This window comes from Papaver somniferum, chromosome 3 (assembly GCF_003573695.1).
Source record: "Papaver somniferum cultivar HN1 chromosome 3, ASM357369v1, whole genome shotgun sequence".
NCBI lineage: Eukaryota > Viridiplantae > Streptophyta > Magnoliopsida > Ranunculales > Papaveraceae > Papaver > Papaver somniferum.
The window spans coordinates 20,083,025-20,154,931 of record NC_039360.1 but is presented as its reverse complement, the minus strand read 5'-3'; the positions used below and the strand labels follow the sequence as shown (position 1 = coordinate 20,154,931).

At 35.8% G+C, this 71,907-nt stretch overlaps 7 protein-coding genes and 1 pseudogene across 8 annotated transcripts; 3 read left to right on the top strand and 5 right to left on the bottom strand.

Moving 5' to 3' along the window:
• Nucleotides 1–11,879: 11,879 nt before the first annotated feature.
• Nucleotides 11,880–12,552, bottom strand: LOC113361001 (11 kDa late embryogenesis abundant protein-like). The gene is made up of 2 exons (XM_026604398.1): nt 12,385–12,552; nt 11,880–12,301 (listed from the first exon to the last, which is right to left on the bottom strand). The coding sequence occupies exons 1-2, from the start codon at nt 12,490–12,492 to the stop codon at nt 12,086–12,088; spliced, it is 324 nt and encodes a 107-aa protein (XP_026460183.1). The 5' UTR covers nt 12,493–12,552; the 3' UTR covers nt 11,880–12,085.
• Nucleotides 12,553–20,394: 7,842 nt separating this feature from the next.
• LOC113361000 (8-amino-7-oxononanoate synthase-like) lies at nt 20,395–25,474 on the top strand. 2 transcript variants are annotated; one of them, XM_026604396.1, is made up of 9 exons: nt 20,675–20,814; nt 20,918–21,030; nt 21,675–21,910; nt 21,996–22,037; nt 22,735–22,822; nt 23,183–23,316; nt 23,937–24,025; nt 24,227–24,446; nt 24,768–25,474. In XM_026604396.1, exons 2-9 carry the CDS (start codon nt 20,941–20,943, stop codon nt 24,907–24,909), a joined length of 1,041 nt encoding a protein of 346 aa, XP_026460181.1. In that variant the 5' UTR covers nt 20,675–20,814; nt 20,918–20,940; the 3' UTR covers nt 24,910–25,474. The 2 variants fall into 2 exon arrangements, with proteins under 2 accessions (XP_026460182.1, XP_026460181.1); XM_026604397.1 differs by lacking the exons at nt 24,227–24,446; nt 24,768–25,474 and having other exon boundaries at nt 20,395–20,814; nt 20,923–21,030; nt 21,675–21,831.
• Nucleotides 25,475–25,942: 468 nt separating this feature from the next.
• Nucleotides 25,943–26,502, top strand: LOC113360999 (glu S.griseus protease inhibitor-like). The gene is made up of 2 exons (XM_026604395.1): nt 25,943–26,002; nt 26,207–26,502. Exons 1-2 carry the CDS (start codon nt 25,969–25,971, stop codon nt 26,410–26,412), a joined length of 240 nt encoding a protein of 79 aa, XP_026460180.1. The 5' UTR covers nt 25,943–25,968; the 3' UTR covers nt 26,413–26,502.
• Nucleotides 26,503–30,960: 4,458 nt separating this feature from the next.
• LOC113359118 lies at nt 30,961–35,960 on the bottom strand (annotated as a pseudogene).
• An 8,665-nt stretch (nt 35,961–44,625) lies between these two features.
• LOC113355462 lies at nt 44,626–45,327 on the bottom strand. Its single transcript, XM_026598322.1, has one exon. The coding sequence runs from the start codon at nt 45,237–45,239 to the stop codon at nt 44,682–44,684; it is 558 nt and encodes a 185-aa protein (XP_026454107.1). The 5' UTR covers nt 45,240–45,327; the 3' UTR covers nt 44,626–44,681.
• A 394-nt stretch (nt 45,328–45,721) lies between these two features.
• LOC113355461 (inositol 2-dehydrogenase/D-chiro-inositol 3-dehydrogenase-like) lies at nt 45,722–49,001 on the bottom strand. Its single transcript, XM_026598320.1, has 7 exons — nt 48,725–49,001; nt 48,474–48,644; nt 48,215–48,379; nt 47,961–48,125; nt 47,595–47,729; nt 46,304–46,401; nt 45,722–46,096 (listed from the first exon to the last, which is right to left on the bottom strand). Exons 1-7 carry the CDS (start codon nt 48,926–48,928, stop codon nt 45,862–45,864), a joined length of 1,173 nt encoding a protein of 390 aa, XP_026454105.1. The 5' UTR covers nt 48,929–49,001; the 3' UTR covers nt 45,722–45,861.
• A 426-nt stretch (nt 49,002–49,427) lies between these two features.
• LOC113355460 (E3 ubiquitin-protein ligase BRE1-like 1) lies at nt 49,428–58,558 on the bottom strand. Its single transcript, XM_026598319.1, has 19 exons — nt 58,208–58,558; nt 57,695–57,856; nt 57,479–57,560; nt 56,474–56,701; nt 56,209–56,370; nt 55,302–55,495; nt 55,126–55,209; nt 54,887–55,006; nt 54,595–54,781; nt 54,328–54,488; nt 54,177–54,248; nt 53,568–53,644; nt 52,675–52,869; nt 51,878–51,950; nt 51,713–51,799; nt 50,681–50,818; nt 50,382–50,584; nt 50,113–50,278; nt 49,428–49,725 (listed from the first exon to the last, which is right to left on the bottom strand). The coding sequence occupies exons 1-19, from the start codon at nt 58,328–58,330 to the stop codon at nt 49,594–49,596; spliced, it is 2,646 nt and encodes an 881-aa protein (XP_026454104.1). The 5' UTR covers nt 58,331–58,558; the 3' UTR covers nt 49,428–49,593.
• Nucleotides 58,559–58,848: 290 nt separating this feature from the next.
• Nucleotides 58,849–62,471, top strand: LOC113355459 (probable histone acetyltransferase HAC-like 1). Its single transcript, XM_026598318.1, has one exon. It carries the CDS (start codon nt 59,073–59,075, stop codon nt 62,367–62,369), a length of 3,297 nt encoding a protein of 1,098 aa, XP_026454103.1. The 5' UTR covers nt 58,849–59,072; the 3' UTR covers nt 62,370–62,471.
• The last annotated feature ends 9,436 nt before the right edge of the window (nt 62,472–71,907 follow it).

Below are 71,907 nucleotides of genomic sequence, written 5' to 3'. Positions count from 1 at the left end.
TAAGAACATCAAAACCACAACAAAACGAAATTGTCAAGAATTTCAGAAACTATCACCTAAATCTAAACATACATTCAACGGTGAATTTCTGGTGTATTTTTCTCAAACTGTCCATAATTTATGTGTGATACAGATTTGTTTATTAAAGTCTCCGACTTTGGGTCGTAGCAACTCTTAGTTGTGGGTGAGATCAACTAAGGGAATCAAGTACGTAGTATCCTGCTAGGATCAGAGACGTAGGAGCATAACTGTACTTTGGATCAGTGTGAGATTAGTCGGGGTTCAACTACAGTCCAGACCGAGGTTAATTTGTAGTAGCCTAGTGTCTGTAGCGGCTTAATACAGTGTGTGTTCAATCTGGACTAGGTCCCGGGGTTTTTCTGTATTTGCGGTTTCCTCGTTAACAAAATTCTGGTGTTTGTGTTATTTCTATTTTGCATTATATTTTGTTATATAATTGAAATATCACAGGTTGTGCATTGTTCAATCAATTAGAATATCTGACCTTTTGGTTGTTGATTTTAATTGATTGACACTTGGATATTGGTCTTTGGTACCATCCAAGTTATCTGTCTAGTATTTGATAAAGACTCGCAGATTTCTATTTGCTTGAGTATATATCAAATCGAGAGATTGAGATATAAACTCTTAGATATACTTTTTATCTAGATTGAGTCTGACTGTCTAGTTGATTCTCTAGAAAGTATATTGGAGTTTGTCCATACAGATTCCTAAGCGAAATATTGGGTGTGGTTGTTAGACACCCGCTTTTTCAGTTTGAACAATAAAATTTAAATGACGACTTCAATAAAAATCTCGGACAATGTTTGACCTCCTGTTTATCTTCATTTGACATATTTTCCATACAATGGCTCTTAGGAAGATTTTTCTTGGTTTTTGTGACCAATACTATGGTTAACTTTCAAATTTTCTTTGCCTTGAACTCTTCTTTGCCTTTTAGCTGCATATCATACCTGGTTAACATCCAAAACTTGAAGACTTCTTTGTATTTATTATTTTCTATAATTGATAAACATAACCATCCCATATCTTGTTAATAAAATCTACAAGTATGGGTTTAGACAATCAAGTTGGGTTACAATTTTGTCATTTATAAATAAAAATCGTGTAAAATGATTTTTGTCATATCTAAAAAAAAAATCGTGTAAAAATGAAAGGGTTAAGGTGTAAAAATGAAGTTTAAAATTTACATATTTATAGGTGGTAGAGAAATAGCCATTGGAGATGGAGTTTCTGCTGAGCGACACACCGTCTACCTTCAGTGACGTAAACATTGGCATTGGCGATAAAAAGGAAAGGGTACCAACTACCAAGTACACCACCAATTTTTATTCGGTAACCTATATGGACAAACTTGTCACAATCAGTAGTATATAGATTAACATATGAGGTCTTGTAGCTGAGTTGTAGAACAAGTTTACTTGGACGGTCTCAAAAATAAATATCCAAGGTGTTCATTAACACTCAAGACTTAAACCATGATTCACAAACTCATGGAGATTTATTGAACAAGGTTGTCTTAGAAGTATTCATGAGAATCGCAGCAATGCCAAAAATATTTGTGAAAATAGTTTATGAGCGTCTGCTTAGTTCGGCACTGGGTAGGTATGCATATGGGTACACATACCCATGGAGCAGTTCGCAAACTCAGTCTCTTAGGGTACACTGCCGGTATGCGAATCATAAGTCGTTCGGAAACTCAGATCCTAGTGGTACGTGTAATGGGTATACGTATTTATCCCACTTTCATAATTCAGACCATTAGGGTATGCGTACTGAGTACACATATCTACCCTATGTTCATAACTCAGTATAAAAACTCCTTTAAGTATTTCGAAACATTCCCAATTGTCATAGATAATATATATCATTGCTTTGGAAATTTCCAAACAATCAACTTAAAACAAAAATCCATTGCTTGAATCATATTTCGAGAGATCTATCAAGACAAGTTTGCCTTGAGATTTCTTTTTTACAATATTAAATCTAGTAAAATCATACGGCATATATCTGTCATGAGTAAATAGGATGGTTCATTTTTCACATACCTCTTTGTCGACGAAGTCCTCCAAATGTCTTTGTTTGTTCTTCAGTCTTCAATCTTCGAGGGTTATTCGGTAATGTATGATACTCAACTACCATACTATAATCCTTATACGAGACTTGACTTTAGTAGAGTATAATTCAAGATATAGTTTTGTACATTTAACATTGACCACAAGCTTGAGATAAAATTTGCAAGTTCGACCGAGTAGTGCTCTAACATGTTAAGCGCTTATCAAAATGCTTTTGTGTCTCAAAGATTCATTCATGACAATACTAATGATTGTTGAAGAGCTTTTCCACCGTATAAAATCATCAAAGTTCACCAAAGACCTAAATAACTCCCAAGTTGGATATTCAAAAGGCTTATGATAGCTTGGACTAGAGCTTCATCAAAAATGCGTTCATCAGACTTGGATTTCCAACTTTTTTTTTAGATTAAATCATGTTATGCGTCACAGCAGTTACTTATTCGGTCAAAATTAATGGCACACCGCGTGGATACGATTCATTATCTTTATATATCTTCATTGTATATGCAGAAATCCATTATATAAACGTATGGAACCTTTAACCACATAACTTAACAGGAGGACTCCGCATATCCCAATAACACCACCTATTCCACAGCTAATGTATGTTGATGACCTTCTCATTACATACAAAGCTTCATCAAAAAGTAACATTCACTTCAATACTTTGTTTCCGTCCTACAGCTCCTCGGCGGTCCAGGTAATTAACATATCAAAATCCAAAATTATACATCACCCTCGTTTGTTACCACAAGAGGTGACCAACCTGCAACAATTTTTTGGGATGCCAACCACTTCAAATCCTCTCATATACCCGGGGGTCCAATTCAAACAAGGGAGATCTTCGAAGTACACCTTCACCCCTCTTCTTCAATGGTTGGTGCGATAAGCAAGAAGATGGATGAAAAAAATTCCTAACTCCGATAGGGAGGTTCCAACCATCTTATGCACACACAACTCCTACCCACCCATGTCCACAAACAAATGGATCATATCTCCATGATTTTTTTCTTGGGACACGATTCATTAGTTAAAAAACTTCACCCATTAGGTTGGGATAAATTAAACAAACCAATAACGGAAGGGGGTTGGGCATAAAGAAGAGTAGTAAGCATAACTAAAAGTGCATTGCTCATGAAAAGAATTTGGAGCTTACATGATAAAACTGAATCAATTTGTGCTAGTCTTTACAATGAAAAATATCTTAAGCAACAACCAATTCTACAAGGCACTGCTAACATCCAACTTGCATCCAGTCCACAGTGGAAGTAACTGGCATCACTCATACCTACCTTCAAACATTATATGTACATCTCGTCGCATCGGCAATGGTATATATACCAAACTGCATCCCACACTTCCCGAACCTTGATCCAACTCAATGTTATCCCATCTAAATCGTGACAGATCTCAGTGATCCTATATCTGACAACTGAATACATGAAAATTTGAATAACGTAACCCTATGCCAGCCCAAAAGATCGTAAACATTCACCTCCCCCAAGATAGTCCCTAAGACAAGATTCTTTGGCCACATTCAAGATCTGGAAAAGTACACTACCGCTTCGGGTTACAATTATCTAATATTGAGGATTAACCGACCCCACCAGAACCCCATCCAAATTAACAAATTCTTGTGAACCTTACCATGTCCTCCGAAAATTCATCTTTTCTTATAGAAAACAATTAATGAAGGTCTGTTGACCTTCTCTGTCCTAAACCGAACCTATCTCACCAATTCCAACATTTTTACTTACTATAACTCTGACCGGAATTAGCTAATCACTTACTCCTCCACCGCCCAATAGTGGTTACAGTCTGAAACACCCTTCAACCTTAGAATTTAAAAAGGAAAAATCCCAACCATAATTTTACAAGCATTAGAACTACATAAATATCTATCTCACATATCCTACAGGATCCAACCTCAATTATTAATTACCACATATTGTTTTCTATTCTTGACCTTATGGATAACTAGAAATGAGCTTGTATACCGCTAGAAACAAACAACTTCGGAGAAAATTTTAATGTGGGCATTAAAACAACAACAACAGTAATGTTGGGCACTAGAATCACTGCCTCTGATCTTACTAGATGCAGTGATTCAGAATCAAGAATTGTGATGGCACTAATGTAACCACTGGGAATTACGACTATTCCATGCTACTGGCTTCCAGAACAGCGAGGAAACTACAATGGCCTATAGTGATTTTCGAGACTGATTCAGAAAATCTACTCCGCCTTGGTATATATTGGAAATGATCGACCAAATAAAGAAGAGACTGAACAAAATTCCAAGTTGTGTTATCTGGCACAACTAGGGAGGAAAAATCCTAGCGGCAGAAGACCTAGACAATCGCGAAGCACACTGAAACCAGTCAGAAGGCCTAGCCAATCACGAAGCACGCGGAATTCTACCTAGCCAATCACGAACCACACGAAAATCAGTCAGAAATCCTAGCCAATCACGAAGCACGAAAATCAGTCAGGAAATCCCATCCACGAAAACTGGGACCGGAATCCCAATTTTCCTTAATCACATTACTAGAAGGGACTCTTTGAACAACACCAACCACATATAATTACCACTTATTTGCTCTAGTTTCTTAATAAAATGTATATAATTACCACTTAATATCTTAATAAAATGTACGCTTCAACCAAAAAAAACAATAATTAAGTTAATAATCCAATAAAAGAGTCAAACTCATCAAGATGTCACAGCCTTCCACCGCTTCAAGATCTATGACATTACAATTCTACCCAAAAAATCTTGGCTAAATTGGGGCCTACTGTGATTAATTTGGGCCTATAAATTACTTCATCTATCTAATGGGAAATGATAAGAGATGTATAAATTTGCTGAAACTACCAATTTACCCCCTAAAAAAATATGTAGGAATTACCAATAGGTACCATTATAGTGTTCTTAGTTAGTGGCAGGTCCACCCATTAGAGCCCAGTAATCAGAGGTCCATAATTAAAAGAAAACATGAAAATGGACCAAATTTTTTTAGCCCAGGTCCTGCACACGTGCGAGATCAGGTATACGTAATATGAAAATACCACAAATAACCTTTCCTATTTAATATGTTAAAAGCATGAGAAATATTTTTCACATTTCATATTCATTTTCTTCTTCTCTTTCCTCTCACCATTGTTGCATATGAAGAAGAAGATTTGTTTTTGTTCTTTCTCGTTTCTACCGAATCAGATGATGAAGATTTTCCATTGTAATGTTTCTTTTAAGGTTTTGGCGATCTAATCATTGTTGTGCTTGATCATGTTTTCGATCTCCATGGTTGATTTGTCGACTATATATTAGATCTAGATGAATAATCACATTTTTGTTCATTTCGTTGCTAGATTCGATTATGCCACTTCCATTTTAGATGTTTTAGACGTGTTTCAGTTCTTTTTTGTATATGAATCAACAGTACGTATATCCCGTACTGATAGAAACTTAGTTTATTTTTGAGAAGAAGAAGAAGAAGATGCATCGTTATGATTTACGACGAGAAGATTGTTTATGTTTCCAGGTATGTATATTAACAATGATTTTCGGTTTCCATTCTATTTTTTTCATAGATTCGTTACTAGTTTCTCACATGCAGCTGAAGTTTAGATTATGAATCAGCAGTACATATATGATGTACTGAAAAATTATGCTTTAATTTTGTTATTTTTGTAGTTTTTGATATTTTTCTTCTTCGATCTAGAAGTATATATATGGAATATTGAAGAAAAAAAGTGTTTCGATTCTGGTTTTTAGATATTCATTACTTGGTTTTCACATGCAACTGATTTTAGTTTCATTTTGGTTGTTTTTGATATGCTTTTAAGTTGTTTTTGTGTATTAATCATCGGTACGTATATGATATACTGGTGGATTTTGATGGAACAAGTTCAGATCTAAATAAACAATCATGTTTTGTGTTTATTTCATTAGTAGATCTGATACTTTTATGGTTTGTTTTTCAGTTTTCTTTTATTATTATCAATTGTTGATAAACATCACTGTCCAGAGTTCGTCCTAAATTTTATACTTCTCTTGCTGTTTTAAAAGTTTGTGGGATATAGTTGATGAAAAGAATGTACACAGTTGGGTTTTGCTTAGATTTGTTTATAGACCTTCTTTGATTCATATGTGTAGTATTTGAATTTTATGTTTGTTAGTGATGTTGTGAAGTGTTTGCTGAATAAGTGTTCTTGAAATGCATTAGAAGCGTTGGGTATCTTTAGAGAGATGAGAATTGAAGGAGTTAAATTGGAATTGCATGACTGTATCTTACTCATTGCTGGTGCTCCACTTGGTGAAGAATTAAAGGGGATTTTGATTCATGTGTATGTGCTCTTCCTCTTATGTGGTCTTCCTCTTTTCTGTATTTCCTTTTAAGATTCATGATACAATTTGTATCTTATCAATCACGGACAGGTGAAGGTGGGAACCCGTTCTGCGTTACTCAACTTTGGATCACCAGTGGATGCATCTCAGCTATATAAATTACTCCATGCCCTTCATCCACATCCTCATTAGAAGAAAAATTAGCAGGCAGAGGTGCACCTGGAACATGTATGTTGCTCGGATTTTGTTGCTTTTTTCATACATACCAAAATAAATAGAATAGTAGCTTGGTGCATCTTCTCGATGTTGTTTACTGCTCTGGATCTGTTAATCTCAATTGGATAGATAAACCTCACCCTGTGTAGTTTCTTAAATTCCAAATGGCCTAATGTAGGCTCATGGGCATGCGGATAAGTAAAAGGTTAACCTAATATTTACAGTTAGATAATGTGATTTTGTTAACTGATACTATTTTTTGAAAGCTTTATCGTTCTCCCAAAATCATGTAGACCTCTGAGGCAGAACAATTCTTTTTTCTACCACAAGTTTCCTGACTACCTGCTGCTGTGCGATATTGTTGTCTCACTGGAATACCCATTTCTTGCTTCATGCTACAAACAGACACCACCTGACACACAACTGTTTTTTTCACCCTTAGTCACTATGTGGAAATGATAATCTATAGATTCACAAGACTCATAAATTGTTATTATCAATTGTTTTTCAGTTTTCTTTTGTGTATTACCTATCAGTACATATATGACGTTTTCTAATTTATTTATCATTGATTCTTACATATTTGTACTCTACCTGGAAGCAGTGCAGCAAATATGTACTCGAATTTGTAAGCATTCAGATATATAATCGGATTTGTAAGCAGTACGACAGATATGTACTCAGATTTCTAAGCAGTGCGACAGATATGTACTCAAATTTGTAAGCAGTGTAGCAAATATGTACTCGAATTTTTAAGCAGTGTACCAGATATGTACTCAAATTTGTAAGCAGTGTAGACACACACGTTTGGTAGTAATGGGCATTATGGACATTTCCATGTTTTAATTAATTTTGGACCTCCGGATAAAAAAAAATCCGGTTGGACCCTACTATAAATAACTATATGGGCCTAGGACCAAACAAGAAATTTTCCAAAAAATATTAATACTACCAATTTACTCCCATTAACTCTTAATAATAAAACTTAAAAATAAAATCAGATTTTCATTTCCATCCCCTCATAAACCAATTTCTCTCTTCTTCTTCTCCCATTTTTTTTTCATTTTTTTGAAACCAAAACATCGTCGATTATCGACAAACCAAAAACGATTAATCATTTTCTTCTTCTATAAAATGGAGAAAAAAACAAGTGTGAAGCATCCTACTAACAGGAAATTTCCTAGTGAGAATAATCCCGAAATTGTTGAAGCAATTCGAAACAAAACCAAGAAAACGGTTGAGGAAGTTGAACCATCTTTGATCGCATAAGAGGAGGAAATGGGTCGAATCAGGTACTTTTCTATCAACCCAATCCTCTAAACTAGGTTTCGCTCAAAAATTAGAAATTTTGAAATCAAAATTTTCTGGGTTTACCAGAATCGGACTATGTTCATGTATTTGTGAACCGATTGTATTAGTACTCGGTTGTTGTTCATGCTCACGAAGACCGATTGCCCTGCATGTGTTTTCTGGTTCGAGAAATTTGAACATAATCGGTCAATGTTAGTACCCACATAGCCCGATTGTATAACTGTAGGGATAACCATTTTTCTGTAACTTTTTTTTCGTAAGAATTGGATTACATATGTGTCCACATAGCCCGATTGTGTAGCCACTGCTTAGCCATAATCAGATTTCATTGGCATATATAAAATTTGATTGATGACTTGTAACGTTACAATCGGGTTTTATAACAGTATCGAGTATACCGATTGTTGTAAGAAAGAATGCCCAATGTTTCTGTAACTTTTTCTTGTTAGAATCGGATTACATTAACACTTATCTAAAATGATTGTAGATGTGTTATGTTAGGAACCGGTCTTTATATGTATATCGAGTAAACCGATTGTAAACCTTGAATTTAAAAATATGCATTGGATTTCATTGTTGTTTGCCGCTTATCTCCGTATTTTACAGGCCAAACAAGGGCAAGCAACAACGTCAAGCCGAAAAGAAATATAAGAGGAAAAATGATTTGGATTCTCCTCAGAGTTTGAGACCTCGTCGAGAAGGTGGTCAAAATTTAAATGCTTCCCACCGAAGTGGCTCAGGGAGTAAAGCCAAAGCGATCCACATCAATGACCCACCACTTCAAGCGGAGCAACCATCACAAGAAGAATATGATTCTGATATAACTACTGAAAAAGAAGGTGGTGATAGAGAAGTTGTTGAAGAAGAAAGTGGCGAGGAGGAGATCAATAAAGAAGAAACTGGTGGCAAGGAAGGTGATGAAGAATAAACTGGTGGCAAGGAAGGTGATGAAGAATCGGTCTATGTTGGCATCACATGTAATCCGATTCTTGCAAGGAAAGTGGCAGCTCTTTCTGTAACTTTTTTGCCAAGAATCGGATTACATGTGCAAAATTAAAATCCGACTATTGAGAGGCACATTTTTTTATGATTTTGCAAGGACACAATCGGACTATGTAGACATACGTAAACTCCGATTGTTTGAATTGAATTTGAAAAAAATAGCCGTTGAGTCTTTATCTATATAAAGACAACCTCTTTGAGCCACTCCCACATCACACACTTAGCCTAGAATATGGAGTGGGATCCGGAAGTAGAGGTGAAATGAGAACCGTATGAAGATTTGTGTCACATTAAATCGTTTGTTAATACGTTCCGTGAACGCCTGAATGAAATCTATTCAATGTTTTGGAAGAGGGTTAAAGAGTTATTTTACGGGCGTACCGGGAATCCCAATAACCGCAAATGGAGAGACTTGGGGTTCCGATTCAATTACATAAAAAGTACAATGCGAGAGTATGTTAAAGTTAGAAATATGGTGTACCAACATCATCTACAAGCTCCTCTTAGAGAAAAAGTGAGTAATCCGATAATATTTATACTTATGTCATTGTTAAAAGTTCGGATACTAATATTTAAGAATTTACTTAATTTCAGCTGGAACGTTACAATGGGCTATGGAGAATTCGTAATGGGGAAACTAAGTTCATTCACCACAAAGAATATACGACGTTGTACCGACGTGCTCGGAGGTTCACTGACGAACATTTGATGTGTCAAATTCTAGAATACCCATACTGAATCCTATATATGTAATGCGCTAATTTCCTAAACTATGTAATGAATATTTTGTTTCTGAAAGTAAGGTATAATCGGATTATGTGGGCATATATAAACACCGATTACGACAATCGGTTTATTTTGGTATTTAAAAAACCCGATTCTGGGTTTACTTCATCCTTTGAGTAAACGTAACCCATAATCGGTTTACAACTGCACTAAGATCAACCGATTCTACATCGAGTTTTGAAAAAAAAATCTAAATTTTTTCAAGTTTTTGATGATGGATTAGTGGTAGTTGATTTTAGGTTTAATTTGATTAAACATCATTTAATCACTCAAATTAGCATTAATCAATCAGAGATAGTTTTACCATTTAGTAAAATAATTGGATAAAGGGTTATCCATTTTATTTCAAATTATTCTTTTTTATCTTGTAGTCGTAGAGCCAAATTAAATACAATAGGCCACAATTAAATACAATAGTCCACAATTTAGCGAGGCAAAAAATTCCTCCGAAAAAAATTCATGGGAGAGTAACAGTGTTCAGGTATGCCAATACTTTTACCAACACAGGGTTTAAATTTTTATATCCCACTGGGATAGAGTGGGATAACAAAAATCTGCTTGATCCATGTGTATAAAGGAAAAACAGCCACGCTGCTAACTAGGATGCCAATCTAAATTCACTGGAGGATAACAAAACAAAAAATCTTTCCAGTTTTTTTTTTTAAATGTTTGTACCCTCACTAGTGACACTGACACCTCCCAGTAGGGATGTCGGAAAAGAAGAATTCGAGAAATGTTACATGAATGTTGGTACCCAATAATGGATGTGGGAAAATGGGACAACTGGATTTTCCAAACAAACCTATTATAGGGTTCAAATGATTTGGTTTCGACTATCCTAAAAATGGATAAGAGGGGCCCTAATTTATTATCAAAATATAAAAATATTCTTTGATAACCAAAATAATTATCAAATGTAAATGTAACTAAATCAAAAACTAAACCTAAACCTAAAATGAAAAAGAAGAAACTCTCGTATCTTCTTCTTCTCCTCCATCACCTTTTCTTTCTCTTCTTAATGTTTTTCTTTTTCAAAGACGATACCTTTAATTGGGTAAGACTCGAAAACCCAACCATTTTTTTATAGTTTTTGATCCTATGAATAGGTTAGATTTGATTAAATTAGAGATTGAAAAATTAGTTTCGGAACTGAATACGGTTGGGAAACCAATATTTCCCAACCGTATGATTGATTTACGGTGGGAAAATATTGATTTCTTCACTGTATGAATTTTTTTACGGTTGGGAGAATATGAACTCCCAACCGTCAGTGAGTTACCTAATTTCGTATACGGTTGGGAAACCTAACCGTAAGTTACACTGATTTTGTATACGATTGGAAAGTACGAACTCCCAGCCGTAAGTGCTTAACTAACTTTAACTAACTTTTGTATAGGTTGGAAAACCCAAGAGTAAATTACCCTTAACTTCAAATTTCAAAAAAAAAAATTTATCCCGTGATTTTGATTTTCAAATTTTAACTATAAATCAAATCAAATGATTAGTCTAATCTTATTACTAATCTTATCATTAATCTTGTTTAATTTAGTTAACCTAATCATTAGTTATTAATTAACGGAAAATGGGTCATTTGTTAAATATTTTAATTTAGTTAAATATTTACTATTAATCTTATCATTAATTTTAATTTAGTTAAATATTTTTAAAATATGGTTCAAATGGACGAGTAAAAATTATTACGGGTGAAATGGACACCAAAGAAATAACAAGGATGAAACTGAATTCATCCTGACTGAAACTTAAATAATAGTAAGGATGAAACTGGATGTATCCTGATGTAAATTAAAAATAAGAAAAAGTATTTGAAAATGGGTAGGATAAAACTGCTTACATCCTGGCTAATTTTTTCATTTTTGTCCATTTAAACAGTATCAAAAACTAAATGTCCTTTTCACAATCCTTTTCACTCAGGGATTGTTGATTTTGGTCATTTTAACCAAATTTGTGAATAATTAATTATTGGATAAGGAGTTTTGAGATTACTATTTGATGACCCGTTTTTTGTCATCTTGTGAGCCAGGACTAAAACTTTTGAGCCTCCGTAATAGGTTTCTTTTGAAAAGAAGAAAGTGTGAAAAAAGATCTAGAAAATAGCCAGTCTTATTAAACTTTCAAATTCAAACACATTAACAACAATACATGAACACGACGCAGACTTCTTCGATAAACAATTAAACATCTACTTGATAAGGGATGCTACTAGCTAGTACACCACCACAAATACACCTTACTAACATCTACCACTCTAAACTACACACTGAATTAACCTTTAACGACAGACTCTTTACTACTCTCTTTTGATTAATTAGTATCCTCCACCACTCCCTAGTTCAGTTGAACGAACATCATGACCACCAGCAACCCCGCCAGTGCGAGCACCAGTCTGTCGTCTCTCTTGTTTGGATGCTTCATTTTGCTCATGTGTCATCTGTTTGTTCATCTCAGCTTCATGTTTCTTCTCTTCTTTCCTCTGTGTTGCCATATCCTTCTCGATTGGATCATGTGCCGTCATCTTCTCACCCTGTCACATCATCATAAACTTAAATTAGAGAGATTCATTCAACCATCAAAAGAGGGTGAAAATACTCAACATATAATATGTACCTTTTCTTGCATGGTGGCTTTGGTTTTGTCAAGGCCGGACTTGGCAGAAGCTGCAACATTTGAAGCAGCTTCTTTGGCTGATGCTGCTGCGTTTCTTCCCGTCTGCATATTTCAATCACCGATTTATTACTCTCTCTTTCTTGCTTACACTTCGATCACAATTATTATTTTTTTGTCTCACTGTTTAATGGCAATGGTTATGAAATAGGGGCGTCTTTTTTATAGCATTAGCTTGGAACCCGAGAGCCTAAAACTGCCAAGGATGACTATTGGTGGTGACGTGTGCTCAACCTTCTTTAAATGTTTGACGCGTGTCCTGTAAGATAAGTTTCATAACTTTTTGGATTAACATTTTATATAGGGCTCGTAATTAACACTTTAGTGTGCGTGTGATGCATGCAGGGAGTGTTTACGTGTTACTAAGCAGGCAACCTGACACACTGAGAGGCTTTGTAGTTTATGGCTATGTGTTCTTCACTGGGTCGAGGAGGCACACGAGGCCCGGCCAACCAAGTATGACTTCACTTTTTCTTTTGAGATCGGTTATTACATATGCATTTAGTATGATGTAATCTCCTTTTTGTTTTTTGTTTTCTTTGGGAGAAATTCTATCGAGCTACAAGGAAATTACACGAAGCGTGTACGTTTCGTGGTCTTAAAGACCGGAAGTAAGCCCTCTAGCATAAGGTTAAAAAAATATGTTTAACTTACCCGTTGACATGGCAAATGAGTTACACCACCATGGAAAAATTATTGAGCGATAAAATTTCTAACGAGCGAAATAAATTATACCGTTAGTGATGGAATTTTTATTGCCAGTGCTACCTAAAATATCGCTCGATATTCAATTTAGCGCCAACGGTTAGTCCCTCATCGCCTAAAATATCGCTCGATATTTTGTTTCTCTCTTTCTCAATATATTTTTTTCATTCAAATTCCCAAATGACACAATTTCAAACCAACTTGATTCGGCAACGCAACTTGATTTTTCTGGAGTAGTGCTTGAAGGTGCCGTTAAGAAGATATGTGATAGTTATAAAGAAATAGATAAAAATCAAAGAAGTCTTCAAGTTTTGGATATTTACCAAGTCAAACCTGCAAATAAGAAATGGCAAAGAAAAGTTCAAGGAAAGGAAAATCAAGGCAAAACAAATTTGAAGACAAAGAAGAAGATAAACAAAAGGAAACTCCGTTCATGAGCGCATTGCGCATTTGATTGGAAGTTTTGTAGAATGAAGAAGATAAACAAGATGAAGAACATTGCCCCAGATATTTATTTTTAAAGTCAAATTATTATCTAACATTATGTCTTGTAAAATAACTATTAGTGATTAATTCGAAGTTTAATGAATTTGAATTTGACTCGTATTGTTGAGAATTAAGCTTATTTCTATTTTCAATTCATTCTTACACTTTAATTAGAGTTACAATTTAATTTAAACTAAAGTAAGACCAATATTAAATCTTAATACTTAGATTTAAGTTGACAATTAATAAATTTAAACAAAAATATTGGATTATATTTTGGCAACCCTCTTAAAATCTCAAAACAACTTCCAAATTGAAAGTATTTTTAATTGATGGGACGATATTTCGCACGACACCTTTATTCAAGGTCCATCATGGTTTCACCATCCCTCATGTTCCGACCCGCTTGCTGAAATAAAACAATATACTTAATAATTTCCTTATTCATTACAGTGAAGCGATAACATAACCCCGAAACATCATGATTGTTAGGGTTCATTGCTTGTTCTTGAAATTTTCCAAATATCTTTTCCCAAAATGTTTGGGGATGGAATGCAGCTGCGAAGATAATCTCAGTCATAAAAAAATAATTTCTACAAATACATTCATCTTTCTCAGTAGTAAATTTTGGTAATCGCCTCCTAATTCGACTTTGGACATTGGATCGATTACCAGCTCTTTGATTTTCGGCAGCATATTGAATTTCTATGAACCCAGCCATGCTCATAGTTCAGCCATGCACTTTGAAGAACCGGAAGGATGATGAATAGTATTGGAGATTGAGAAATTCTAGAGAGATTTAGAAATTCTGGTGTAAGTTGAAATGAGTTTGAACTTAGATATTTATAGAGGGAGGAACATTGTAGCCGTTGGATGAGGAACTGATGAGCGATGATCTACTCAGCTAGATACAATATGACTATCGCAAGCGCTGTATAGACCAGCAAGCGATCGTATGACTATATAGCGATGGACATTCTACCGCTTGGTAGACAGTCTGTCGCGTATGCCTAAGTAATATATTTGCCACTTAGCCATTTATGTTTGCCACTTTTTCATACCCATATTGGGTGAAAAAGTGGCAAACCAATTGAAATACCATATGCATATGAATATGCCTAATAATGTGTAAGACTGCTCACCTCTCATGACCATATATCGTAACTCGCAGGGTAGCCTATTTCCCAAACTTTGGCTGCTATTACGAAAGGAGTGGCTCTTTTGAAATTCCCAACTCCTCCATGACATTCTCCACCCGAAGGAGAGATATCAAAGACGAACTCCGAACACCAATTCTTTTGAAGAGTTTTTATATTTGGGTTTTGTTATCCTAGACGGCAAAATGGGTTAATTTATGTATTACTAATCCGTTGTTTTGTGATGTATGATAAATATAATCCTTTGATTAAAAATAATTAGTATAATGTTTGGAAAAATTGCTGAATTATGCTTGCACAATAAATAAAATCAAACACGAAAAAAATAATATTATGGTTGAGTCATGGACTAGGTCGCTTTCATTAAGACGTTTCGCGGCTCTGCCCAAGATTGTGCAAGCAAATCTTCAATTGCGCGTCGTCCCCATGATAAAACAGCCGAGATCAATCTCTTACACAATCACTCTTGCACGATGAGAGGATGTGAAACTTTTACACTTCAGTCTTGCTCAGAAACTCTTTAGAAAAACTAAGGATGATAAAACACTTGCTTTTCTTTCTCACAAAATTCATTTTCTAACAAACTCAAGAAACATGATAGAAAACTCTCACATAAGAAAAAAACTTTTTACAACTCTCGTTATTCTTTTTCTATCAAAAAACTGATTTTCAATAAAAAAAAATTAAATTAAATGATATGCATTATTAAGTTCTTAATTAGCATCATTAACCTATTCAACAAAAAACGATTTTTCGCATTAAAACGGAATAAATTTACTCTTTAAAAGAAAGAATAAAAGTCACATTAAAACCATTTAAATGAGAGACAACTATTTGGAAATTAATTAATGTTTTTAAAACATATATCCCAACATGTAAGGATAAAGATGATCTTTTGATTTAATTTTGGATGGATAAATTATAGGAATTTCCATTTTCACTAATCCTAAAGTGGGATTTCATTGAAATAAAGTGTTAAGATCATCAAAAAAAATTATTGGTGAACCATGGTAATGGGACCACTCTGAAAACGCCTTTCACATAGGATAGGACCCAATCCACCTCATAATGTCCTATGTTAGCTTTTGGGGGCAGGCCTACAGTTTTGGAGTGGTCTAGAACCACGGTATGTCCATATCCACTATCAAATCGTAGTATAACCAAATCTATAATACGGCAATCAGATTGAAAATTATTTTTGTCTTGAGTTTTATGGGGTATTAAAATGATTTTTATGACAAGTAATACCGAATAAGTAATTCATATTCCCAATTTTCACAATTTTGTTCGTTAGAAGTACAAAACGAAGTTGTGCATTTTAGGAAATATGTTAAATGGCTTCCCATTGAAAAATTAAAGTTTGCGTGGAAGCTTTACTAGCGGTGCTGTAACTTAATGGTGAGGGAAACAAAGAACGTGCCTACGTAATCAACATCCGATTAAAAGGTTCTGATGGGGTCTAGGTCTTAGTCACAGTCTCTTAAGCTCTCTCTGGTGAGGGTTTTAGATGGAAAGTGAGATAGAGAGATATGAGATGATACCTAACAAACAACCAGAAGAGCATAGGAGATGAATTGAGGATACTTCGTCTAATATAGAAAAGGAGAGGTACCTAGTACACCACTGACTTTTTAACTATAGGAGTATGAAACTGTGTTGTAATTTTAACACATTAAAAAACACAAAAAACTTTTAATGCGGAAAAGTAAAACGCGCGCATACAATAATTTTGTTAACGAGGAAAGTACAATCTTGTAGAAAAACCGCTAGACCTTGTCTAGTTTGAATACCACACTGTATTAAGCCGTTACAAACACAAGCCTACTACAGACTTCAGACTGGATGTAACCTAGCCTACTATGAGACTCAATTGAGACTGAATCGACCCTCCGATAAATACAACTTCAATCGTATTCCTTACACCTCTTAGATCTCGTAAGACCTTGCGCAATTGGTTTATCTACATGACGTCCTTTACAGGCATAAGAGTTTCTTCAGCCTCTAACAGATAGCCTATTAATTTATTTAAAAAAGTTATGCAATCAAGGTAATGGAAATATGTTTGCTTATGAAATATCTTTAAGGATAAATAAGATATCAAGCAAAACTCAACCATTATGATAGCTTACTCTCTTCAAAAGGTTATAGAGATGCCCAATCGATTTCACCTCACAAGATCAATCGGATATAAAACTTGTGGAATTACAATGACGGAGTCGAAGAGAACTTTTTAATTTCTGCCTATCTTATTCCCTGACCGATAATTCTTGAATGGATGTATAACAGAAGAGACAGACCTTATAATAAACAAGAATTACGATGACCTACGATTCTAGATATCAATAAATATCAGGTAAAAGATAGTATGATCGGGCTTCACGAATCCGTTAAAAAGTCTTTACCTAATACAGTTTCTCGAAGAAAACTAGGTCTTTAGAAGACGAATCTATTCGTAACTCGAACACACAAGTGCCAGGTTATTAAGATTCAAATTTGCAGATAATCCTTTATTTATAATCATGAACAAACCTAAGTAGCATATAATCAAAGATGAGTTTGTGAACTAGTTTCTATGTTTACGAATTACTTTGACACCATGTAAGCTCAACTTCTGAATATAGATTGATTATACAAGCATGTAAGAAATTTTCCTTGAATTACAAAAAATATTATGCATCCTCGAATTTGTTGATATAACCTCTGTGCACCAAATGGTTGGCCGAAGAAAAATGGCTAAGTTTTCCACGAACTATCGAGCAATCGTGTAGTTCTATAACTCTCAAAGACTAAATCAGTTCATGAAATATCCAAAACAGGCCTGCGATGAATTAGGAATATTCAAATACTAAATCAGTTCGTCAACTGTAAAATTTGATGAACATAATGCGCCATGGCCTGAGATGAAGCTTATCCAAAGTTTCCGCTGTGTGAAAGGAGGCATATTGGTCCAATGCCAATATCGCGCAAAAGTGGCGCATTATGTTTAGCATATTGGCCAAGATGTTGCTAATTATATTGGATAAGGGATAATATCATGCTGCTAACTATATTGGAAAAAGGCCAATATCGAAACAAATGATGCATTAAGACAGTTGGGTAGGCATCCAGAATGCCGTTCGGAACCGTCAGCAAGACAATGAGATTGATCATCCCCACACGTTGGAAACTGGCCAACGTTGTGTATTGTCAGGCCGGCTAGCATACCACTTACGAGAGGCAACCTGGATGACCGTCAACTGGATCTTTTTCCACAGAGTACTACAAAAAGAAGTGGCACGTTGCGTTATACTCTTGCCAAATTCTTGGAACCAACCTTGTGAACCTTAGGGATTCCTGAGTGGTGGTATGAGACGCCATTTAGGATGCCTTGTTGAGATATCTTTTGGCAAGTGTCCAAATTGATATTCTTGGTAATGTTGTGGACTCTTTTTGGATTCCTGAGTATGCGGTATGGGACGTTAACGCATAAGGTCCTAATTGATGTCTATGACAAATTGAAGAAACTTTACGGGATCTCTTAGCATCTGGTATGAGACTTTTGCTCAGGAATCCAAACCGAAGAATTCGTCCGAAATAGTTGTTTATTTTGAATTTCGGGGACAATATTCTTTACATCATTCCCGTATTTTTAGCACGTCGCATGCTCAAAGATGCGCCATGGCATGAGATGAAGCTCCATCCAAAGTTTCCATTGCGTGAAAAAAGGCATATTGACCCGAGGCCAATATCGCGCAAAAGTGGCGCATTATGTTTAGCATATTGGGCAAGGGCCAATATCATGTTGCTAACTACAATGGCCAAAGGCCAATCTCGAAACAAATGATGCATTATGCCAGTTGGGAAGATGTCCTTGAGCGTTGTAGCTCTACTTTAACGCATTATGCAGTTTGTTGGCCTAAAGACAATATTGCACAACAGGCCAGAGCGAGCTGGTTGAGAGAATATTGCGCAATCATGGTAGTTGGCTTATGGACCAGAACAAAAATTCAGCAATCATAACCGGTTTTTCATAAGTACATGGAAACGACCATGAATAATGAAGCAAGCACCTCAAAAATGGTACTTGGTGAATGTAAAAGTGGTCCCCCGGTTTAAGTTGTAAAAATGTCATTAAAACATATGCAGACTATGCACCAAGTAAGCTTCATAGCTTAGACGAAAGAGCATAAAGGATGCTTACGCTTCATTTATAGCTGCATAGCCTTTCCAATGGAGCATATTAAGCATGTGCATTATTATGACATGCCGCATGCTCAATAATGTACAATCTTTGTGCATTTTGACGGAACGACCTACACGGACTAGTCCATTGCCATTATTGCTTGGCCACGTCCTTACAAACGAGTTGGCTTAAGTTGTCCATTCGAGGATGAAGTATGGTCTGTGCTTGATCCCTTTAGAGTAGGGAAGGGTACGTAGGAATCCACAATGAGTTGCAACATTGTCGGTCCAGCACATTATCGCTCATATCATTCAATTGCGAGATGATTGCGGCATATTGATCTCTCATATCATCTGGCTCGGTATTTCAATGAAAGAGATGATTGCGGCCAAACTTGATGAGGCAAGTTTCATTTCATTTCTCGGATGCTCACACTTCCTATCAAGGCGCTCAACGTAGGCATGCACAAATGGCGCATTGGGCATGGCCAGGAAAGTAAGCTACATCAACATGCAAGTTAGCGGAGCTTCCATAAGCCTAAGGAAAGTAATTCATGAGCCTGATTGATACACCCTTGGCACGAGCAAGACAAGTGCATGCTTTCAGCAATGCCTAAGATAAGTAAAGAATTGGAAATAGGCCTGCAAAAGACTACGTGCAAGTTCAAGGCATGTTTTATGCTTCGAAAGGATTCAAAGGCCAGTGATGCATGCAAGATATATATGCCATAGCCTTCAAGGCTTTATACCCTTGTTATGTGGTAAGTTGGAACGGTGTGGAAGCTAAGTTAGCTGCATGATGCTCCACGAGCATGCTTGCAAGGACAAATGAACGTGCATTTGCCTAATTTTAAGGCCCGGTGAGTAGCATAAATATGGCGCATCGGGCGCGCTAGGCGTAATTTTCGGATCCGCCACAAAATCAGTTTGCATCAAAAGTGAGATAAAACTTCTTGTCGATATCCTTGTTAAAGTTAACTTAAAACATCCTAGATTTCCCCCGACGAACGATGAGTATATGAACATGTATTATTTACTTTCCCTCTTAACTATTAAGCATTCTGCCGAAGCTAAGTTTCCGCTGGTCATGGCTAACCTTTGACTTAAGCAGAAACCAAATTTCCACCGGTTAGTCGAGAGCCATAACAGTTTGATCATTTTTCTTGTCTTGGCTCAGCTGCATTTCTTACTTTCCACCATAGTTCTGAGGAGAGAGAAGTCTTTTTTGTTTTTGCCGTTGTGGCCAGTCACTAACTACTCAAGCGAGAGCCATTGCCGTTACCCTGTTGTAATTTTATCATTTTCGGCCAAAGCACGCTTGGCCTAACGAGAGGTGAGATTCTTAGTCGTGGAGCCATCCACTAACTACTCAACGGAGTGGGTTCAACCAGCAAGCGTCCACATCGGCAGCCTAAAAAGTGTGTTAACTGTTAAACCAAACAAATTGGATCTCAAACAACTCTCTCTCAGTCCGTCGTCACTAACTATGAGTTCTTGGGATTTCTGGGTAGAAGAAGCATTATCCAAACTCGAATCCCTAAAGCTTCTTCGTTCTCTCAGACCAATTATTACTAATCAAAATCATGAATTACAATCAAACGAAGAATCTCTTCAAACATTTCATAATTTAAATTCGTGGGATCGATCTTCAGTGGAAATTCAAATTTCAGAACCTACATTTCAGAATTGGATTCAGATTCTTCCCAGTTCCGGTGATGAAATCATTTCTATCAGAGATAATGGAGATTCAATCATAGGAGGAGGAGGAGCTCAGCCGCAAAGGCTGAGAAAATTAGTGTTATTCTCTGGAAATGATTACTTAGGATTGAGTTCTCATCCAACTGTTCGGAAAGCCGCAGCAGAGGTACAGTGTAGCACGTTATATGCTTGGTTTGAGTTTTCAGATTAATGAAATGAAATGATTTGATTTTATGATTATTATGCTTATGAGTTATGAATTTTTCCAGCTTAGGCAGTATTGAAGTATGGAATGGGTCCAAGAGGTTCAGCTTTGATTTGTGTGTATACCAGTCACCATAGATTACTCGAGTCATGCTTGGCGGATCTCAAGAAGAAAGAGGTAAGGATACTTATCATCTTTAAGCCGTAAAGTGAAGATAACTAAGAATTGAAACCTTAATATGAAGTACATTGAGTAATATGAGCTGAGTTCTGTTTTGTTAAAATTGGTTATATCTCTCAAACATTGACGTAGTTACTGTGAATGTGTGCGGATCACAATTTTAACTGTTGTATAGTTAGTTTCCTGAGGGAGAGAGGTTTTTCGCATTTTATGCAATAAGTGTTGTCAATGAAGTGGAATCTTCGCGGTGTTGACTACTGACTTAGAGTGCATAGGGTGCTGTATGTATGGTACAATAAAAGGTTAATACATGTAGTTAATTGAATTTTGTGCAGTCGGAGGATTTATTCTTCTAGGTACATTGCTATTGGGATATATTACAAATATGGTGTTTTAAGTAAAACATCAGATGAACATACTTTCTAACAGCTTGAACGAGTTGTTTGTTCCTTTTCACTTTCGTACGTTCCTAGTATTAAACTTGCTTTCTTGCTTTCAAGCTCATATCAGGTCCCACGAATTTCTTTATGCAAGGGAATCATGATATTATAAGCTAGCCTTTTCTCGATTGACCTCTCCTCTTTACAAAGTATTTGGTTTCTCTTTCTAGACATTCATTTTTTGTCTTCAAACTTTTGCAGGATTGTCTTCTCTGTCCTACTGGCTTTGCAGCTAATATGGCTTTGATGGTAGCACTAGGAAGTGTTGGTTCACTCCTACCCGATGGCAAAAAACCATTAAAGAATGAGAAGGTTGTTATTTTCTCTGATGCTCTGAACCATGCATCAATCATTGACGGTATTCGCCTCGCTGACCGACAACAAGTTCAGATCTATGTTTATAAACACTGTGACATGGTCCACCTAAATACTTTGTTGTAGGTCTATTTTTCATTCACAATTAACACTTCCTTATACTTTATGTTGTGTTTCGGCATCCACTGGATTGGCATATGGTTTCAGATCAAGTTGCACACTGCAGAAAAAAGTCGTTGTCAGCGATGGGTAAGTCGTGCATATATTGGAGAAATTCTATTTTTATTTCAATTCCAATACCATATAGAATTCTTGTATCAGATCAAATGTTCTATTCTTGCATTTTTAAATTTCTAACCAAGCTGGTGTATGTATGCTGAATGGACACCAATGTTACAAAACCTATCTGCCATTACTTTCCCTTCAGTTTCCTACTGGGGGGTTAAAATCAGGTGCCCAATTGGACTGTCCTTTCAACAGCCTTTTATAGCACCTAAACAGTTGATGTACGAGAGACGGCAAACTCAGCTGTCAGAGTTACTAATTTAATTTGCATGCTACATTATATGGAGCATACACAACATGAGCTTCTATCTAGTTGCATAGCCGAAATCCTCTTGTATAACCTCTGGCAGTCCCAGTCATATTATAGATGCACACAACACACATATATGTCTAATACAATAAGAGATTTACAAGGAAGTAAACTGAAGAACCGTGATAAATTAAGTATCCGAAAGAAACTTACATGTAACCAAAGTTATTAAAAACTGTAAAGTAAATAATGTACTATCTAGTTTGCCATCTTCTTGTAATTGTAGTCTTTTTTCGTCTTTTTCAATTTAAAGGCAACTACAGCGGTATGGCCTTGTCCATGTGTTACATGGGGATTTTTATAGCAGCAAGGGCCGGAAGTTTTATGCATCAGATTTTACGTTTTGCACAGGTTGTTCAGTATGGATGGAGATTTTGCACCAATTAAAGAGCTTGCGGAGCTTCGAAAGAAACATGGCTTTTTGTTGGTCATCGATGATGTAAGTATGGGTCGCTTTCTGATATATATGTACATAGATACATCCATCATAAGATTGAGGATTATTGACCTCAGTTCCGCAAAAAGGGATGTAGTGACTAAGCTGTTCAGGCCCTGTCCCATATCTGCTGTGGCACTAATTTTTTTTTTTTATTCTGTAATTCTTGGACTAAAGCTCACCAGATGGCCTAGTAAAACTCTCTGTACTGACAACAGGTCTCATTGTAAGACACAGAAGAATTGTCCTCTAGTCAGCTCATTTTAGGGGCCATTCTGGACCTGCTTATGGTGAAGATGCGTAAAGATTCTCTCCTTATCAATGATGGAGAAGACTCCTCTGACATTCACTGTTTTGTTTCAGGCTCATGGAACACTTGTTTGTGGAAAGAATGGTGGGGGAGTTGCAGAGGAGTTCAACTGTGAAAGTGATGTGGATATATGCGTAGGGACCTTGAGTAAGGCTGCCGGATGCCAAGGTGGATTCATCGCTTGCAGGTTAGTCCTATTGATATATCTTTTTCTACAGATACCACTGTTCAAGATCTTAGTGTTTAAATAATTTGCTGAGTATTTGAACGACCAGTCTATTCGATAGCAGAAGTATAAGGAACTGCATATTAGAAGGAACTAATGTAATGCTGGTATGGCATTATTAGATAATTTCCCAAAATAATGGTTGCGAATTTATTTGGATTAAATATCAAACAAAATTCAGCCAAAATATTTTTCTCCCTCAACTCATCAATGAATTGTAATTGGACGGAACGGTTTCAGTTTTATGTTTCCTTTTTTTCTGTAATTTTTCTCCATCACTTTCGAGTCTTGGACAACTCTAGCTAGGAATCTAGGTAGTTCAAAGACTGATTTATTACGACGATTGAACTCCTCACGGTCTCATCCAAATACGACTTTGTTATATTTTCCTGAAGTTATATATATTTTGCTCTAGCTCAGTGCATATACTTTGATCAAGGTTAGGTTTGAAAAACAAAGATTGACATCTAACACCTGTTAAGAATTAAAAATTGTTATAGGACGAGCATTGAATTGTATATTATCTAGTGCGAACATATATAATCAGATTTTTTTTTATTCTTTGAATGCCAATTCAACAGCAAAAAGTGGAAGCAGCTCTTACAATCCAGAGGCCGTTCTTTCATATTTTCAACTGCTTTGCCAGTGCCTATTGCTGCTGCTGCACACGGTATAGCCTGGTCCCTTGAACATTGCTTTCTCCAGAGCATCTTTTTCCAATTTATCACAGCTCTTGCAATCCATGCGTAAATGACCAATTTGAATCTTGTTCAACGTCTTTATTCATTCTTAATAGTGATTGGCAGTCTTTTGTATCTCTTTGTTTTGCCATATTTGTGATGACTAACAAGAGTAAGCATAAACTTAGCAGCTGCTATTGTTGTGGGAAAAAAGGAGAAGTGGCGGAGAAAAGCAATTTGGAGAAGGGTACAAGATTTTCAAGCTCTCACCAAGATACCCATTACCAGTCCAATCATTTCTCTCGTTGTTGGAAGTGAAGAAAATGCTCTTATTGCGAGTAAGCATATTCTGGAATCTGGTTTCCACGTGACAGCCATCAGACCTCCAACAGTGCCTGCTAACTCATGCAGGTATACATATATAGTTTGTTCCCTTATATCAACAGTTTTTTGGTATTTTTCAAATTTTTGTAAAGCATCGGTAAGTAATGAACCTATAAGAAATGTGGATAAATATTAAGAGGGAATTCATGCAGGCGACTTGTTGAGTAGTATGTGGTAGAGTAGCTTCTTTGTTACAGTTTCTTTCTTTTTTTCTTGGAATGACCACCCTCAAGATGTCTCGAGCGACCCATGACTGTTGAATTTTCCGATTCTTCTTTGTTTGTCCTGTTGTCAAGTTTGTGAAGGAAAAGTTATAAATTTGTAATCTGTTTCTACTTTTTGTATCAGGTTACGAGTAACTCTTAGCGCAGCGCACACTATAGACGATCTGCTAAAGCTGACAACTGCTCTCTCCCTATGCATCAAGTTCAAAGACATTGGTGTTGTCACAAACTTCTATAAAGCAGATGGGTACTATGCAAAGCTGTAGTTCTAAAGAGTCTGTGTTAAAGTAGTCTAGCATTGACCAAACTTATGATATTTGCAAACCAAATTGGGAAGTTCTAAACCCAGAAAACTGGTGAAGATCAGTTCTCAGCATCTTTTGCTAGGATATCAGCAGGCCCATTAGCTTCCTAGAAACATAAGTACAAGACCAGGAATCAGAAGATTCAGAACTTAACAGAAGCTTTTCTGCAATCACTTATTATGTCATTGATAGCCTATTTAACGACCCAATTCTTGCATTTATAGCATTCACTACGATTAAACCGTCTCCTTCCAGCGTACCCGGACGACATACAAAAGGTAAGGAGGGTAGGAAGGCCCGACTCAAAGAGATGGAAGTATATAGCAGGCTGCAGAAATTGGCATGAAAGTCCAAAAAGTATTTCCTGAGCATGTTTTGAATACTAGAAGTAAAAATGTTTCTGTTTCTCCGGAAATAAAAATGTAAATATATCTTAGTAATCAAAAATACAATGCAAACCAACCTATAGGGTGCGGTCGTGTAATTTTTTTCTTCCAAAAATACTCATTTTTTCACTTGTAAAGTTACAGCCAAACTAGCTTATGGCTTTTCGAAAAGTAAAATACGAAAAATTCATTTTTTTACTTCTAAAGTCACAGCCAAACTAGCTTCTGGCTTTTCGAAAAGTAACTTAGCATCCAAACATAAAAGATTTGCACCATCCAAACGACCTATAAAAGGTCAAGAATATTCCCGCACAAATTGCCACAAAAACCTTAATTTGCATTCCATTTTCAATAATTGGAAGATATATATTGTGTAATTAATGGTATTGCTTAATATGGTAAGAGATTTATAGTGTAATTAATGGTATCGCTTAATGTGGTAAGTGTCATTTAAATTCATGCCGTGGATGGAAACCAAATAACTTATAAATACACACAAAATCCTAAACTTCAAAATATACAAAATTCATGCCGTGGATAGAAACCAAAATCACTTATAAATACATATACAAATCCTGAACTTAAAAATAAAATATACAACTTGAAAATTTACAAAACTTCAGCTAAAGCTAAGATGGGTTATCCTCCTTGTCAATCCATAGGTTGCGGTAAGAAAAGTTTTGAACTCCTATTAGATCATTAGTAAATCGTCCAACAACTTTCTCACTGTTTGACAAATTTTTTTTTGTATTTTTTGATGCTAAAATTGCCCACTGTTTGATGAGGGCGTGACATCAACCATGCTCAAAAATCATATATTTTTGCAGATTTTTATTTTTATTTTTATTTCTATGGTTTTGTGTCACGGGCAGGAAGTACAAAAGGTTTATGGCCAGAATTAGTTGGGAAGCCAGGTGCACAAGCCAAGGCGATCATAGAAAGAGAAGCACCTGGAGTGAGAGCAATTATCATTCCAAAGGAGAGGCCACACACTGATGATTTTTGCTGTAATCGTGTTTGGGTTTTTGTTAATCATGATTCACAGAAGACGGTAGCCTGGACTCCTAAACTTGGGTAGCCAACAACTATTATTATTGGATTTATTGACAATAATGTGATAAACCTATTTTAATTCGATAAATAAAAATGCTAAATTATTTTTCTTCCATAGTGATTCTAAGCTCTTTTCTTGCAGACAATGTTTTAGCCCACCTAGATTTTCAATATTGTTTTCGGTCGTTGATTGCAAAAGTCACATGCCCTACAACTTGTTCTCCACAAAAAAAATCTCTCACTGTATTTCCCAGAAAGCTTTTCGTGGTCTATAAAGCTTTGTCCATCAAAATGTTCAAATTGAAAAGCCCAGAACAAAAATATTAAGAGAAAAGCCGAAAACAAAAGTATAAAGAGAAACATTGTGAAACGAAGAAAGTGTACATGCATGAACAATCAATATCATGTATGTATACCAAGAGAAAACATCATGTATATTTTGAATCACTTGAAAAATAAAATAAAAAAACTGCCAAACAAAAAATCAAAACAAATGTTAATAAACCTTGTTTAATTGGGGGCCATCAAAATTAAACGGGCCTGCATTAGAGGACAAAAAAGGTCACCCTATCCTAATTTGGGTCATTCCTTATAACTTTTTTCCTAAATGGCTGAAATGCCTCTAAATAATTAGTGATAATCTTAATTAATTAGTGATAATCTTATTTAATTAGAGTTTAATTCTTTCTTTTTTTTTTCCAGATTTTTTGTCTGCAAACTGAATTTTTTTTTTGCCCAGATTTGTATGAAAAGTCGTCATGGTATAAAAAAATTCAGTGACGACCCTAAACAGTCGTTAATGATTCGACTGTTTCAGTGATGACTCTAAACTGTCGAAGATTCATTAATGGCGGAAGAGTACGACAATTTTGAGTTGTCATAAACATAATCAATTCCCTGACGACCCTTTGAAAGAGTCGTTATTGTTTTGATTATGTGCATGACGACTGTAAACAGTCGTTAATGTTTTAGGAGTGTCGTTACAGACAGTCGTTAGCCTATAAGAAGAGTCGTTATCTTCGTCGTTAATGGCGGAAATGTACGACAGTTTAGAGTCGTCATGGTATTGGAATTTCTTCATTGACGACTCTAAACTGTCGTTAATGTCTATGAAGGGTCGTTAGTTAGGGTCGTTATTTGAAAAAAAAAGAATAGTAACCAAGGGTAAAACAGTATATTCACGATCGGATTAATACGCCCCTGAAAATTTTGGGGTGCAAATAAAATGTCATGGCCCCCATTTAATATTTATGGCCCCCAATTAAATTAGGTTAATAAAGCTTCCACGTTGAATGGTGAGGAAACCCTCATTTTCTAGTGGCCGAAATAGGCATTTTTTGAGTTTTGTGAAACGAGCATTTTCGTGAGGACACTTGGCAACGTATGATTGGTTTAAAAAGAACAGAAAAAAGAAAAAATAGGAAACCAAATTCATGACGTGACAATATTTAGGTAATCTAAAGACTTAAAGGGTTATACAAATAAAGCTCCCACGTTGAATGGTGAGGAAACCCTCGCTTCCTATTGGCTGAAATAACCTTTTTTTGAGTTTGGTGAGGACACTTGAAAACATATGATTGGTTTAAAAAGAATAGGAAAAAGAAAAAGTAGGAAACCAAATTCAATTTGGAATTGATGACGTGACAATATTTAGGTGAGGGCACTTGGCAACGTATAATTGGATTAATAATTACAAACTCAAAAGAAAAACCTAAGTTACAGTGTTTGGAATTTTATGGAAGTCCAAATTCAATTTGGAAATCGTGTATGTACCCTATGACTCTTTTTTATAAAGGCGAAAACAATCCACATATTTCACACATATTTTTTTCGAAAATAAAAGGAATAAAACAAAAAAAATCTGCATATATTCTCCACCTATTTAAGGGTGTCTCACCCTTTACTGAAGATGGTGTTCGTTCTTTCTTCCCAAGCCAAGCTACCTCTAAATTTATTTCACGCAAACGTTCTAAATATTTGAATGAGTGTACTTCTCATGGTTATGGATTGCGTGTGTTAGCTTTTACTACCTTAGGGGAACTTAGTGAAGATATTATTTGTTTTTTCAAGCGTCTGAAGAATTGTTTAGTTAGCCATGACGCTAGTAGCGGTCTAGGTAGTTTTATTTCTCACAGATTGGTGTTGCTATTCAAAAAGGGATTGGTGCTCAGCTTGTTGCTCGGCTACCAACTAAAAACTATGTAATCGTTTAAAATTCATGATTGATTTATGAATAAAATTTGTTTACATGTTATATTTGTTTAATGTATTTGCCCCGCCACACCAAATCAAAAATACATCGTCATGGGGAGGGACGAAACTCCGCGTGCACCAAATCAAAAATACATCGTCATGGAAAGGGGCGAAGCTCCGCGTGCACCAAATCAATGTACCGCCAAATCAAAAAAGCATCGCCATGGGGTGGGGCGAAGCCCTGCACACACCATGTTAAAAGAAAAAAGCACAAATCTAATACTATCGTATAGTTAATACCCATAATCATATACAAATTCGAGAAGGGGAAATTAGGCTCAGGCCCAACCCATGGATAACCCATAATATGAGGCCCTTAATTAAAAAAAGTTTAAATCTAGGCCCCGAGTTTTTAAAAGACCTTGATACCCTTATGCATATTGTCAAGCCCATAATTAAATAAAATTTAAATCTAGGCCCAAAATTATTAAATCTAGGCCCGAAATTATTAAAATACAGTGCGAAGGTGTAAACAGAAGTTACACATGCATATGGCATGTGTAACCAGAAGTTACACATCCTTATGATATGTGTAATGCAAAGTTACACTTGTATATATATGCAAATAAATGGACATCAAAAAAAAAACACAAAAAAAAAGTTATTACTTTAATATTCATTTACAATAATTTCTTAGCATGTGTAACTAGAAGTTACACACGCATCTGTTTAGTGTAATTGAGAGTTACATATGTGTCTATCTAGTGTAACTGAGAGTTACACATGCATCTGACTTGTGTATTCAGCGTCAACTCCAGTTCCAGCGAGACCATTACCACGTTTAAGCAATTAGCTTTTATGAAGTTATCTAAAACCTGAAATATAACAACAAGCAATCAGTATTTATACGATTAAAATGAACAGTACATAAAACAATGTATATTTCAGTTTCACAAGCATCTGACTAGTGTAGCTAGCGGTTACACATGCATCTGAATTGTGTAACTGAGAGTTACACATGCATATAACATGTGTAACTAGGAGATACACATTCATCTGGCTAGTGTAGCTAGCAGTTACACATGCATATGATTAGTGTAACTAGGAGTTACACATACATATTGATATGTGTACCCAAAATCAGTATGTGTAAGTAAAAGTTACACATCTAATTAACATGTGTAACTTGCAGATACACATGCATCTATCTGACTTAGATATGTCAACATAAAATCAGCAAATCCATCTCTAAATGAATAACACTAGCAAAAACGAGAGGTGACTATCAAGCAATTACCAGTCATAAAATAATACAGTTAACCTTGCAAGTGAATGAGAAGCTCTTAATTAAGATATCACTGCTTCAGCAGAAAGACGTTGTTAGCACTGTATTAACAGAAAGACGTTTTACAGCGCTAGTCTAGATGTACCTAAGCCATTTTCATATTATCGATGACGAAGGACATTTTAAGCAACAGAAAGTAAAGCTTCAGACAGTAATTATACTGGCAGAATAATACAAACACCTGGGAACCTTGTGCTAGCACATTAATATCGCAAAAAATGATCACACAACTGATTCAGCATGGTATAGATATGAACCCAGGAAAACAAAATGCATGTGTAATCAGTAGTTACACATGTAAACAATAGTTACACATGCATATTAGCATAAGTTACACATACAATCATCATGTGTAACTAGAAATTACACATCTAATTATTATGTGTAACTATAAGTATAACCTGCATCTAATTAGTCTAATCTGCATCCACTACTACTCCCTACTACTAGGACTTGATGTTCTTTTCTCAATTTCATAAATATAACCACTATAACATATCCCATCAAATTAGCATGTGTAACTATAAGTTACATATGCATATCCCATCAAATTAGCATGTGTAACTATAAGTTACACATCTAATTTGCATGTGTAACTAGTAGATACACATTTATTTGGCTTGTGTACTTAGAAGTTACATATTTAATTAGCATGTGTAACTACTAGTTACACATCCATAGTCTGCCAATGCTAGTTAAACGTGCAAATTGTCATGCATATGGCTTGTGTGATGTGCAGTTAAACAGATGTATGAGTTAAGTGAAACCATTCCAGACCTATATCCATATACTACCTTTCAAGAAAAAGAAGTAGCTAGTCGTAAGTAATCAAGAAGGCTTACTTGATAACGGTGTTCACTTTATCTGTCTGGATGTTGTACATCTTCTTGAAAGCATCCTTGTTTTCTTCTTCTTGTTGTCTTCAATCTTCTTCATTGCGGACTCGGTGGTGAGTGGGTATTTCAGGATCTGGTAATGGTCCAGCTTGTTCCTTGGTAGTGCACTAATATATTGGTACTTGGGATTCCTTGCCTTCTACAATGTCTTTGGCCTGTGAAATATGACTGATGTGCAGATATTCTTAGCCTTCTTCTTAATGGTTGATGCTCCAGCTTTGACATCCTTGGAAGCTTTGTTAGCCAGCACCTTGGGGTCAGCCTTCTTAGTAACTACATGACAAGCAAATGATATCAGTGCCATAGCAGCTAGAACACTTCTCATACAAATGAACAAAACAGGACATCCAAAAATCAAAAACCAATGGACACAGAATAGTCAAATCTATCTCATAACTGAATAAACTAGAGCAAGTATACAAAACTTAATAGTTCACCCTTACAGAGTTACAGACTCTACAAAAATAAGGTAAAATTAAAAATGTTACAGTTAGATAGAAGTTTCATATTAGGTTACATATGCATATACCATCAAATTAACATGTGTAACTATAAGTCACACATCTAATTTGCATGTGTAACTAGTAGATACACATTCATTTAGCTTGTGTACCTAGAAGTTACACATTTGATTAGATGTGTAACTACTAGTTACACATATATAGTCTGCCAATGCTAGTTAAATGTGCAAACTGTCATGCATATGGCTTGTCTAATGTGCAGTTAAACAGATGTAATGTGCAGACCTATATCCATATACTACCTTTTGATATACATTCATTCAACGGAAAGCATTGACCCCTTTGATATACATTACAAAATCCATATACTACCTTTACAAGGATGCATAAGTCAACAGTAAAAACCAATCATTGACAGGGATGCTACCGTAGTAAATTTATCAGAACAAGTTAACCTTGATCAAAACCTGCACCTCCACCATCAACACCACCACAAATTCTTTAATCAAACTACATATTTGTAGTCCAAGATTCAAGATAAGAAAACTAAAATCGAACCAGAATGAAAAGAATGCAACCTTAATGGAAAGAATGCAACATTTTCAAGTAAAAAGTCGAACAAAGAGATTCTGACTATCGGCTGAGAAAAAATACACAACTCACTGGTTAACAACATAATAATTTTACACATAAATTATTAGTAGTAACAATCATTACTATACATAAGTAAAATCTATGTAAACAGAAGTTACACATTCAAACAATATGTGTAAGTAAAAGTTACACATCTAATTAGCATGTGTAACTAGAAACTACACATTTATTTAGTTTGTGTAACTTGAAGTTACACATCCACTTAACTTGTGTAACTAGAAGGTAGCAACAATATGGGTATTTCAGTAGAATTGTGGTTACCAAGGGATCTTGTTTCCAGGCGTTTCCTCTTAGATTTACCGATGCCAGTGAACTTCTATCTGCAAATAAGAGACAAGACAAGTTAAAGATCACCATCATTCCACCTATCAATTTGTTTACTTCATAGTCTTCTCTATCTTCTCGAAATTAAATTGAAGTTTTCAGTTTTTGAGATTTATGAAAATACTTTTTGAATTCGATATTGAGATCTATCACTTAATTATTTTGATCGAATTAAAATGATTGCAACAGAAGAAATTTACCTGTTCAATAATTTTGGTGATGAAGTCTTCTCGATCTTTCACTGCTGATGACTTTCTCGATCTTCTTTACCTCAGGAAGATGGACTTCAGGAATATTTGGGCGAGACCTGAAAAGAACAATAAAAAATTCATAGGAAACAACTCCAGAAGAAAATAATCCATTGGAAAACTTGCAAACGCTCAATCAATCGACTCACTTTTGGATGAAGGTAGATGCATTCGACCACAAGAACAGAACAACCAAAGTCAATATAGAACAGTGGCAGACCAAAGTGAGCAAGTGGTATTCCAACAATTCAAATAGAACCCATGTAACAGTAGCTCCACCAAGAACACTAGCTGAAATATTCTTGTTCCTCCATAAGAAAACATCAGCAGCTGCAGCAGCAGAAAATTCAGAACACATTAATCATAACGAAAAATCTAAGCATTCACAAATCAACCAATCAATTTTACTAAAATAATTTTGGGGCAGATCGTAACAAAATAATTTCTCAACTCTCAAATTCAAAAAGACATGTAGGTGGACTGTAAAGTAAACAAATTGATATATGAAGTAATGGTGATCTTTAACTTGTCTTATCAATTATTTGCAGAGGGAAGTTCACTGGCATCGGAAATGTGTTTGTTGGATAAGCTACATGTTATGTTTTGTTAGCTATTGCGGTAATTCTATTCTCTTACGATGATTGAAAAGGAATACACAGATGCATATCTCGAAGTTTACCTTCAACAAACTCGACGGTTTCAAATTTCAGTAACAATCTTGCTCAAACAAATAAGCTACATGTTCTGTGATTCTCATTACCTTAAGTCAATCTATACTTCTGTACCTTCGCAAAAGATAGTTTAATTCAATATAATCTTATAATGCTTGTCCATGAATGCAAGTTTCTGATTTTCAATTGCTAAGACATGAAGCAAAGTATATCTTTAGTGTTTCTGTTTTCAATTACTAGGACAACATTGACCAAATGAATTTTCAGAAAAATAAGGCTCTTAATAACTATATACATTGTTTACGTGTATGTGTGGATTGCAGGGAGTGGTGGTGTTGATAATGATACCAAAAAAGTGGTTAAGCAGATGAGGATGGTGTTGTCTAGTGAGCTTCAGGTAAACATGACTCCATAAAATTTGATTGTGATTGCCACATTTCTAGGTATCTATATATGTTGGCATATGGATGTCTAACTGCTAGTTATCCGAAACCTGTAACTAGCAGGATGTGTAACTAGCAGTTACACATTCTGGGATATAAAGTTTATGTTATGTATATTGCAAGTTCTTATGAAAAGGTATATCATGCATATTAGAATGACTAGATAACATTGTTCGGCAGTTGCTTTATGGCCAGCTTGTTCTCAGTAAAGGACCATCATTCAGTTTGGATGAGGATCTAGCAGTAACTACCAGGATGTGTAACTGCTAGTTACACATCCTGGGATATAAATTTTATGTTATATATATTGCAAGTTATTATAAATACAACTATAACAAGCTTGGTAATACCCAAATTCCACCTTCGTAAATCTAATCAGATCCACGAAATCAATCAGTTCAGCTACAAAGTGAGATACCGATCAATATAGCTTCAATTTTCACATGTTTAATATTTAATTGATTCATACATCCTAATCTAAGTATACAAAAACACAAAAATCACATCCACTCAAACCTCGATAAGATCACAGACAAGCAAAACAAACTAAACATCTAGGAATTGACATCAACTTTACATACAAACCCCAATCAAGTGCATCGATCATGAAATTAACAGTAAAACGAATCATTATCCACCTCCAATAACATGCAACTAAGTCCACTAAAACCAGATCAGAAATTATTTCAAATCCAAACAAAATCAAACCAAATCTAGAACTTCAAGCTCAAAATTCAACCTCAAAAAACCTAGATCAACCACCAAACTACCAAACAAATCTACAAAATATCACAAAAAATCAGTAGTGAGATTTTTACGCTTTTCACCACCAAAGACATGATTAACAGGTTTCTTCCTTCCCAAGAGGCGATTAATAGCAGAATGAACACCTTTTGCTGATGAATATTTAGGTACTGACTGATGTTTAACTTCCTTTTCATTATCAAAATCAGATGAAGACGATGATGATTAATCATGTGAATGAATCTTCTCTGATACCTTCTCCATCAACGATGAATGATTTTTACGAAATCTCCATTGAATCAAATCAATTCGCAAGGTGGAAAATTAATCTCAGAAAACCCTAGAAATGATTTCTCCACAGATGAGAGAGAGGAAAGAGAGAGAAAGAAAATTTAGAAATGAAAATATCTACTGATTTTATTCTTGTTTAGATAGAAAAGGGTAAAGTTGTCATAGCGAAAAAAACATTTTCGTTATGAAGCCTTAAAAATGAAAGTATTGGGCCTGGAAATATCAAAATATGAAAGTATGGAGTTGATAGTGGATGATCCATTTTGTGGGGCTTCTAAATATTGAACCCATATAGTAGGGTGGTTCTAGTATTTTTCACATTCGAGAAACACTATGGCGAAAGAATTAAAATATAACGAAAAGACTACTGCCTAAGATAGTTCTAATAAAGTTACCGTGACACCGTGGCCCATAATCATACCAACTAAGTCATTTAGTACAATCTTATTTATAAAAGTTGGGATTGCAAGGGTTCCAAATTATAGTCGAGTGATCTTCCGTTGCATGATTCTCCATACCTTACTTGGTTTTCTTCTTTGTAATTTATGTTGGACGGTACATTTTGAAATTCGTACATTATTTTTTTAATTTTGGTTACCATTCTAGCTAAACACCATAGTGGTTCCATTCAAAGCCTATGAAACGAAAAAAAAATTCTGAACCAGTTTCGAATTGTACTTTTGGCCAATGTCTCCTCAACATAATTGTTGAAGTCATAAGCATGGCCCCATGTCTTAGCTACGAGTGTGGTGGGATACCTAAAAGTTGTGCCACTGATATTATAGTTCTTATTGCCAAATCCCTGCATATAAAACTTGCACTGGCACATCCGGGGTATCCTCTAGCCTCCCCGTTCGTTTTGATCCTGGATTAGGGGTGACCCAACCCATCAAAATGGTTGATGTTGATCGTATAGTGTTGGTTGGGTTAACAAAAGGTTGAATGCCCGATAATATTAGAGGTCGACCATCCTTTGCCCAAGGTAATTCATGTAATATATTAAAATTTATCTGGATAGTGCATTAATTATTTCCAAGCTTTATCGTTTTTGACGATAAACAAGTTCACTCTTGGCTAACACCTGGCATAGGACTTTCTTCGTTATTATCATCAACTCATGTTCAAACAACAAGTACATACCTAGCAGATGCACCAATCCTAGAAAGTCTAAGTAACTAAGAAGACTAAGAGGCCCAAACAATTCATAATCAGCAGGGCCTGCTCTAAGCCATACAAGGGTAGATTCCTTATCAAGGCGACTAAACCCAGTTACAGGACCACTAATTCCCGCACTATTGACCATTTATTCCGGAATAATCTTTTGAGGAGGGACAATTTTACATATTTCTGCCGAATCCTTCTAAATTCAAGGACCAAAAAAGAAAACAAAAATAAGTGACAATAAAGGAAGAGCGTATTGTTTGTAATAGTTGTGTGATTGCTTTTTGTGGGTTAAGGATATCGAGATAAATGAGGATGGTATTTGGTTGATTTGGAAGGGGATCCCAAGTCGTTTCAGCTACATAGCATGAGAAAGATGTATATACTAATTTTTAGAGCATTTTTGCAATGAGTACATAGGTTTGTGTTGGTGAGATGGACACATTTTAAAACATTAAAGGTCGTTAGACCTTTGATAATCATTTTCCACAAGAAAAGTTGTATTTTTGGGGGCACGACAATGTATATAGAAAGTTGGTGGGTGATAGAGAGTTTTGTCGAAGGCGATTACAGGTTAAAGTTAGGCATTTGTATCATATCGTTGTGTACCTTTCGGATTTCCAATTGAAAGAAAGATGCTGATAAGGGGCATTATAAATCAACAAAATCAAGCACTTTCAGATCTTGAAAATGATCAAGTGAAAGAAGAAACAACCTAAGAGATCTCAAAATCTGAAAATGATCAAGTGAAAACTTTCAAAGAAACCTGATTACCAGATCAACCTCATTATTTATTATTATTTTTGTAATTATGTTACTAGATGAACCTCATTCCTTATTCTTATTTTTATCATCAACTTTTTAGTCGTTGATATGTCCTAATGTTATAGTTAAAAATTAGTTGTTTATAGTTAAAAATTAGAAGTGATAGATAGTGACCTTATACATCTCGGAAAGCATTCATTTTTGGTAGAAAATGTCTGATACGATATCACTGTATCCTTACAATAACCCTCATGAGAGCAAAAGAGAATGAGAAGAGAGCCAAATGGCCCAAACACTTAATTTCCATTATGCTAAAGTTCAGCTCTATTTACATGTGTTAGAGCATTTCTCGGTCGAACTCGCATGCGTTGCTATCTCAAGCATCTTTTTCAATGTTAGTGATCAAAACTGTTGATTTCTAGCCTATTTATAGATGTTTCGGACTAGGACATAGATAGTGTAGTTGAGCTTAGATTTCTCAGAATTCATCATTTGAAGACGAAAAACTACTAAGGGGAGCTTGTGGAACTTCATCGACAAAAGATATGTGGAGACTTAAAAACTCATCTATCACTAGGAAAGTCTATTTCTACTCTATCTCCTATATTGAGACATACGTCGTATTTACGATATAGTTTTCTACTATACACATTTGATATTTCGAGGTGAGTATATCTCGCTTACATATCTCTCGAAATATGTGTTGGCAAGCTTTCGCTTTATCCATGTTCATTTTTACTCGTGACGAAAGTCATGTTGACGTTTCAATAACTTGAAAATTGCTTTGATGCTAATAGTGTGTGAAAACGGCTATTGTCATCCTCTAAGAATGTTTCAATAATTGGAATGTAGAGTTGATAATATAACCATCTTTGGATATAAGCATATACAATGTGTTCGCATATTAGTGTATAAATCCATAAACCGGGAACCAAGTGTATGCATATGTGTATATACGAAATTGTCGAAGGAGACAATATAAGTATGCGTACCCGTACGCATACTGGTAGAAGTTTTCGAACCGAAAATATCTGTTGTGTTTAGGAATTACAAACTCCTAAACTAGTCACCTTAAGTATGCGTACCCGTATGCATACTGGAGGAAGTTTTCGAACCGAAAATATCTGCTGAGTTTGGGAATTACAAACTCCTAAACTAGTCACCTTAAGTATGCGTACCCGTACATATACTGACGGAAGTTTTCAAACCAAAAATTTCTTCTGAGTTCGGAAACTTAACAAACTCAAATCTGGTTGCTTAAGTACGCATACCCGTACGCATACTTAAGCTGGTTATTTTATCAAATCGATTTATTCATGAACTTAAACATTTAAATCATAAGGAATGCAATCTTTGCAAAACGTGGATATAATGTTCATGATTGATTCAAGTGAATCAAACCGATTTTGTTTCGATTGTGTCTTCTATGTAATTGAACAACTCATTAACTAGTTTCGTTTGAAGTCATTTGAACTAGTTATGGTTAAGATGAATTAGGTTAATATGAGAGTAAACATATGGCTAACCTCGGTTAACTATTTGTGAACCAACATGGTGTACACGTTTAGGCGCGGTTACATAAACCTAGATGAGGGTACATTTCATTTGTGTGTAACAATCTAAGTTCGATATAATGGTTGAAAGATATTAGCTTGGTTGAATCAGGTTTTTCATCTAACGGTGATTATTGAATGCTTTGTTACCTAGGTAACTTAGATTGCAAACCCTGATTTGAAAACTATATAAAGGAGAACTCTAACAACTGGGAAACCTAATCCCCACACATTCTTTGTGATGCTAGTTGTATTGATAGAGTCGATTTTCCTTTAACCTTAGGTTTCTTCTCGAGACCCTGTAGGTTAACGACTTGAAGACTTCATTGGGATTGTGAAGCCAGACCGAACTACCTTTCTTGTAGTTAAGTGATATGATCTTGAAGTTTCTATCGTACGAGTACAATCGTAAGATTGTCTTGATATTTATATCTCCGATAGGAAAGATAGAAAAGTAATCACAAACTTCTTCGTCTCATCGTTTGTGATTCCACAGTATCTTGTTTCGCTAGTCGATTAAGATTATCGTGAGGTGCTTGATAATATTAGGCTGTTCTTCGGGAATATACGACCAGTTTATCAATTGGTTCTTGTTCACCTTGATTTATCAAAAGATGGAACAAAAAATCTTGGGTATTTCTGTGGGAGACATATTTATTCAATCCTATAGACGTTTCTGTGTGAGACAGATTTTTTTTATCAAGTCTTCGACTTTGGGTCGTAGCAACTCTTGGTTGTAGGTGAGATCAACTAAGGGAATCAAGTGCGTAGTATCCTGCTGGGATCAGAGACGTAAGGAGCGCAACTGTACTTTGAATCAGTATGAGATTGATTAGGGTTCAACTACAGTTCAGTCCGAAGTTAATTGGTAGTAGGATAGAGTTTGTAGCGGCTTAATACAGTGTGGTGTTCAATCTAGACTAGGTCCCGAGATTTTTCTGCATTTGCGGTTTCCTCGTTAACAAAATTATGGTGTCTGTGTTATTTTTATTCCGTATTATATTTTGTTATATAATTGAAATATCACACGTTGTGCGTTAAGATCAATCAATTAGAATATCCAACCTTTGGTTGTTGATTTACATTGATTGACACTTGAACATTGGTCTTAGGTACCGTTCCAGTAACTCCTCTTATATTTAATCGGGCTCGCATATTTCTATTTGCTTATTGCGGATTGAATTAAGAGTTAGAGATATTATACTATTTGATATACTTTACTCTAGATTGAGTCTGACTGTCTAGTTGATGCTCTAGAAAGTATATTGGAGAAAGTCCTCTCAAATTGCCAAACTAATTGTTGGGTGTGGTTGTTAGACCCCCGCATTTTCAATTGGTATCAGAGCAGGCAAACACGTTTAAGACCTTATAAGTCTGTGTTTGTAGCGATCTGACTATATGGACATAAATGCTATCTCATAAATGCACCACCAGATCCAGGGATTCTAGAATTTTCTTCCATGACTAATTTAAAAAATTCTGTAGAAGAAATTCTATCTAAACCTCCACCAGGTTTAAAATCCCTTGAAGTGTATGGAGGTCTTGAAAAGAAACTTGAAAGCTTATCTTTTGATGTTGAGTTATATCTCCAGAAAGAACAAGAATCTATTGACAAGCTAAATCAAGTTATGATGAATAATATTTATGTTGAGGTTGTTAGAGCATTGCTCGGTTGAACCAACAAGCTTTGGTATATCAAGTTTGGTTGTCATATTTTACTGAATCAAAACTCATGTTAAGAGTCGCTTGATTATGTACTAGAGTCAACTTCGTACAGGTTAGCTTGAAAGTATTAGGATATGAGACACTACAAGTATTTCGAAGACTTGAAGATTTGAAGAAGCAAGGAGCTACAACGACAACAATCGTCCTTCCACTTGAGGTTAGTGATATTTGACTTGAACTGTTTCATTCCCTAATGTATCTTTCAAGTCGTGCATATTGAAAACATAACTACGAAGCATATTTGAAATCTAGATAGACATAGTATTAAGGAATACAATACGAGGTTTATTGCTTAGGATTGATTCTATACCAAGAAAACTATGTTTAACTACATGAGTTTAAGGAAGTATACTTACGGAACTTGTTTCATAGTTGAAAAGAATCAGTGGGATTGGTGGTCTGATTATTGAGGATATGTATAGCAGGACCAATCCATACCTACTGGGGATCTATAAGAGGAGCAATCATATTAGGGATATCTAACAGAATCGATCCTCATAGCAAAATCCAATTTCCAGTTTCACATATTCTCTACGGTTTGTGTGATTTTCGGAATAGGGGTTTGCTAAATAAGAAAGTTCAAGATGTCACAAAGTGAGTAATTTGAACATGTGTAAAATCTCATCTCTTATTGTTCAAAGATTTTCCTTGATATTCAAGGTAAGATCCCAAATCGAAATGTTTGAGAATCTTTTATTAAGATTTTTGAATGTATACTAATATTGAGTTGTCATCCATGAGGGATTTCGGTATAACAGTTGGATATGGGTTGGAATTAGATAAAACTGAATTTTGGTGCTTGTTGCATACATAAAGAATATTTTCGGTTATGGAAATTCCTTGGTGTCCAAACTACCTTGGTCTATAAATAGTAAAGTTTGTTCTTCTTACAAACTCATCATGTGGCAAACCCTTCATTTTTTAGTCGATGTTGTAGCCTACTAATAGTATTACTTGTAATGCTATATTGGAGAGGAGAGTAACCTAAGTATGCGAAATCTCTTCCGTTCGTTAGTTGAAAGAATACCATGGGATCAAGAAGTGTCAAGATGATACCGTTGGTGGGAAACTAGAATTTGCATTGTTATTTTAGTTTTTGATTATTGATTTGATTAACTAACGGTTGTTAAACCTTGATTGCACCTATTTTGATTATTCTTGAGAGCCTTCTCTTATGATATAAGGTCACTCAAACTAGATCAAGGGATTGAGGATGGTTCAGATCTGTCTTTAGATCTGACTTAGACTTGTGATCATCCATTGTTAATAGACTTCGTTCTGTGTGTGATCGGTCATCAGAGGAATCAAGTTTATTTGTGCAGGTCAATAAAATAACTAAAGATTTGAAGACAATTTCTTGTCGGTTTCGAATCTTTGTGATTTACTTCGTGCACATACTTGATCGTCTGGTATCCGACTTAGCGTTGTTTATCTTTTGATAGACATCTTATTTGCTAGTCGTTTATATAGCTAAACTATCATTTGGTGGTATTCTTCAGTATCCGAATTTGATAGTTTGTAGACCCAGATCTTGGTAGGTCTAATAAACAAATAATTTTATTAGATTAAACGGAAGAGCCTTTGTTTGACTCAACATAAAATCTCTGATTTACTTCTTAAGATTGAGAGAGCAGTTGCCGAATACAATTTTATCATTTATAGTTTCGGAATACGATCCAAGAGTTAAGTGCAATAAGTCTTCACCGTTGGTGAAGCTACTTAAGATAGTGAACTTTATCTTAGGATTCACGTGCGTTGGCCAGAGTGGTTGTATGCGCAGGAATACTGAGAAAACTATGTAAATATGGGTAGATTACTTGATCTCAACTGTACGAAGTTGGTAGTGGTATTTGTATAACGGCTTAATTATGAGAGTATTCCATACTGGACTAGGTCCCCGGGTTAACCTGTATTTACAGTTTCCTCGTTAGCAAAATCTTATTGTGTGCTTTTATTTTACTCACTGCATTGTAATTATTGTTGTAGTTATAATAAAGTACTTTCACTTGTATGTTAATCAAAACACTTGGGTTGATCCCTATAGTTAGGTTCAGTTCCGGACTTGTACTATATACCAAGTGTATACCTTGTGGTTTCTATCTTCTTGATAGTTTCTTTTTATATTAGATCATGCAAACTATCAGTCATATAGGTTGATATTCAAAAGATTGTGGTGTGCTTGGTACCCAGGTCATTTCAGGCACTAACTGAATGAAGATAAACATTTTTTTCATTCTACTTCATAAGGTAAAAGCAAAAAAGTAGTTTGAGTGATTGATTACATACCATAACAAGCATATATATAACCAGGAAACTTAAAAGGCCAATTGTAAAGCTCTAAGGAAACTAGCAGTTCCGAAGTTGTAACAAGTCTTACATTAAAGTTATATTGTCATTTATTGAAAGTTGTGCGTGGTATACTCTTCCTCCAGTACATGAATGCATATGAATATGATGAACTCAATAAGGTCAAATGCGTTTCAAAGTAAAATTACCAACCAAAATTGGGTTATACAACAAAACCGTAAAACTGGGCCATAAATATTCATCAGTCAATAATACAAATGTGAATGAAATGACTAAAACACATAAATAAAATGAGATAAATTTAATTTGACAGTCTTAAACTCTCAGTAACCAGTAGTGAGTAATATTATGAAATCTTTTATGATTATGATAAAAATCAAATAAAATATCCACAAATTTATTTTGTGCAGAAAATATCTACAACTCGAAACATATCCTTAATTACCAAAATGGAGGGGAAATGGAACAAGCTTTAGTATGTACACAATATATCTACAATTCACTTTGTGCGCAAAATATCCACAAGATTTGGTATCTACAGAAAATATCACAAAATTCATTTATCAACAAATTCAGTCTGATGCGTATGTTTAAAACATGAAACAAATCATATATTAACTAAGAAGAAGTGGATCTATGTAGAATCCTAGGAGTTAGTCTGTTGTTCTAACCATGAAACAAATTAAGATCTCACCGTTCTTTCTCGAGTTTAGATTTTGCATTATTTACTATTTCCTTAACTTCTAAAGCCATATATTTCCATAAAAATAAGTTTGAACCATGAAAGGATAATACACATTTGTTTAGAATCTGTGCAGGAAATATGCAAAATTTCGATCTACAAATCCAAATATACACAAAAGTTGATATATGCAGCAATTATGTACAACCTAGACTTGTGTAGAATATATGCACAACCAGATATGTACTCACAAAATAGATCATAAAGATGAACGCGCACATTAAAAATCACACTCATACTAACCACAACAACATGTGCATGAATAATGTACACACAGATCAATAAAAAACGATTTTATTGTTCCATGAACAGATCCGAGAAATGAAATTCGTGAAACAGATAAGAAAGCAATATTTCTTTCATAAGCTAACGCATCATCAATAACACCAACAACAACACCATCTCCAACTGAATCTTCATCGCAAGAACCAAACAAAATGAAATTTTAAAGCAATTTCTGAGATCTCAATATATCAATTTTTTTTGAAAATAGTGATCATGAATATACAATCATCTCGTTTCTGATAAAAAAAAAATACAGTCATCGGGAATATTATCAACTCATTTTTGATCAAACTCAGAAATTGAAAAGGAAAAAATGCAGAAATAAAAATCGAATTGACTAAATAAGATGGAGGATGAAGATAAAGATGAATTAATACCTGAAGAAAGACAATAATTATTGAACCGCAATAATCGATTTAGATTGGAAGCTCATAACTCAAGAATCAAAATCGGTAACCGTTTTCTCATTTTTGTTCTCTCTCGATCTGGTCGGTGTCACTGTTAGTAGAGTGGTAAAAGTCACTGGGTGATGATACCAGTGATCTGAGTTCGAAACTCGCCATCATCAAATTTTTAATCTCTCTCAATCTGGTTTTCAAAACAAAAAATTTAAAAGGCTATCTTGGATATTAAAAATATTTTTGCAAATGACGTCATCAACCCATATTATTATAGGGGGATCGAATGACATGGTTGGAATGACATTTCAATGCTATTTTTATTGTAAAACTCAAACAACAATGAAGTTAAAGCTAATTTTTTATGGTATATTTTTCTTGTAAAGATCTACCTTCCTACCAAAAACGAGCACATTCTAACATACAAAAACCTCACCATCTATGATTCAACGGTTAAAATTAGAAGTGGTAGATGGTGGTCTTATACATCTTGAAAATCACTCATTTTTGGTAGTAAGGTAGATCTTTATAAGAGAAATACGTCATGAAAAAAATTAGCTTCAAATTCATTGGCGCTCGAGTTTTAGAAGAAAAATGCCGCTGATTTGTAACCAAATGTCATTCTAACCATGTCATTGGATGTTTCCATATCGTAGTGACCCTAAATATTTCTCTATTAGCCTTTAGCCTTGTGTATTACGTCGGCTCAACAAAAATTCTGACATCTCGAGCCCATGAGAGGGAATAGAGAGAGCGCTGCCAAACACTTAATTTCTTTTTCTTTTGATAGAAAAAGTAATATATTAATCAAGCAATAAAGTACATCAGATTTAGAATATCTTTCTTTTCAAAAATATTGGACATCACACTTAATTTCCATTATGCTAAATTTCAGCTATGTTTACATGCCGGAAACTTGTTCTCTATAACTGATTCTCTAAGTACTCCCAGAACGTTTTTGTGGTTTTGAACATAGTCGATTCAAAATATTCAATAAGAAAGCGAAAGGAAATATAAAGGAAAACATTGCAGTAAAAAAAAGTATATGCATGAATAATCAAAATTTTGCATATAGTAGTTTTTATAAGTTAATACCCATAATCATATACAAATTCTGAAGTACCAACCATGGCTGAAATAACTTGAGATACAATGAAAAGACTACCACCTAAGATAGTTATAATAAGAATTGCAGTGACAGGATTTTTTAATAGCTCCAATATTGGTGTAAATATGGTGTAAATAACACCAGTACTCACTGTTACAATATACAAACTATATCTTCTCATGTTATCCCAAAATTCTTCCATTAAAGGTCCCTCTGGACCCAAAGCCAAAGCATTCTGATCATCCATCCCAACAACTAGCATTGCCACCCCTAGTGTTACTGCACCCAATATAACAACCCTTGATAACCCATTTTCATCATTTGAGGTGGTGGATTTTGAAGGTACTGGATTCTGAAGCTTCTTGATTATTGTTGCTTTTCTTGTTGCAAGAAGATTTGGTTTTTGTGGTGGAAATGAGTTTGAAAGACATGATTTGGTTTTAAATGGAAGTAGATGAAGAAATTTAGTAGTGGTTGGAGTTTTAAGATTAGTCTGTATGGGTAATGAGAATTGAGGCCTGAATGTAGAGGCTTTCATGATTCTCTTTCAGCTCACCGCAGAGATTTTTTTTTCTCACTCACACTCTACTAGTAGCTCTGGGAGGAGCAGGTGGTTATAGTTTTCTCTCAACTCTCATCTTATCTTGAAAGAAAAAAAAAAAAATCTTAAAAGATAGTTTTCTTATATGACAGTGTTACCCCTTACTTTGCACTTTCCTTACCAAAAGTTCTTGTCTGGAGAGCAAAAGTACACCATGGTCTGTGGGGTTGAGTGGCATTTACCATGGTCCTGTCTAGACTCTAGAGGCATATCAGTGAGATTTTTCTTGACTGTAATCTCAATTGACAGATGCACATAATAAAATGTCTCTTCTCTTCTCCCATGGATGTCAGTCAGCTATAAGCCGAACCACATGATTCTGAGAGAATAGTAAAATTGTGAACGGTTTGCAAAACCGTGCTCGGCGTTTCAGGTGAAGGGAAAAGTTCAAATTTTAACAAAATGAGCATTAAAAGTTGCCTTGAATGCTCTGAAGCGAACCTTATATTTCTGCGGAGTATGACGTTACCGGCAAATCATGTTCATCTCTATATTACAATACAAGTATTCAACTGGGGAACATAATCACTAAGGGGATACACACCCCTTGGTTTTAAACTCAGATATTCAATACTTCTTCAAGGGTAATAAACCGTCCTTTCTGTATTGAGAGCTGTGCTGCAACACCAATGGCAACAGAGAGCAACCCATCTTGCAACCCCACTACCGTGGCACAGTCTCGTTTGACAGCATCACCGCCTTCTTGCGGGTGCTGACGAATGATAGATGACCTCACAGCAGATAACAAGTTAAGGTGTTCCAAATAGCTTGATCCATGATGGAGTCCGTCATATCTGATAAGAAAAAGCAACATAAGAGAATCTCCAATATAAAAGTCTTGGAATTTGAAGCTATCTAACAAAATGTTTTTCACACTTAAAGACATGTCTTAAAAATCAGATAGTATGGCGAAGACTTATTAGAGGCCAATGCCTAGTTATTTTGGCTGGCATTTCTTCCCATAAATATCAGAATTTCAATAGATAATGGCATAAACTTACTTTATCCGCTTATCCTCGGCTTTCATAGTTTCTACTCCCTCTCTTCCCTTCGTTCGTGTACCCACACGAACTGTACTCTCTGGAACAAAGGCTTCACCCTGTTGTTACCTTTTCTAATGAGTTACCAATTTCATACATATGCGTACAGTGAAAATTAAGACTACCATACATGTGATCGAGAATGGGAATATGACAGTCTACAGCATCTCATTTTTTTTCCCATGTTAACAGAGTGGCAAATAGGAGGATTCAGATTATTGTGAAAGCATAGAAAGATAATTTGCCATCTGTAAGTCTAGTATAGCAAGGACTGGGAGAATACTTGCCCTTGCTTGTGAAAGTACTCATCAAACATAAAGCATTTGAACATGCTGCTATCAAGCTAGGTGAAAGTCGAACGACGCCACCAGCAGAGGTGAAATAGTAACATAGGGCAAGTGGGCAAGTAAGTTCAACAGCAATTGGCACAAAAAAGAGTTCTCATGACAGTTTGGTAAATTTGATAGATCAATGACATCAACCACTTCAATTTAAATACCATAATGCACGGTTCTTAAGCTGAACATTTTGTTAAAAGAAATATTGGTTCGCAGAATGGTTGCCATAAAAAGAAGTCTAGAACAAAATGTGAAGGACAATGTTGAAATTTCTGTTCCACAGAACAGGAAACAAGCATGCCTTTCCTACTGAATAAATCTGTTTTCAATTTGATCACTAAACCGCTTTCAGATTTCCAGAGGTCTATAAATCAAACTGTAGAAAACCCATATCGGATTACAAATTGTTAACCTCACCATAGAAAAGACTTCTGAGTTGTCGCATCCAATGTTTTATTTTGGAGTACAAGGTTGCCTTTTACTGTGATATAAATGTTGTTCTATTTTCAAAATATTTGCATGCTTAGTGATCCAAATGGAAGTTCATTGACTAGTTCTGCACAATCTTAATAGTTTTAAACATTTTGATCCTTCAAATTCTTAGCTACTAAGAGCAATCACAAATATCGATTCTTGTCTATAAATAAAATAATATCATAAAAAGCAGTAAAGCACTGAACGAGAAGGTTCTATGTGTTGTCTTTATTAGTTGCTCAAATGCCTCCAATATACACATGGTATGGAATCTCATAAGAAGAAAATGAAGAACCATCACTGTAACACAAGGTGGTGTTTCGCAGTACTCACAGCTACAACTCAAACACAAAATGGGATGTTGAAACTGGACTAGTGCAACACAATTCAGGAACATTCCTAGGAAACGACTGACCAAGAATAAGAACCAAGTGACTTACCTTACCAATGTCACCAACAACAGATATCTCTTGCTCATTCTTACTCCCTTCAGCAAACATGCAAAGGTCTAGCATGCCTCGAGAACCATTGTCGAATTCAACAATGACATAAGCATTATCTATAATGTCGGGGACCTGTGTTGTGAAACAATAAAGTGAGACTCAATAACCATATGAATAAAACAAAGAAAAGTCGTATGATTTAACAAGAAGAAACTCTAAATTACTTAATCACGAATCACTATCCATTTTTGGGTCATTAGTCACATGTGGCCTTCATTCTACCATAACTGGAAGTGTCAATGTCCTAGATTTTGTTACTGGATCACTGTAAATCATATTCTAAACTAGATACTAGTAGTATACCTTTCCGTCATAAATTTCATCTTTGTGATTAACATCTATAGCTCCAGAAGCCATGACACGTACTGGCATTGCACCAACAAACAACGTCATCAGATCAAAAAAGTGACAGCACTTCTCTACCAGAGTTCCTCCTGTATTTTCGTTGAATCGGTTCCAGTCGTTCACCTGTTACAAGAATAAGATTATTTCAACACTTTGCAAATTCTTTGAAAACATAGAAACATAAACAAGAGCAAGTAGCAATGTTATTATACCTTAACCAGAAACGGAAACCGATGTTCTCGAATAGACACCATTTTTACTTGTCCAATCTTTCCACTTCGCACTACGTCTATCAACTTCGCTACCGGAGGCATATACCTGTACTCCAATCCAACTTGAACCAACACATCTGGCCTCTTTTTAGCCGCCTCGATCACCTTTTTTCACGAATTAGGCCTTTGTTTCATATATTCACACATAATTTTAATCAAATTTCTGAATCCCACCAGAAAGATAAATGAAGTAACTAACCCTTTTGCAATCAGCAACATTAGTACATAATGGCTTCTCAACAAGTATGTGATGTGGTTTAGGATGTTCAATAATATCCATAAGAATTTGAAAATGAGTCATGTTTGGTGTAGAAACAATCACAACATCACAAAGTCCACTGTCTAGTAATTCTTTGTGTCCCCAAAAAACCTACCAAGATCAAAATGATATAGCTAAGATGATTAGACAACCAATTTTCTGAACTTAAAAAATGGATTGATTATATATACCTGCGGAGACCAGTTGAATTCACAATTTGCTATTTGCAAGGCAAGTTGTTGACTAGGGATGTGAGGATCAGCAATACAGACGACAGATATGGCTTCTTGTTGTTGTTGGAGATGACCAAGATTTATGAGATGTTCTCTTCCCATCATTCCTACTCCTACAATTCCGTACTTCACAACTCCTGCTGAGTTCTTTGCCATCATCATTGGATTCTCCCTCTCCTATCTTCATTTTCAGTTTCATTGTTTTTATACATACAGAGAGAGAAAGTGGGCAAAGACTGGTCCCTCACTGTCAAACTGTTTCAGTTTTGTTGTTCTTCATAAAATATATCCACGAAGTAGAAATTACTATAACGAGAAACAGTTCGGAGGTACACCTTCCCCAGGGGAAATGCATCCAGTACAAGAAACCGTCCACATTCATTGACACTATGTGTCTGGACTTGTACAAATAGATTATGTATCGACCCTAAAAGATAGGTTAAGATTATGACTATATTAATCTGGGGGTTTTCTTTGGAATTCATCCCTACATTAGCAAAATGGGCTACTAATGTTAAATGAGCCTGCTTGGCATTCACTTCAGGAGCCAAATCATTTTTGTCTTAACTGAAGGCAGGCATGTGCGCTCTCGGTACAAAGAGTTCACATTCCCAAAAGAACAAGAACAAAAAAGACCGTATCAGAACACAAAGCCAAGATATAGCACCAAAAAAAGAATGCCGGCCTCACACTATGATTAACTATTGTTTTATTTCATTTTACAAAATTTCTGAAACATATCAACCACAACTAACTACACGGAACCTAGCCGAAGTTTGAGCCAGACACACAAATCACTTTTTTCTTTTCTTTTTTCTACAACAGATTTATATGTAAACAGGCTTCACATCATTAGGCCCAAAACTAGCGGCACAGGTCGTACACCTGCGGTGCCGAGTTTCAAGAATTTTCTGGACACAAGTGCCGCAGAAGAGATGGTAGCATTTAGTAATGACAACCTGCAATAGCCCAAACGGAAACATGAGTAACAGCATCCATTGATAAGTTGGAAGTAGTAAAAAAGAAAATAAAAGCATCCAGGAAGATGCTTGACCCCACCATATGAATATCACAGTTCAGTTCATCATCGGTGTCGAGAAAGTGCTGATTCAAATAATAAGATGATCATAACAAACCAATTTAGAAAGGATAATTGGAATTAACTATGGATTGTCTACAGACTACCAGCAAAGAATGTGAGGAAATGAACGTGCCAAGTCATGACTCTTCTCAACCACTGATTATAGGCTGAAGCCGCTAAACTACTATGGATTAGAGCAACATTTGTTGACCTGCCAAATAACATGATAAACATATTTTATAAAGATGTGTATAAATATTTTTACCTCTTTTGGCCTTTCATGGCAGATACCACACTTGAGAATGTCCCGGTACTCTTTCGCTTCTTTTTGAAGCTTTTCTAAGATATAAGACCCCTGAGCATGTGCATCAAGACGATCAGCCTTCCTTGTCACGGAATCAAACTCTTCCTCGACCCTCTTCTTGGAGAATCTGAAAATATCAAAGGACTTGAAGTCAGATCAGCTGCTAGTTTATTAGTATACGGGAAGATTACCGTTTATAGAATTATTTATTAACTTATAAGTTGGCAAACCTTTCATTGGCTAGCTCGATTTGCAGCTCCGCAACAGTCATTCGAACTTTTTCGACCTTGGAGTGTGATTTTGAGAGCGACTCCCTCAGACGTTGTGACTCTCTTCTGACATCTAACAGTCTTTTTTGCGTTTTTTCCAAAGTGGAGGAGGTCTGGCACGTATCTTCTCCAATTTTCTGAATCTGCTCTGAGCACATTTTCAACTGCGGAGCAAGTAAGCATCAATGGATTAGTCATAAAATCACAAGGAGGGAACATATTCATACGGGAAATCCTGTGCACCAGTGATGTCAATGTACCTGATCAGTTAGACGTGCTCCTTTTAGTTCATAATAGCTCAGAGATGCATTGGCTTGCTGCAACTCTTTTTCCTTGTTTTGTTTTTCCAAGCACAAGGTATCCTGCAATTGTCTTCCCTTGACACCTTCCAAAACAAGCTGGACACCAGAAATGTGTAATCAACTAACTACATCATCCTTTCAGAAATAAAAGCACAGAAAAATGAAAAAATAACAATACATATGCAAGTTACTGCAAGCCCGCAACACCAGGAATGGCCACTTTTGCACGCACATTAAATTTTGTGATGGTATATGCTGTTCAGGTTTTATAGAGTTCACTAATTTTCCTTGTTTTTAATCGGCCTTCACCAGTCTTATTTTCTCATCTCTACAGGAACTAGACTTAGGGATTCTGAACATGCTGATACTAGGTAGACATGATTCAACAACCATCTAGGAAAAATGGTTCAGTGACGCTACGGTGACTTAGATATAGCTTGGATGATAAAAAGGGGAGTGACTTGTGCAAACCAATTAATGGCCAAGAAAATACGCATTGAAGTATTCAAGGTTTTTCCCTTCAGTAACTAAAGCCTTTCTTGCTGTTAGTGTACGTGTATTATATTAGTTTTACGAAGAAAAAAATTGTTCATCGAACTGTTTTGCAAACAGCCACTATTATATGTCTACAGCAGTTGGATACTTAAATTATTTATGTGAACCAGACCTGGGCTGATGGCAAAATTTGAAGAAAAGGCACCAACCCAAAAGCCAATTAAATTATGCTCAAGTAAATTACTAATCATACACGAACGTAGGATCCATACGAAGTTTGATTTCAGGTCCAAGTTCCAAGATCAAGAACCACCTTCAATAGATTGATCCATTGGCTAGGCACAAATAATAAGTTAAACTAGCTAGGCTAAGTATTAGGTACAACCAAGGTGGCACTTGACATGCCCTAAAACTCAAACTATCCATAGTATTATAAATTATAAACACGAAAGACACGTGAAAATATAAAAACAAGTGCAGGGTAAAAGTAAGCACCTTAATGTTATAATCATCTCTCTCAGTAATTTCGTGCAATAGCTGCTGGTTTTGAGTCTGCATATCCTCGTATGCCTGCCCAATCGTCTGCAAGTACAGTAAGTCGGACTCAGTAAATAGTCTTGTTTTTTTAACTTAAATATATCTTATACACAGCAAACACACCTCAATTTCCGATAAGTAGGCCTCTCCTTCTTCATGCTTGGATTTCAGAACTTCAGAAAGGTTGGATGCATCCCTGATTCAAGGGGAAAATTAGCAATGTGGTATTTATTGTCCATAAAAGAGAAATTTTATCAAAACAAAATTATCCCACTTATAGTTATACATAAGTGCCAAAATTTAATAGAACTTGAATCTTTGGGAAGAATACAACATGATTAATCATATGCTCAGAACTTTGAATTAAAAGAATTAACTCCTCGATAGACAATTTGTGTCAATAGATATCCCTGATTATTGAAAAAACCAAGATTTTCCCAAGATTGTAATTTCAGAGATATGCAACGCGACTACCTAACATTTAACAAAATGAGAAGAAATCATCTACATATGATATCACATTTAACGACACAATTTTCTCAACTCATCACATTCAGAACTTATCAAGAATGCATACGGTAAAACTTCGATACATTAATAGCATTGGGGCCAAAGAAATTTATTATTTTAGCAAAGTTATTAATTTATCGATTAAAATTTAGCTTGTACAACCGGCTCTTCAAGAGGTTATTTGGTCCATTGATATCCTACCCTATTCACGATAGTCAATTGTTTTTTAATTTTATCAATTCCATTGTTAATCCTCCGGCAAACTAGTATGTGTTTCTCTACTTTATGGAACAATAATCTCTCTGACTCCATTGGTTCCACATCTGCAGCTATTTCACAAGGTACAGTAGGATTTTTTTGGCAAGTATCACACCGATATTATGAGGAAAAAAGAAGAAGAAAAAACCAACCTTCTGGAAACTTCGAACTTTTGCCTGAGGACAGCTATTTTAGCTTCTGCTGTAGCTAGCCGTTGTTGTGATACAGCTTCAGCTTTGTTTGCTTCCTTAACACGCAACTCCAAGCTATGTTCATCAAGAGAAGATTTCAGACTTTGAACTAGTGCCCATGCCTGGTATTCTAAATCTCTAGCCTCAACGACATCCCTGCACAACCAGAAAATATCATGCTCAAACAAACATATCACCATTCTGAACCCATTCCATGCTCTTTTCTATAAGACCTAAAACATCCGCAAAACTAAAGGTATAAAAGAAGAAGAAACGTTCCACCAAAACTTTGTAACATGAAAACAACTGAACTTTTATACTGAATATAAAGGCAAATAAGGAAATTCTGCCAATAAAATTTTCCAGTCATCATCTCACGCAAAGCATAAGAGAGTTGAAACTCAAGCTTAAACTGTACTAACAATTATATGCAAGTACTGCAAGGTTAATGTATGTAATCTTTAGCTACTATGAAAGCTTTTACAAGTATAAAGTGCAACAACCTATGCCGCTGAGATGAGCAGAACCCCAAGAAGTCTATAAGTCTGGATATAAGGAGAGACCAATTTCGAAAAGTAAAGCGAAGACAGGTCTAACACTAATTATACATCTTGACAGAAGGCTAAAATCATCTTAACTCTTCTTGCGAAACAGACGAATTAAACCAGCCTTGGCTCTGACCCATCATGAAATAAATATAGTTATTGATAAAAAGTTCTATAAGGAATATTTCTCAATCAGCTGAAGGGAGGAACGAAAGAAAAGAGAAGAAAAGTACACACAGAAAACAACAAGAAATGCAGGAAAAGAAAAATCAAAATGAGTTTACCAGAAAATCATGTAACTAATCTTACCTTGAGTCAGTTGATTCACGTCTATACATTTCTAGAAATAGCTTCAACTCTTGAACACTATCCTTCAGATCATGAACCTGCAGCAAACAGGATAGAGTATTAGTCACCAGGACCACTAGAAACTGGCTGACATAAGCGCTATTTCTTTCCCGTGGAGCAACCCTTACAAAGCTAGCCATTACAAGCACAACCTTACAACGCCAAGAAAGGATTGAGCTAAACGTGACCTAGTGTCTTGTTGAACTTGGCTCAGATATTCATGTCTGTATTGTGTTTTCATTATCCTTGGGTCCAAATTATTTAGGTTAGAGGCGTCCATTCAAGAGTTGGTCTAGATGCTTAAATCAGTGTTCGTCATCTTGCTATATATAAGATACTCACTAGGAAGGGGATTGTATATTCCAGTTCTTAGTTCACATGTCCTTCTCCTAGAACAACTGTTCTTCATGACTGAACGGAAAGACAGTAACCCAGTAAGCCAACCATACAACTAGATACAGTTTAGCCAATGCTGATTCATAGATTAAAACAAATGAATTTTGAGTAAATCAACTATCAGTTATCGTAGACACTAGAATAAAAAGAACAGATCACAGAAAGAACTATTACCGCGGATTTCAGTGCAAGTATTTCAGCCGTCTGATCAGCACATCTTGCAGACAGCGTATTTATCTCATTTACCTGTGCAAGGTACACATGTATTAGCACCTTCACATGCACATCGACAAGTCAATATTGTGTGCATACCAATAGTACTTACTTTCCTGTCAAGAATGCTAGACAGCGACTGAGCTTCAGCTCTCAATGAATGAACCTCTAAAGCAGCCTCTTTATATTCACTCAGTTGACCTTGCATAATGCCCATTTTCTTTGGAAATGAAGATACTAATGCTTTAAACTCTGATATTATTTCTTTCCTACCTGGAAGAGAAGTCCACAACTGTCAATCTAAGAACTAACACCCAAGATAAACATATTAGTACACATCTACTGATAAGCATCAGACATAAACACCTGCAAATCTCACCTGGTTCTCCTGAAGCCTCTTCTAATTTAATCTCGAACAGTTTTCTTTGATCGAACTGTTTATGCAACTCCTTTTCAAGATCATGCATCCAAGAGTCGGCAACTGAAGCAGCTCTTCGAGAAACATCGGCCACATCTGCTGTCACAGTTAAATCTGCTTCGCGCCAAACAAAGTTGTCCTTCTCCACCTACAAAAATTGAGAGTTCAAAGTAACAAATTAGATCACAAAATGAAGGAAGCAAAGAAAGGAAAGGAACAAAATAATCAGCAAAATCAAATCAAAATGACACACCTGCAGTTTCTCCCACATGGCACGACATCGGATCACTTCGTCTCTTGATTTCTCAAGCTGATCACTTAGCAGGAGGTAGGCTTTGGATGAGTTGATGTACTTCAAATCCTTCATAGTGCTCTGTCAATCGGCACTAGAAACTTAAACCGACGAGCGCAAGTAGAACAGTATAAATAATCAACTTTTATTGCATGTAAACAGAAATAGTACAAACCACAAAATTTATAGAGAATTTTAACCTGCAATCCAGATAATTTCTTCAGAATTTTTATCCTTCCTTCATGAAGATTCTGGACTTCTAGTAGCCGAGATGAAGCCAACTCCTGTGCAGTACCTCAATCAAAACATCTAATAGTCAGCTTACATTCAAAATTATAGCGTATCATAAGCTTTGAAGAGGGAGATTGAAAAATACCATTAACTCCTTTAGCGTACACTCCATGTCCTGTATATCTTTTTGCTTGTCCCTTGTCTTCTCCACAGAAACATGTTTATTACTGAAATTTAAGACAGGAATAGGTAAGCCTCGGGAAGCATCTTTTTGTGCTTTCAGAGTTGCCAACTGGGAGTTGCTTTCTTCCAGCTCGCTGATAGTACTCTCCAGATCCCCTTCAAAATAATATAACCAAAGAAGCGGCATCACTAACATAACCATTTCAAACTGCTCTTCAACCACAACAGAGTCATTAAAAGGTGTGACTTGGAGAAAGCAAACACAGTGGCTTAGATATTTGAGTATTCTAACCATATCTACTATTACAAAGAGCAAACAAAATAAACAATTTGATGGGAGTAAATAAGAAAATTTTACACAAAGAAGCTGGCAACAGAGATCGTTAAATATGCAGTAGAAGAATTGAAATCAACTTACACCAATAAGTTCTTCAAAAGCACATAAAGGATGAGTACACTCATACAAGGATACTCGGGCAACCTGGTTGGCAATCAGCTCTAAGAAGAACTCAAGGGCCAGGATTAGGCATAACATACTAGTAAACCTTAATCAGACTGTCACGGATTACTTCTAGGCAGCAGCAGTGGCAAATATAAGTGTGTGAACAAAATATCGTCTTTTCTTCTATACATGTGCATATAAGATTAGTTTATTTTGCCATTTCGTTTATACAAGTGTGCATAAATATAACTAAACCCATCCAGACTCTTGCTATCACAACAGTAAACCATGATTTTCACATGTGGACATCTATTTGGTATCAAGTAAAAGACATACATAGACTACGAGATGGAAAATTCTAGAAATAGAAGTACAAGAGAATCATAAGTATAAGGTAGTGAAGAAGGCGGGATGGCAAAATCATTACCAGACAAGCGTCTCAATTCCGCTTTATTCCTTGCGTCAGTGTCTCGGTGGTTTTGAACTTCATGTGATACTGATTTATGCTTTAAATGATGGTTTTCAAAAGCTGCTCTTATGTTATTGACCTCCATTACTAAGTCAGTTGAAGTCTTTCGAGTATCAGGATCTAAAGAAACCATAACAGGGGAATGCGTAAGTAAGAAATTAGACATGTGCACTAGACAGATATGAGATATAATAGCTACTACCGTATTGACATTAAGTATTACCGTCTTTCGGGAGTTTCTCCAAAAGTGCAGAGGAAACTCTGTCCTTCACTTTCCGTAAGTCGTCAATGGTAGCAACTATATTTTCTATGATGCATCTTGTTGCTAAACTGGAAGCACAATTATCGACTACATTTTCAGCAGGGGAGCTATTTGCAGAGCAGCTGTCAGTTGCACCGGTTTCTAGGAGCCTGCATAGAAATGTATTATCTGGGGAAGAAGTTGCCCCCGCTGCAAAACGAAGCGAAAGCAACATTACCCCAAATCAGGATCTGACAGTAGCGAGCTATGATAAAGAACTGGTAATTACAAATGTAACTGTACATGTAGCTGTCGCTACCGGCTGAATTGTAATAAATCAACACTGAGTTAGGCACAAGGACAACTACAACTACCAATGCAATTATAATGTGATTATTCCACATATAATTATATTGGGTGTCAAACATATAATAATTATGGTAGTAGTAATTTTTATTTTTCGATTCAGTTTTTGATCAAGTAACACTTATGCAGAACATGTAGATGTTTATAAGGTAATGGGCTAAGAAAATTTGCTTCTTAGATTGAAGGATTATGTGAACTGAAGGCAAAGTCCAAAGAAGTTGACAGCCTGAAATTTTGAACAGCATTTCACAGAAAATTTCCATGATTATAGACAGTTTTAAGATTTCTTGGTTTCAATGCTTGAAACTGTGTATTTGATTATATGCATGATGCATCCATGAGTTTTTATTATAGGGGGATTAGATACTATGCAGGAAGATTCGAGATGTCAGCAGTAACACATAATTCACATGCACCATTGCCTGATCATTGAGGAGAACAAGAAGTGAGAAGCTGAGTGACTTCCAAATTCAGAAAGTAGGATCTTTCTTTCAGCATGACAAATGTTCAACAAGAGCAATATTTATAGTTTTTTGAAGCGGTAATATAATGGGCAATGAAGGTAAGTACCAAAATTTGACAGAAAAAATGCATGCAAATGAAAGTTGTAAGATTCCTCACCTGTGGAGGATTGTTTTGAGTCCTGTCCATTGCTCAAATATCCTCTTGTGTGAATGGAATGTGATTCCAAGTCATTAACCAACTGTTGCAAAAAACAGAAAAGACGGCTATCAAAAATCGATCAAAATGTTTTATACTCTCAGAGAGTATCACTTTCTATTTCTCAAAAATTAATGAAGTAGAGCTTAACAAAAATGCTTTAAAAGAAATAAGCACCTGTTTCCACGAACCATCAACAACAACTAAAGTGTCATCATACGCTTGTTGTCTATCTTTGCGCTGAGAGTATTTACCCAGACGAACATGATATTCAACTTTCTGCGTTTCCAACTCCCTAAAAAGCTTCTTATTCCTGTATTCTAGTACGCCAGTGTCAATCTACATCACAAAACAAAATTAAAAATAAGATTACATAATAACCTCGAATCCAGAACATATAAATCACTAACAGATCGATTTTGCCATCACTGTATGCTTAGCATCAATACATACCAGTAAACCTATACTAATACACACATACTTTACAAAAAAAACATAGTCCAGGAAAACATTTACCCACACACTCATAACTACAAGTTTAACTAAAAAATCTTATGAAATTGGTGTAATTATGATAAATTTCAATACAAATTTAACAGCATATTTTAGGTATATTTCAATTAAAATCACATAAAAATAACCTAATATTCTTTCTGAAACAACAAACAGTAGTAGTAATTGATTATTTACCTTTTTCTCTAGAGAACAAGGAACCACAGATGAAACAGATGATGAATTACTCTTAGCCACAGCGGTTGGGGATAAAGAGCTGAAGTGGCGTCGCTTCCTATCAGCTTCACCAGTGCTCCCCATCGAACAATTTAAAAACCCTAGACCATTAGGTTACCAAAACTCAAATAAATTCCAAATTTCCAGTATGCATCTATCTGAACGGTTTCTGAGAATCGAAAAATTAAGAGAAATTCGTGTGATGAGTATCAGAGATTTGGGAATCAATCAGAACCCTAGTTTCAGGAAGAAAAAGAATGAGAAGAAGAAGACACGCTCTGATCATTCTCTCTCCATTTGGGACTCTCTCCAGATATTAAATTTCTTTATTATTATTTCACGATTCCCCAGAAATTAAAAACTACACAAATAGCACGACCCGGGATTCACACACACAAAAAGAAATAAAAAAAAGGCACGGCCCGCATTTTATTTGACCTTTTTGAGTTCAGCTCAAAACGGTTCTGGTTCAGACTATCCAGTGAGTCATAACCGATCCATGAGTAATTAAAAGGGTCCGTCGTCCTAAGGTAAAAAAATACTGTAATTGAGACGAAGAAGTTACTAGAACGAATTGCGGGAAAGTCCTGAACCGAGTCGTATTTAGAAACCCTCAAATTCAAAAAACCACAAAAACAGAGAGCAAATAGAATACCCTCAAATTGAATATCCTACAAATTGAGTTCTTTTTTCTAGGGTTTCATGACGTAAACAAAAATAACTAGGTTTTTTCGATTGATCATCATCATCTTCTTCTTGATCGTGTTCAATTGATTCTTCTCGTTAAACCGTTATTGTCTTCTTCTCGATCGGGATCGTCTTGATAATGGATTCTCCATTAATGGAGGTATATATGCTAGGTATTGGAAAACCTAATTCAGCGAATTCCGAAGAGAAAAAAGATTGGGATAACAGCAGCAGGACGGTGTTTGGGAATGATCCTCCTCCTCCTCCCCACCAGGGAATGAGGAATTGGGGTGGGATGCCACAGCTGATTGGATTGAATTCTCCCAATACTAATCAAAGCAGATGGCGTGAGGAGGATCTTGGAATCTGTAATATGCGCGTATATATACGAAGCCAGATTGTACAATTTTTGTTAAGCCGTATGAGAAATAAATCTAATTTTACTCGGGCAATGTTTCGAAATTTGTGCAACCAGGTGGAAACTAAGCTGTTCAGGGAAGCTTCAACTAAGGCGGAGTATGTAAATGGTGCAACGTTAAAGCATCGGATTATAGATGCTGTCAGCAGTTTAAAATCTCAAAAATCTCAAATTAGCAGCAGAAACCCTGGAGTGTCTAGTAATCAAGTAATTCAGGGGGAGAAAAGAAGAAGAAGCATGGAGATCATCAGTAATCAGACGAAGATGACGCCGCTCCAGAATTACTGGTGCTCGCAGCAAAATTATCTTCTTGATCAGCAGCGATTCCCAGTTCAAGAAGTTGTTGTGTCTCCTACAAATAATATGTCTGGTCTCCTAGTTGATGATAGGCTTGAAGGCTCAGTGAGAATGTATACTAACAGCTCTCAGAATTGTGATGAATTTGTTAATCCTCAGTTTCAGAACTATCAACACAACATTCAAAGTCCGACGCTGTCAAAGTTTAATTGTAATGGTGGTGATGCTGTAAGCTGCAGGAACTATGTTGATGGGTTGGCAAAATCTTCCATGAATGGCTTTGGATTATTTTGGTGTCAGCACCAAGAGCTTGAGCATAATAGGATTGTGCAGAATAATTTCGAGGCGCACCAAGTTACTGCGCAGCATAATGCTTGGAAGGCTGATGCTCCTTTTACATTTGATGCTGGTACTTCTGCAATGCCAAGGAAAGCCACTTGCCAAACTACTGATGGAGGTATCTCGCCAGCACCAGAGTTTTCCTTTAAAAGACGGAAGATTGATAACCTTCCTTTGTCGATAAATAGAACTGATCACGCATTGCATCCACGTCGTATAGATACGTTTTCTGGGTATGTAGTCACACCAGAATGGAAACCATTTCCTCTACATGATTCACCCCAGGGAAGTTTACAGAAGCACCAGCAATGGATGTCTTATGCACCTTCCATTACAAAAGTGGATATGAATAAACTTTTTGATTCTGCATTATCAAGGGAGCCTGTACATAGCAATAAACAAGAGCCTATACTGTGCAACATACTCTACAAAGGAAAGGCAGAAGAAGAAAAATCATTGCATTCTCAAAAAGATCATTTTGCAGGAGAGGAATTCTGGTCCAAAGATCTATGTCCTAAATATGTAATTAAGGAGCCTGATAGACACATCGAGACCCCCATTGGCCAGGCTGAGATATCTGACGTTGATAAAAGTTTAGGATCAGATCAATCAAAGATAAGGGGAGCTTCGTTGACTGAAACATTTACTCCACATCAATTGGAAGTGCACCTTGCAAGAATCAGGGAGTGGATTGGTGAGACTAAGCCAAAGATAGATGAGAAACTAGCAATGGGAGAGTGGAAGAATGACGATGCATGCCAGTTGTGTGCGGTTGAGAAACTCTTTTTCGCGCCAGGCTGCTTCTTGTGTGGCAAAGTTTTCAAAAAGATGGACACATATCACAGTGCAACAAAATTTGGGATGGAGTGCCGAGTCTGTAATAAATGTTCTAAGAGAAGTGAAGGTGAAAAACTCAGTGTCTCTGGGCTTCATATTAATCAGGATAAACTAAGTCTGGATACTGATCAACGGTATCAAGAAACGTTTGTACAGTGTGATAGATGCAACGGTTGGCAACACCATACATGTGCTTTGTTCAATAATGAAATGAACATTGGTGACAAAGCTGAATACATTTGCCCAAAATGTTCTATTAAAGAGATTAGAAATGGACGTGTACCCTTGGATCAGAGTTTCATTCCTGGTGCAACTGATTTACCAACAACAGAGCTTAGTGATTTCATAGAAGACAGGCTATTTTCATGTTTGAAGAAAGAACGAGATGCTAGAGCGGAGAGCGTGGGAAAAAATTCTGATGAGGTCCTGGGAGCAGAAGATCTCGTCGTAAGAGTTGTTTTGTCTGTTGAAAAGAAATTACTAGTGAAGCAAGAGTTTCTCGATGTCTTCAAAGAAGAGAATTACCCGAAAGAACTCCCATACAGATCAAAGTTCATTTTGTTGTTTCAGAAGATTGATGGAGTGGATGTCTGTCTGTTTGGAATGTATGTCCAGGAATATGGTTCCAAATGTGCTCATCCTAATCAGCGCAGTATATATATCTCATATTTGGATTCTGTCAAATACTTCAGACCTGATGGTGTCATAACTGCCACTGGAGAATCTCTTCGTACATTAGTGTATCAACAAATACTGGTGGGATATCTAGATTATTGCAGGAAAAGGGGGTTCTCTAGGTGCTATATATGGTCTTGCCCCCCATCAAAAGCAGATAATTACATATTCAATTGTCATCCGGAAATACAGAAGAACCCAAAGCTTGGAACTCTGCGAGACTGGTACGGAGAAATGCTTAGGAAAGCAGCGAAGGAAAACATTGTGGCGAGTGTTTCTAACTTATATGATTATTTCTTTGCACCTCATGGGGAACAAAAGGTAACCGCAGCTCGTTTGCCATACTTTGATGGTGACTATTGGCCACTTATTGCCGAGGATTTGCTCAAGAAACGCGTAAAAGATAAACCAACACCAATAAGGAAGGCAAGGAAGCAAAAACCTTCCTTTGAAGCTGTTGAATGCACTGATACTTCTGGAGATTCTCCCATGGGCGATCAACTGATGCAAGATCTTGGTAAAGAAATACGAAAGAAGAAGGAAAATTTTATCGTTGTGGACTTGGAAACACAGCATATGGCTGAGGAGGATACTGATCAGGATGAAGATAAAGTTATTGAGGGGCGTATTTTTGATGGTAGGTATAATTTCCTAGATTTCTGCATGCAACACCATTATCAGTTCGATAATCTTCAAAGAGCAAAGCATTCCTCCATGATGATACTCTACTATCTACACAATCCAAGTGCCTATATACAGAAGAGGACATGCCCAAATGGGGTCAATCCACAGATCATACAACAAGAGATCCGCCCTCAAGGGAAGGGTAAGGGTAGCAAAAGTCGCCTTTTCAACCATATGAAGTTGTAGACATTCCTCATGGCCCTCATCAATGTACTGACTTGTATCTTTTTTATCTCCTAAAGTTATGTAATCGGCCTTGCAGTGTATCCAGCTTCTTTTCTTGATTCATCACACCTTTGTCTCTTAATTTTGCTTCCAATTGCAGCACTATTACCTTGTCTGCAGTTGTTAATTTCTTTACCTAATATTTTGGTATTTTGAGTTGAAGTGAATCATCCATTTAGGTTCCGAATCTAGTAGAGTACATAAATTGTCAGTGCACCTTATTGGTAGCAAAATAGACTGTTTGTGTCTCCTAGTCCAAGAAAACTTTGCTTAATGTGGATCAAGTTAGTTATGCATGTACAATTTTAGGAGCTGATATCTGTAGTGTGTACCGAGGCTGGAGTGTACGCAATTCCTGCATGTAGGAAAACCGTGACAGAGGGCTCCCTTGATGCTGTCAACAAGGTCATCAAGGGCCTCCTCTCTTAATTTGCTTCACTTCCACTGAAATTACTTGTCTCAAGATGTACAAGAGCTCGAGCTTTAGGTTTTTTTATCTTATGCGCTCGGAATGAAGCCACTTTATAGACTCGGAAATGTACAAAATTTAATTTTATTTGCACATTTGTTTAACATAGTTGATACCTTGTTTAGTAACAACTGCATCAAGCTTAAGATTACGGAGAAAGAACCAAACTTAAAAGAGTATGGAGGTGTCTAGGGGCAATATGAATGTTGTAGAGTGCTGCTTGCTAATAAACAATATGCAAAATCCTTGTTTTGTTATTCATGTAGAACGGATCAGGGATGTTTGACTTTTTTCGCATGGATGTAAGGAAAACGGGGAAAAAATGACATAAAAAATGATAGACACCAGATATAACACTTCAAAATATCTCTCCAGTAGAACACTTCTGTCAAATTCTCAATCTGTCTTAGATTTCTCAATAATACTCAAGGTAAATATACAATAATAAGACTTGGTCCTCGAGACACAAGACTTGATTTTCACGGAATTCAATTCCTAATAACACAGTTCAAATATAGCATATTTCCTAATACCCTCCCTCAAGATGGAGCATGAAGGTCACGAACACCCATCTTGGACAAAAGAAACTGAAATTGAGTTTTCCCTAAAGCTTTTGTAAAAATATCAGCCAATTGTAGTGTTGTAGGAGTATACGAGGGTGATATAATCTTCCTTGTTATGGCATCTCTGACAAGATGACAATCTACTTCTATATGTTTTGTTCTTTCATGAAATACTGGATTCTGAGCAATATATATTGTTGATTGACTATCACAAAAGAGATTCATCCCATGAGCATGATGAACTCCCAAATCACCAAGTAACTGTTTCAACCACTTTAATTCACGTGTTACTGCTGCCATAGATCTGTATTTTGCTTCTGCTGAGGAACGAGAAACTATATGCTGCTTCTTAGTTTTCCAAGACACGGAAGAGAAGACAAGAAGGACAAACCAACCTGTTAATGAACTCCTGGTTAATGGATAATTTGCCCAATCTGAATCACACCATCCTTTTAAACTAAGAGTACTATCAGAACGCAGCAGAATTCCTTGTCCTGGATTCTTCTTCAAATATCTAACCACACGAAGTGCTGCTTCCCAATGTGCCACTCTCGGTTATTGCATAAATTGAGATAAAATATGCACTGAGTAAGCAAGGTATGGTCTTGTGACAGACAAATAAATCAGACGACCAACCAATCGTCTATATTTTTCCACATCATCTAGTATCTTGCCTTTTTCCAATGCTAGCTGATGATTCGTTTCCATTGGAAACTCTGCAGGTTTTGCTCCCAATAACCTGGTCTCCATGATAATATCCAATGCATATTTCCTCTGGCATATGTAGACTCCTTGTTTATTACGAGCCACCTCTAATCCTAAGAAATATTTCAACTTCCCCGGATCTTTCATCTTAAAACATTATCCCAAGTAAGTTTTAAAATTATGAAGTGCTACCAGATCATTTCGTTCCACAATCAAATCATCAACATAAACTAGGACATTAAGCTGCATCTTTCCCTTTGTCATAGTAAAAAGAGAGTAATCTGAATATGACTATTTAAAGCCATATGTTTTCAAAGTTGTTGATAACTTTGCAAACCAACACCTAGGTGCCTGTTTTAGGCCATATAATGACTTCTTCATTCTATAAACCATATTAGGATTTCCCTTGGCAAATCCTAGAGGTATCTTCATATAAACCTCTTCCTCCAAATCACCATGAAAAAATGCATTATGAACATCCATTTGATGCACTTCCCAATTCTTAACCGCTACAACAGCTAGAAATGTATTGTTGTCATTTTTGCCATTGGTGCAAAAGTCTCATTATAATCTAATCTTTCAACTTGATGATTCCCAAAAATTACCAATCTTGATTTGAGACGTACTAGATTACCAATTTCATCATGCTTCTCAGTATAAATCCATTTGCTTCCTAATGCCTTCTTTCTTGGGGGTAATTCCTCAAATTCCCATGTTAATTGTTCCTCTACGGCTCGTATTTCTTCAGCCATGGCTTTTTGCCAGCCTGGATGCTTCATAGCTTCGTTGAAGCTGTTTGGCTCATTTCCAGTCGTTAATGCTGCAAGATACTTTCTATGTACTGCAGAAAAACGATCACAACTAACATAATATGTCAAAAGATAAGGTGTACCTGAGGCCGATAATTGTGTAGGTGGAGTGGAAGATGGACTATTTTCTCGTACTATATGAGTCACAAAACCCTTGAGTCTATTAGAAGGAATTTTCTGACGTTTTCCTTTACCCATGTCATTGTTGTTATTATCTACCACTACCTCAGCTGAAGTATCCTTACCATTAAGGTCGGGTGAATCATCCTGTTCATTCTACTCAAATCGTTCTTGAACACTTCCCTCTTCTTTTTCACACCCAATACCAATCTGAGGTTCATCAATGTCTTGTTGTTGTTGTGACTCAGACAGTTGATGTTCAGTAACTTTCTTAGACAACTGTGATTCCTCTCTATCCTTATCATCACTCCAACATGCTTCATTACTTGACGGAACAATATTAGTTGACTGTCCATTATTAGTATTCATATATGGAAACTGATGTTCACAAAAAATCCACATCGCTTGACACTAAAAATTGTTTTGTGTCCATATCATAAACTTGCAAGCCTTTCCAAATACACATCTCCTTTCTATGCTTACGAATTTATCACCTTTACTATTCTGATTATTATTTACATAACACAAACACCCAAATACTTTCAACTGACCATATGGAGGCAACTTTCCAAGCATAATTTCATATGGAGTCTTTTTATTAAGAATGGGTGTTGGTGTATGATTAATCAAGTATGCCGCAGTCAGTGCACATCCCCCCAGAACTGTATTAGCAAATTAGCTTGAAATCTCAAAGCTCTCGCAACATTCATTATATGTTGATGTTTTCTCTCAACTCTCCCATTTTATTGGGGTGTACCAACACAAAATGTCTCAAATATTATCCCATTAGACTTAAAATGTCCATGCAAAGAATTAAATTTAGTTTCATTATCACTTCTAACATATTTGATTTCCTTGTCAAATTGACGTTTAACAAGATCAATAAAATCAAGAAATATCAATTCAACTTCAGTTTTAGTTTTGATTAAATAAATCCACACACCTCTTGAAAAATCATCAACTATTGTTAAAAAATAATGAGCTCCATAAGACGAAGGTGTCTTGTAGGGCCCCCATAAATCCAGATGAACCAAATCAAATATATTGCTAGCTTTACTCTGACTAACATGAAAACTACTTCTATGATGCTTTGCTCTTGGACAAATATCACAAGCATTATTATTTTTCCTAGATAACCTACTCACAGCTGGTATCTTTTGTAATACTTTATTCGATGGATGTCGCATTCTTTGATGCCACAACTCATACGAATCCCCACTAACCGAAAGCACTTTAACTTGACGTACACCACGGAAAAATGTAGTCCACCTTGTCTCTCACCCACTCCAATCACTTTCCTCGTCAACTGGTCCTATATAAGACATAAAATGTTAGTACATTGCACAACACAAACTGACTCATCGATCATACCAGTTGACTGCTGAGCTTCTGGTACATTTAAGTTATTGGCCCGTACAGGATTTCTTCTGCCATATCCTTTGCCATCTCTGCCAGACACATAACCACCTCGACCACGACCACCAACTCTTACACATATGTCATATCCTCTACCACCACGAGGTATGTCTCCCCACCAGTCAGGATAGCCAATCACTTGATAACAACCTTCATCATAGTGTCCTTCTCGGTTACAATGTTTTCAAAACTTTGCAGCATCATAAGTATTAGTGTTTGTTCTTTGGTCAGTTTGTACCTTAAAGGACATGACATTTTCTTGAACTTCTTTAGATAAAAGAATGTCTCTCATTCTCAAACGTTTAGAATTGACTATTGTCTGGTAAGTAGTATCAATAGATGGTAAAGGATCTCTTGCCAACAATTGTTCACGCAGTGAGCTATACATACTATCTAACCCAATCAAAAAATAATGAAGATAATCTTCTTCTCTCAAAACAGTCACCTGCATCGCAATATTACATGTGCAGTGACCACACTTGCATTGTGGTATTTTCATGTAGGTCACCTGTTCATCCCATATCTTGTTCAATCTCCCATAATACACAGCTACACTTTCAATCTTCCCTTGTTTGCATTCACGTACTCAAAGAGGATTTGAGTTGACAGATTCTGGTTCCACCGACAACAAAAAATCGCTTCTTCAAGTGTGTCCATAGAAGAGAAGCATCATCATAATCCCCAGAGTTGATCGGATGGAAGAGTCCAATGTGTTGTTAATCTAGGAAATAACTATTGAATGAGCAATAATCCATTCCTCCAACTGTTCAGGGTCTTTAGGTTCCGTTATTGTTCCATCAACAAAATCAAACTTACGTTTGGCTATCAAAGATCTTCTAATGGCTCTAGACCATTCATCATAGTTGGTTCCTTTCAAAAAAATCGGATTAATAATAATTCCAGGACCATCAATCGATCCTAGATGATACACAGGATTTTTCTTCAACGAATCAGACGGTATTTTCCCTTCCTCCATCATTTATTGATTCTTCTTCTCCCATATCTGTTTAATGAAAACTCATTTTTTTTAGGGTTTGAACCAGGCTTTGATACCATGTCAATTCTCAATCTGTCTTAGATTTCTCAATAATAATCAAGGTATTTATACAATAATAAGACTTGATTCTCACGAAATTCAATTCCTAATATAACACAGTTCAAAATATAACCTATTTCCTAATCCCCTCTCTTTTTATAAATAAAAAAATAAAAACGAGTGTCGGAAAAAAATAATCAAATCCTATAAAAAAAAAAGATTGTAATAGGCAATTTTCTAAAATATGTCATCCTGCACATCTAGGCTTCTGATGATATTCTGTGAGATTTCTTTTGCTCATGTTAGCTCGTACTAGTGCCTGTATAAACCTCTGACAACGGTGGTCGGAACTCTAGCTCAGACTGAACAATTAAATTTGAAACTAGCGTTACAAATCCATTCATGTAGCTAAGACTTGACTTTATAATATGGTAGAACTACAAATTAGGCTCCTCTATAAATAGGCTTGTTATCCAGACACGGAGAGCAACCACGTCAGTGAATCGGGAGAGGGATTTACGAGATAGTGCCCTTTTGAGTGAAATCCATCTTATCTAATGCATCAATGTCACGGAGATGGGGTGTTGCTCACCGAACCAAAGATTGTTCGGATCTTGATCTTGAGCGATGTTCAGGAACATCGGTACGAACATGATCAGCTAGTGAAAGAAACCTTGAATGGTAGGAACTAAACTACAGGGCTGTTATTGTTGAATAAATTTTACCTGTCAAAGGGTTTATGACCAGTGAGAAGCTCCAACATAACGACTCCAAAACTATAAACGTCACTCTTTAAGGTATATTGGCCAGAAATAACTACTTCGGGCAAACTATATCTGGAACCTGTGTAATGTTTAATCCTTGCAAAAGTCCCCCAGATAATGGTAATAATGCGCATGACACAAGTACCCACCACCACACCCCTACTCTAAAAACCTGACAAAGGGTACTACATAGTATAATTGAAGTCATGGCAGTTGACTTGGCGAACAATAAGAATGGCAGGTGATGGGGAAACCATATAAGAAATGAAGTCATGCAATTGCAAAGGTAATACTTTTTTTACGGGATGATCTGCAGTTTGGACAAAGCTTGCCATTCCGCAATATGAAAAGTGAGGGTTGAGTCCGCATACAGTAGATGTTGCCGGACTTGACATTCTTATGAACAGCGGATGGTGAGCAAAGCTCGAGCAAACACCTGTCAAGGAACTACTTATTACTTCTTTATCAGTACGAGTATGATTTACTATGATCACATCAAAAATATATGCTAATGAGGAGTTCTTCGAAAGCTTTGAGTAAAAAAGTAAGCAAGTGTCAAAAGAAATGACCTACAACAGATATAGCTCGAAAACAAAGTGAAGGAGAACTATTCTCATATGACATAGGAAATACGATAGATAAAACATGAGGATTACTTACTCTAGAGCCCATTCAGTTCCTAGAACAGCTGATGCGGGTGCTCAACGTCAATGGTTATATTATTCATCTGAGAGGTGCAAGAAGTCATGAAGTGACCAATTCTTGTAAAACTCGTAGATCAAAAGGTGTTGTCCATGCTAATATATAACAACAAGTTTTTACTAGAAAGATGGAATCTTGAAGATATAGAGATTACCTCAGGGGTTAAGACTAGGTTAACTTGTGTTATTGTCTCAAAATCAGCCTGAGCTCAAAAGTTAAGCATATAAATATAAATAACAATCTTATGCCGAAATATTAACATAAAATTGGTTAAATAACCATAAAAAACTTTTTTCTGGGTGTAGAAAACGAGTAACATTTGATACTATTTTAATATCCATAAATTAAAAAAATACTTTTCTAATATCCAACTTGGGTATTCAACCCAAAGTATGATGTATTAGTGTGACTAGAATGGACCAATATGCCCTTGTATTCTTTAATTATTTAATTAGAATCCGAAAGGTACAAAGACATTCGATTGAAACCAGTATTATCATTTTGTAAAATCGTTGTTGAAAAATCATTTATTGGTTCTTCATCATGATCGACAGATTTTTTATTCTCCCCTTCCAACAATTCTACCTGAATCAGCTGACTAATTTCAATCACCGCCACTACTACCGCCGTTGTATAGCCACCACTTCTAAATCACCATCAAAAGAACAAAATCAGTATTTTTGACTTGTAAAATCATGTTGGGTTGTAATTATGATTTTAATTTTTGTGAAAGAACTTGATGGATTGAATTACGGTTTCATAAATATTTAGGTATGTTGAAATTAGGAATGGTTAAGAAATCAACTATATCATTTTTATTTAGATCTGATGGGTTACAAGTTTTGAACAATGGACATTATCTTTGAGTCCTAGAATGACTCTGACCAATCACATAGATATTGGGAACTACAAAATTGGAGTTTCAGTTTCAAACCGTTAGAAAAGAACACATTGTTAAAGCCTGGGGATGAATTTTTATGTCAGTTCTGTTGTATATGTATGTATTGGTTGATTTAATTGTGTATGAGTTGTTATATACATTGAAGACAACTGATTAGTTGATGAGTTTTGACTTGCACTATAACTGTTCGGCAGAAGGTCTTAAAGGCATGGACCTAACCAACTTAGTTTGGAAATGTTACCTAGCTTTGAACCATGTATCCGGTCTTAAACTACATACTTAAATAATTATTATGAGTACAAATATGGATGACACCATGTTCAACCTACTATGAACATAGATGAAATCATAATATTACGCGAGTAATTCCATCCATTGTGCTCGGACAATTTTTAATTTTCTCTAATGATACCAGTTTCATCTTGCGAATTCTGACCAATTTTTTTTTATCTGGATGAAACTAGTTTCATCGTGCATGCCTTCGAACAAAAAAATATTCTCGTGCAGAATGAAACCAGTATCGCCTTGCATATTATGCCACAAAAATATTTTTATCCGGATGAATCTAGTTTCATCATGCAAGTATTCTAACCAAAAATTGTTTTTATCAAGATGAAACCTTTTACATATGTGCATTCTGATAACAAAAAATGTTTCCATCTTGCATATTTTGACGGGATTATATGGATTTATTTGCAAATAATACTATGACTAGTTTTAAGTAAAGTTTCAAATCAATTGACCTGCAATCTACAGGTGAATCAAAATTCATCATTTAGAATTATAAATATTTCCAAAGATAAAGTTTACAAACAAGAAACTTAAACAAACTACATCATTAGCCTTAGTTGATTCAAAAGAAAAAGAAAAAAAATCTATAGCCTTAGTAGCGGGATAGTGCTAAAAAACTTTATGAGTTAAATGACATAGTCTTGTCACTCTTGTTCCTGCAAAATCTCCGTTCATTATAAAGGGATTCATTAAAACATGCTATATCAACTCATTTTTGGCTCTTTCTTCCTTTTGTCGACCACTTACAAAGCATTCCTATGCTTCGTTCCTAATTTACCTATCGTCTTTATCACGCATATTCTTTGCTTTTGATCCAATATTCTTCTGAATTTTGATTCCTACAACAATTGAAGGGGTAGTTACTTCATAATGACCATTAATCACATATTCAAAAAATAATTTCATGTTAATATAAACCCAAATGAAACCATGTTATTACACATGGAAGAAACAAGTTTCGTGAAAAGCGGGGGCTACAACAACTGCACCCAATATTTCACTTAGCAATCTGTATGGACAAACTCCAATATAATTCCAAGAGAATCAACTAGACATTCAGACTCAATCAATGGAAATATATCCAAGAGTTCGTATTTATGTTTCACAATGTAATCAGCAAATCAAACAGATAGAAATCCGTGAGCCTGATTATTATGTGAAGCAACTTGAATGTACCAAAGACAAATATTCAAGTATCAATCAATATAATAACCAACCAAAGGTTGGATTCTCTAATTGATTGAACGACGCACTGAAAAGACGAGGGTACCCAAATATACCTCAATCTAAAACTTTTCCACCTATAAGTCCTTTCTCCGAAAGTGATTGTCTATGGACTGAGTCGAGAAAATACAACTAATCGGTTCACACTTTGTGTGATGGTCTACAGATACGAGATCGAGACAATACAACAACGATGTATGTTTACTTGATAAAGGGTTCAGACTTAACCAAACACAGTATGATTACTATCATTACTTCTAATTATAACAAAAACAATTACAACTGCGAAAATAGAAAAGTAAAAGACAAATGCAGAAAAACCCCGAGACCTTGTCCATAATTGAATACTCTCAGGATTAAGCTGCTATACAAAATCAAACTAACTTTGTATAGTTGAGACCAAGCAACTAAACCTATAGTTCACCTAGTTCCGCCTGTATTCCCACGCCTCCAACTTCTAATAAGTCATGTACTTGGAACAATTCCTTTGGTTCGTATT

Coding starts and splice junctions, on each gene's coding strand:
- LOC113361001 (XM_026604398.1), bottom strand. CDS start 12,492: ATGCAGACGGGAAGAAACGCAGCAGCATCAGCCAAAGAAGCTGCTTCA. Junction 12,302..12,384: donor AAGCCACCATGCAAGAAAAG/GTACATATTATA, acceptor ATGATGTGACAG/GGTGAGAAGATGACGGCACA.
- LOC113361000 (XM_026604396.1), top strand. CDS start 20,941: ATGGGTCCAAGAGGTTCAGCTTTGATTTGTGTGTATACCAGTCACCAT. Junction 21,031..21,674: donor CGGATCTCAAGAAGAAAGAG/GTAAGGATACTT, acceptor AAACTTTTGCAG/GATTGTCTTCTCTGTCCTAC. Junction 21,911..21,995: donor GTCCACCTAAATACTTTGTT/GTAGGTCTATTT, acceptor ATATGGTTTCAG/ATCAAGTTGCACACTGCAGA.
- LOC113360999 (XM_026604395.1), top strand. CDS start 25,969: ATGGGTTATCCTCCTTGTCAATCCATAGGTTGCG. Junction 26,003..26,206: donor TTGTCAATCCATAGGTTGCG/GTAAGAAAAGTT, acceptor TGTCACGGGCAG/GAAGTACAAAAGGTTTATGG.
- LOC113355462 (XM_026598322.1), bottom strand. CDS start 45,239: ATGAAAGCCTCTACATTCAGGCCTCAATTCTCATTACCCATACAGACT.
- LOC113355461 (XM_026598320.1), bottom strand. CDS start 48,928: ATGATGATGGCAAAGAACTCAGCAGGAGTTGTGAAGTACGGAATTGTA. Junction 46,402..47,594: donor TTGTTGGTGACATTGGTAAG/GTAAGTCACTTG, acceptor AGGTAACAACAG/GGTGAAGCCTTTGTTCCAGA. Junction 46,097..46,303: donor GCCGAGGATAAGCGGATAAA/GTAAGTTTATGC, acceptor TTTTCTTATCAG/ATATGACGGACTCCATCATG.
- LOC113355460 (XM_026598319.1), bottom strand. CDS start 58,330: ATGGGGAGCACTGGTGAAGCTGATAGGAAGCGACGCCACTTCAGCTCT. Junction 56,371..56,473: donor GGAGAAACTCCCGAAAGACG/GTAATACTTAAT, acceptor TGGTTTCTTTAG/ATCCTGATACTCGAAAGACT. Junction 51,800..51,877: donor CCTACTTATCGGAAATTGAG/GTGTGTTTGCTG, acceptor CTGTACTTGCAG/ACGATTGGGCAGGCATACGA.
- LOC113355459 (XM_026598318.1), top strand. CDS start 59,073: ATGGATTCTCCATTAATGGAGGTATATATGCTAGGTATTGGAAAACCT.